This window comes from Gouania willdenowi, chromosome 15, assembly GCF_900634775.1.
Source record: "Gouania willdenowi chromosome 15, fGouWil2.1, whole genome shotgun sequence".
In the NCBI taxonomy this organism is placed as follows: domain Eukaryota; kingdom Metazoa; phylum Chordata; class Actinopteri; order Blenniiformes; family Gobiesocidae; genus Gouania; species Gouania willdenowi.
The window spans coordinates 8,442,751-8,503,698 of record NC_041058.1 but is presented as its reverse complement, the minus strand read 5'-3'; the positions used below and the strand labels follow the sequence as shown (position 1 = coordinate 8,503,698).

General features: G+C 37.2%; 3 protein-coding genes across 4 annotated transcripts; 1 reads left to right on the top strand and 2 right to left on the bottom strand.

Annotated features, from left to right (window-relative positions):
• The first annotated feature begins 925 nt into the window (after positions 1-925).
• map3k21 (mitogen-activated protein kinase kinase kinase 21) lies at positions 926-33,012 on the top strand. The gene is made up of 10 exons (XM_028469337.1): positions 926-2,530; positions 19,694-19,874; positions 19,993-20,141; positions 21,049-21,224; positions 21,752-21,992; positions 23,177-23,299; positions 24,825-24,987; positions 25,388-25,476; positions 29,047-29,820; positions 30,384-33,012. The coding sequence occupies exons 1-10, from the start codon at positions 1,759-1,761 to the stop codon at positions 30,737-30,739; spliced, it is 3,024 nt and encodes a 1,007-aa protein (XP_028325138.1). The 5' UTR covers positions 926-1,758; the 3' UTR covers positions 30,740-33,012.
• Positions 33,013-34,438: 1,426 nt separating this feature from the next.
• Positions 34,439-42,947, bottom strand: il22ra2 (interleukin 22 receptor, alpha 2). Its single transcript, XM_028469346.1, has 6 exons — positions 42,799-42,947; positions 40,838-40,952; positions 39,716-39,894; positions 39,422-39,564; positions 37,756-37,913; positions 34,439-34,981 (listed from the first exon to the last, which is right to left on the bottom strand). Exons 1-5 carry the CDS (start codon positions 42,860-42,862, stop codon positions 37,764-37,766), a joined length of 651 nt encoding a protein of 216 aa, XP_028325147.1. The 5' UTR covers positions 42,863-42,947; the 3' UTR covers positions 34,439-34,981; positions 37,756-37,763.
• Positions 42,948-46,460: 3,513 nt separating this feature from the next.
• On the bottom strand, positions 46,461-59,023 carry ifngr1l (interferon gamma receptor 1-like). 2 transcript variants are annotated; one of them, XM_028469480.1, is made up of 8 exons: positions 58,672-59,022; positions 52,803-52,935; positions 52,507-52,688; positions 51,679-51,851; positions 50,925-51,081; positions 49,301-49,422; positions 47,535-47,924; positions 46,461-47,423 (listed from the first exon to the last, which is right to left on the bottom strand). In XM_028469480.1, exons 1-7 carry the CDS (start codon positions 58,733-58,735, stop codon positions 47,553-47,555), a joined length of 1,203 nt encoding a protein of 400 aa, XP_028325281.1. In that variant the 5' UTR covers positions 58,736-59,022; the 3' UTR covers positions 46,461-47,423; positions 47,535-47,552. The 2 variants fall into 2 exon arrangements, with proteins under 2 accessions (XP_028325281.1, XP_028325280.1); XM_028469479.1 differs by having other exon boundaries at positions 46,461-47,924; positions 58,672-59,023.
• Between the last annotated feature and the right edge of the window lie 1,925 nt (positions 59,024-60,948).

The window sequence follows — 60,948 nt, the reverse complement described above, 5'->3', positions numbered from 1 at the left end:
GTTTTGTTTGATTTTTATTTCTGCTACAGTATTTTTGTATAAATCTTGTGTGTTTTTGGAGTCAATTTGTGTATTTTGTTGCATTGTTTTGGAAACCTATCTTGTGTATCGTCGTTTTGTGTGTTTTTCTCTTTTTTTATAGTCATCTTACATGTGTTCGGAGTCATTTTATGTATTTTTGTTTTTGTTTCATATATATTTTCTTTTTTATTGTGTGTTTGTTATGATTAGTTTAGTTTGGAGCCAATTTGTGTATTTCTGTTGGGATTCGGGGTTTTTGGAGTCATTTTGTGTATTTTGACTAACGTTTTGTACATTTTCATGTCATTCTGTGTATTTTTGTCCTCATTTTTGTCATGTGCATTTGGAGTCATTTTTTGGATTTTTGCTGTTGTTTTGTATATTTTTCTGTAATTTAGTAGTCTTGTCCAGGGAACGCAGATGAAAAATAGCCTTCTGGCTAAATCTGGTAGATTTTCTATTTTAATATTAATATAAACTGTCACTGCTAAATAAACCAATAAATAAATAAACGTCAGTGAAACTATTACCACCTAACTGGGTCTGATTTAGCATGCATTATAGTTTTATTACAGGATTTTTCTTTTTTACTCTTGCAGGTGTTAGTCTTCAATAACTAATTGTATGCAGCATGAGGAACAAAGTGGCTCTACAAAAACGTAATAATGAATAAAAAAAATGTGCCAGTTGTGAGATTTAGCTGATAAACTTTAGTTGGGGGAGGGGGTAATCATGTCTTAATAGAAGAGCCACAGGGAAGCAGTTCCAGTCCTCTCCCGGAAGGCGCGCTCTACTCGCACATTCCTTCAGAGGCCCCGCCCCTCCCCTCTGTGCTGCCCTGATCACATGTGCCTCTCTCCACCAATCACAGCAGCGCACAGCCAGCAGTGGGATCCCAGACCATCCAGCGCTGGTTCCCACTCTTCGTCTGCTGGTTGTGGAGGACTTGTTTTGATTAAAGTTGCTGGAATTTTCACGTTTTTCAACCCCAACCTTAGCAAGGAATTTTTTTTGTACCTTATTGAAATACGAGGATTTTTTTTAAGCTGAGCTACTTGAGCGTCTGCTGGCTCTGTATCTACAGCAAAGATCATCTTTGGGATCACTTCTGAGGACTTTTACCCAACGCTGCTCAGTCAACGGGCTGACCGATGCTAAGCTAACCCCGCTAACCAAGTTTTGGGTAAAAAAAAAAAAAGTGGTGTTATGAGCTAACTTGTCTTTATATTCTGGGTTGGGTGTGTTTTTAGGGGTTTGGGTGCAGAGCCTGACTCTGCGGGGCGTCGCTTTCTTCCTCGGGGTGCAGGTGCACCTCCTCTCGGCACCTGTTAAACCTGATAACTTAACTTCCATCCACTGAGAGATCACTTTTAACACGTTGGTTACTTTACGTTCATCGTGCTATATATGTTGATGTCCAACTTTATGTGTCAGTGTTAAGTTGGGGGTGGCCTTAGGCTGTGTGTGCACGGCGGCTAACAGCGGCTAGCTAGACATTATAACCTCACACTTGGACCGGAGTGGCGACGTGGACCGAGTGTTGGAGTCGCTCTCCGTGTCCCTCAGGACTTTGGACACTTGTGCGTGACTGCGCCCTGAGCCAAGCAGGGAAACCCCCTCTCGCTCTGCCTCATTTGACAGCATGAGAAACCCGATGCGTTACTTTTTGCGTGTTTAAAAGTTCACATTTTGTCTTTTAAGCTTCGCACCCTATGGTGCCGCTACGGCCACCGAGAAATGGATGTCTCTCAGGCCGCTTTCCCAAACGGTGAAGGGCGGCCGGCGGGTGGTGGTGGAGGTAACCGGGAGCATGGCTGCACTCACTCCGCCCCGCTGTGTCCCACTCGGTCCCTGTGGACAGCCGCCTACGACTACGAGGCGAGCGGCGAGGACGAGCTGAGCCTGAGGCGAGGGGACGTAGTGGAGGTCCTGTCCAAGGACGCTGCCATATCCGGGGACGAAGGCTGGTGGACGGGCAAGATCAACCACCGGGTGGGAATTTTCCCTTCTAATTATGTCACATACCAGCCTGCTATTTACCGTATCCCGGCTACAAAGGGATCAACGGGGGTCCGAGAGCATGTTCCGGGCTCACCGGTCAAGATCCCGTTCAGTGAACTGGTCCTGGAGGAGATCATAGGCGTGGGTGGATTTGGGAAAGTGTACCGGGGCACATGGAAGGACCAGGAGGTCGCTGTCAAGGCGGCTCGGCAGGACCCCGATGAGGACATCACGGCCACCGCCGGCGGTGTGAAACAAGAGGCCAAACTGTTCTCCATGCTGCAGCACGCTAACATCATAAAGCTGGAAGGGGTGTGTTTGGAGGAGCCCAACCTGTGCCTGGTGATGGAGTACGCCCGAGGCGGGACGCTGAACCGGGTGTTGACCGGAAGGCGCATCCCTCCACACATCCTGGTCAACTGGGCTGTGCAGATCGCACGCGGGATGCACTATCTGCACGAGGAGGCGGTGGTGCCCATAATCCACCGTGACCTGAAGTCTAGCAACAGTAAGCAGCAGCTCATCCTCCACATGTTCTAACACACTGTATGATGCCTTCAATGGGAACACTGGTTTTTAGGGTCATGCATGGTACATTTTGTGTAAGAGTTTCAGTTGCAATGGAAAGGATTCGCAGTGTCAAAGAAGTTCAAATGACCTAGTGTGGCAACCACAGAGAATGTCAGAAGGAAAATATATTCTTTATCATTTTCACTTTATTTTTCAAAAAGTAGTGGTGGTTAGTGGCCCAATTTCCTGATATTGAAGTCTTAATGATTATCAATTACATTTTTGATTATTACTGAATATTATTTTCCGTTTTAGATCAGTCAGCGTCTGATATTACTATAAAGTATTATGATATTGTATAGTGTTGATGAAATATCCAAATTAGGAGAACTTGCCTGGTTTAAGTTTACGAATCAATTCGTAATAGTTAATAATAAAATCAGGATTAATTGATTACTGGTATGTTTTTCACAACCGCGAATAAAAAGTGCAGCCCCTAACTATAAAATACAACGTGTTAAATACCTGTTGTAGCCTAATAGAAGCAGTGAGCAGTTATGCAATTGTAATGTTCAGTTTTATCACACAAACTGCAAACAAAACTGTACATTTGTCTTTTGTAAAGTGACAGGTTTCCTTTACACACAAAGCATATCATGGGGTGCATTCAAGCAACAGGGTAACCATTCCCTGTATTGCAACAACCAAGTGACATGATTCAAATGATCATATCATCTTGGGTTAGGATGTTGTTTAATATTCAGGTCAGAACCTACATCCTTTCATATATCTATGCCGCTGTCAATGATACCCTACTATAATAATAGTTATTTGACTTGGCCTACTATTAAATTTAATTGTTAACCCTGTGCTAATGGTGTTAACACAGAAACATTTGATTTCAGACAAAACCTGCTTGATCTTCCATTTCCTCTCCTGTGCCAAATTAAAAACAGTTTTATAAGTTGATAACCAATGGATTCATGTTCTTTAAAAATGGCTCAGATTTTTTTTGGTTAGTATTTTCCTAAAGATGGATTTAAATAATGTGCATAATGTCCACGAAGCAATGGTGTGGGGAATACCATCAGGAGGATGTTAAAGTCTAGAGTTTGCTCAGCTGGGCTGTGCCTCCACACTTACCTCCCCCTTTTCCTCACACACACACACACACACACACACGCACACACACACACGCACACACACACACACACACACACACACACACACACACACACACACCTTCCCAGCCCCCCCCTTTCCACCAGAAGCTGAGATGTTGTTCAAATAAAGTCAGTGATTTACCAAACACATAAGGAGACTTACCTAACCATTTCCAAGCAAATAGTTGGTTAGTGTTGGTTTGTAAGAAACAATAATTGAATTGAAATTTGCAGTAATAGTTCAGTTTATAATGAAATGTGTACGAAAACACAACTGCTATCCACATTTATGGTTTGGTTGATACTGTATTGACATTATAGCAATTATGGCATTTCTTTTTAAATAATAGGCTCACAAAGAGGAGTGTGAGAGGCTAACTGGGCCTGCTCCTCCATGAACTGGTAATTGTCAACAAGCCAGCAAACCTTAGTTTCCCAGGACTGAATAATGAATGGCGAGGAGCACTCTGTGAAAAAGGGTTTGAGTCACAGACCCACTGACACTGGCCACCCGATTTAACTCAGGTGTGTTTTTGTGTGTAACACGACACCAAACACGATTCCTCCCGTTTATCAGCAGAGGCTCTTATTAACCCGGGGCCATGTGGGGAGCAGCCCTGTTGACTCAATGTCTGTTCAACTCAAGCTGTGAGGGTCGGTGTGTAAATTCAGGAGTAAGCTTGTGAAGTGTACACAGACTTATTGAGTGATTGTCCAAATGTAAAGGGTTTAGATTGAATACCAGATCTATGTGTTGTAGATGCTTGTCATACATGCATGTGGTGGTTGGAAGTTTTTCAAACCAGAAGCACAATCTGCTTTGGTTTCACAATCATGACGAAAGGCCCAAATTTATTTGACAGTTTAATACTGGTAGTGCAAAAAAAAAAAAAGCCACTAGTGCATTATTATCCCATTTAAATTATGATTTTTTTTTTTTTTTTTTTTAAATTCTGGGATGAGAGTACAGATACTGTTTACACTGTTGCAGCTAATTGGTTTTGTCATGCAAGAAAGAAAAGAAAGTTTCAAGGCATACTTCTATTGAAATTAGAGCCGATTATAGCTAAAAATGATAAATCAGTATCAGTCAATAGCCCAAATTGACTATTGATGCTCTGGGCTATGCTTTCTGCAATATAACCTGCCACTATCGAATTGACAATATTGATTGGTTACAAAATTACAACATTAGGAAAAGGGTATTATTGTTTACAGTTACATTTAGCCCTTTTTTATTTATTCATGTTTATTGTTTGAGATTTCACCAACTTTATTTTTAAATATTTATTGGAAGTGTATGCAGGAAATACAGTTTGCACAAATTGGCCTTTTGTTATTTTTCATTGTGTTTAGTTTGCTCTTTCCTATTTTTCAGTGTCTTTACAGTCCTTATGTTAAAGGGATCCTCCACTGTTTTTACAAATGTGGCATAAAACCGTTGAAATGTCCTTATTAGAAGATCTATGCCTAACAAAACACATTATTTTGCACCATATTAGTTTTATCAACTTTTAAAACTGGGACTACTGTACCCTGTGTGCAGCCATGTTGAAATTATGTCATCTGTGACATGATTAGCCCCTTTTAGTCCATTGAGTTCTATAGGAAGTGAAGCATTCAGGATCATTTAGCAGCTTTTTCAGTCAAAATGACAACTTGTGCTGCTTTGGGTTGCTCTAAAAATAAGTAATAGTGAAAAAAAAATTGATGTAAACCTCTTTTGTGCACTGAAATGAGTTAACTGGTTGCCTTTATTTCCATGCACACGGAGCTCTTCTCTCCTTAATGGTGTCTACGAAACAGCAGAGTGGGAACGGTCGCCCTCTGTGGCCACTGATTTTTTTTTTTTTCAGGTCATGGTTTTAATTTATCATGGCTCAGTAAACAAAAGAGGTTTACATCGATTTTTTTTTAACTTTAACTGATTTTTAGAGCAGCACAAGTTGTCATTTTGACTGAAAAAAGCTGCTATATGATCCTAAATGCTTCACCTCATGTAGAACCCAATGGACTAAAAGGGGTAATCACGTCACTGATGACGTCATTTCAACATGGCGGCGCACAGGGTAAACTAGTCCCAGTTTTGAAAGTTGATAAAACGAATATGGTCAAAAAAATGCATTTTGTTAGGCATAGATCTTCTAATAAGGACATTTTAAAGGTTTTCGGCCAGATTTGTAAAAACAGTGAAGGATCCATTTAATAGTGTTACTAATTACAGTACTTATTTTAATTCAGTATTGTCCTGGTTCTTTGTCTTGAATCTTTTTTTGGATATTACAAGAATTTGTGTTCATGTACAGTGTATACAGTGATGTTGCTAGGTACGCGTCCTGCATCCCTGACGCATAAAAAATCTAAAAGGACGCAGTAAATCCACTATCCATGCGTCCCAGGGACGCACCTCATTTTTTCCATGAAAAACGATACATTGAGAACAACAACTTATGTTTAAAATCACAGTAACTAGCAAAAGAAACCTAGCCGTCAGCGGACCCCCTTTACGCATTAACTTAGCGCAGACATGATCCCATTGAGTACATGCTCGTTTAGACAACTAGCCAGTTAACACGGATTTCATTACAAAATGTTTTCTGGGACCGCTTATTAAGTGCACCGCCCTCCCCCTGAAAGCTTCGTCCGTGCTTCGTGTAGCGCAGCGGCGCTCCGTGAAAACGTGATCAGCTTTAATCATCTTCCCCTGCTCAGTATTTGAACTGTTGTCTAGTTAACTAAGGATAAGATAAGATAAGATAATCCTTTATTGATCTCACAATGGAGAAATTCACTTGTTACATTTGGCATAAGATCACTCAGGGTATGCAGAATATACAAGAAATGTGCAGACAGTTAAATAGTAAAAAGCGGTATCTTATGTACAGTAAGTAAAAGCCTGTGTTGTCCTTTAGTTCTTTTTATTCCAGCCTTTTGTCCGTGTTTATAGGTAAACATTCACAGTCAGCAAGCTACCTCAAATGCAAACGTTTCAGTGGGAACTTCCGGTTTACAAAATAAAAGTCCGTTGGAGCAACGTTATTAGAATCAGAATCAAAATTCCTTTATTACTCCCAGGGGGAAATGGCTTTTGTTACAGTCACAGAACACATCACAAATAAAAGAATAAAAATACTATGAATGTTACGTTCGAACGACATCTCATCAGAGCTACAGAAGATAGATAAGTTGATCAAAACCTAATCATTAAACCTGATCAGATTCAGTAAACCATTGATCCCTGAGAGGAAATTGGGTGACATTAATGCTATTCTTATACATCTTTATATGACATATAAATAATTAAAAAGGAGCAGTCAGAATAATCTGTCACTACAATTTATATCTACATTTTAATTGTCTTACTTTACTTTTATTTTTTGTTTAATTATGAGGTTTTTTTTTATTTATTAGTATTTATTTTGTTTCCTCACAGGAGTTAAAAATTTAAATTTTCTTTAATAAATGATAAATATTTCTAAAAAAAAAAAAAAAAACGTAATTGAGAAAAATATAGTGGAAAACACGGAATTTGGGAAAAAATAAAACGGAATTTGTAAAAAAAAAAATAAAGCTGATTTTATAGGGCCCTAAGTCAAAGATACAAACTTCTTAGTAGTAAGCAGTGATGTTGCTGGGTACGATACATTGTGAACATCAACTTATGTTTAAAATCACAGTAACTAGCAAAAGAAACCTAGCCGTCAGCGGACCCCTTTACGCATTAACTCAGCGCAGACATGATCGCCTTGAGTACATGCTAGTTCAGCCACTACAACAGCAATCAGCCAATTAACTAACTGCTTACAATACACCACAAACATATCTGATCATTTTATTTTTCCCAACAGATTTTGCACTGTTAACTTAAAATTTTGTGCTTTAAGTTTCGTAGTGATTGACTCAGTTCATTTCATTTAGTTGATCTTCAGACAAGAAGATTTTGGTGATCATTTATTTTTTGACTCTGTCATGATGATGAGAATGTTTTGTTTGTGTTAAAATCAGCACTTTTTTTTGTACAACAGACACCCTTTTGTTTTCATTTGAATTGTATTTGTTTAATTTCAGATACATTTTGAACATACATGAATATATCTGCTAATTATAGCCATATCATGCCACCATTAAAATAGTTTAACATTACAATTTAAGAAATGGAAATAAATATTTTTTTTTTATTGGGGACCCATTAGAATTTCCCAGAGACCTACTCAAATGACCACCTGTGGGTCCCGGGGACTCACAACATTGAAAACAACATCACTGTGTATATGTATATTGATGTTCCTATTTCACATATTGGCAGATGCATCGGATATCAGCTTTTTAAAACCCCCACTATTGGCGTTGGCCCCCAACATCCCATCGGTCGGGCTTTAATTGAAATGCTCACAATTTTCCATTTATATTGTTAGTAGATCAGAAAGGACAAGTTGTTGGTCATAAGTCTACACCAGAATAGACTGAGTACTACAAATATTGTGCCAGGGTTTAAAGAAGTCTGGACATCTGGTTGTGAATATACAGCTCTCTAACAATGGAGATAAATAAGTGTGTGTAATGTATAAAATTATTTTCACATACACAATCTCTGCTTGTAGTGTGTTTGGTTGTTTCCCAACAATAGTGAACGGTAGAAGGTTTCCTGCAGGTGTCCTAATTGATGTGACGTCGGCCAATCCAAAGAGATTACAGAGCGGTAAATGGAAATAGTCATTATTCCATTATGAATTAACAAACAGGATTGGCTTTTGATATTGCCCTGTAATTGTGTTTTATTTGTTAAAGTTTTCACTTTAGTGTCCAATACACAGGTAAATGCACACATGCATGAGGGTAAAGATTAAAAGTTGGCCAACTCCACCTGTCATTTATCAGCCTTCAGTGTTCCCAGGCTCCACACAGATAAACTTCCACCTTTTTGATCAATGGTCATCTTGTAAAGTAATATGTTGGAAAGTCAGCAAGATTTATCCAATCTCTTTGTGTTTTTCAACCTAATCTGTAAAATCCCAGCCTGCAGGGAGGAATGTTGCTAATGAGGGATAAAAGCTTAACATACGTTTACACAATGGACTGGTCAAGCAGCGGTTGCTAGGCTACTGTGGCCAGAAGAATGGCTAGGACTCGGAGGGTCTCAAAGCCCTCGTTTTGTTTTGTTCTGTTCATATTTAATCTCCCAGAGAGCAGCAGTACTCTTTTCTAGACACTAACTGAGGGGCTTTCCCTTCTTACTTTAATGTCCTATCTTCTCCCTTTTCCTTTCTGCTCCAACTTCATTATTATTTTTTCACGTCTACTTACTGCTACTTCTTCGTTTGCAGACATAATGGCTTTTAAAGGCACTTTTTTGTTGTAGGGATAATTGAAAACCAACACGTGCTTTGTTTTTTGCTAGAATATGTGGATGTATTTTATTTTATCCACAGTTTGTCATTTACTAAATTACATTTTAGTGAACTTAAGCTTACCATGTCTCTTTGTAATGCTATTACAAAGTCATTTTCCAAATGTTTCATGTTTGGTCTCAATTAAATCCATTTTTAAATGTAATTGTCACATGTAAAAATGACTTAATTGCATTTTGCGACTTGTTTATGGTTTTTGATAACCTGTTGTTGACTTCTCCGAGTGCTCACAGCGCGCCCTACCTATCGCTTAAATCTGACATAGTCATATTAAATAATGAAATGCCTATTTGTTGAGGTAAAGGCAAGCAGCAGAGTTTGTCAAGTGAAATCTCAGTGAAACCTGGCCCTGAGCCAGCACACATAACCTAGTTTAACTTTGGAGTTTCACATCTTACTGCAGGCAATAGTATGTAAGGAATGTGTTGCTTGAACGCCACTGAAACTGATGCAGTTCTGTTTGGAGTGTTTGCACCAGCATTCAGCCATCAATCCTAGGCTATTGTTAGACGTCAACACGCCGTCCCAGAGTTGCCCTCCCTTTTCCCATCCACACCCCCACCCCGCAGTCACTGGATATGTTAAAAGACTGCACGAACATCAGAGATGCACAGGAAACATGTACTTTCTCCACAGTACCGGTAATTAATTATTTGTTATGAGTTCATGTGTCGTAAACATGATATATGAAGGAGGTGGATATGTTTCACTGACTCTTTAGCAGCAGAAGTCAGAACACTGTGATGTGCAAAACAATGACTAGAAGAATTATCTGTCAGAATAGAATTTATTTAGTAGATTAGACCTGTGTTTTTGTTTACTTTTCCTTCAGGTAGATTCGTGTCGAGTTCAAATAGCATTGAGTTGTTTTTATGAGATTAAATCAAAGGATCATCTATTTGTCAGAATAGAATTAATGGGGAAGTTAAAGCATTTGATATAATTTGGATTATATTTCCTGAAAATATTATTTAAATTATGAATGTTTCATATTTTTTTTGTCTATTTGATATGCTGATATTGTCAAAAAGTAAATTTCCAATTACCAATATTAACCAATACCATTATATACATAATGCTACCTCTCCCCCACACATGTAATTTTAGTTCACATTACATTATATACTGTATCTGTCTATGGAAATAACAGGTTATGGCTACTGGATGTATTCCACAAATAAACATCATCGTACGAAAACACCTATTCATCTTTAGTTAATGGAAAAAGTGCCATATATTTTGTTATTAATTAACTGCAAATGTAGCTTTTCTATCATCTGTGGAAAAACAGGTACAGAGATAAACTGATATTACATTTTATCTCTAATATTGGGTCAATGTTATTGCCCATTTTTAATTTAAACAATGGAGACCCAGCTTGTATCCAGACATCCTGAATACATCGATACCAATCCTACATTTCTATAACAAGCACTGCAAGATAAATATTATTCAACCTAAATTCTTGCAACTAGATTATTCCACATATCACTAAGGAAATGGATTGAAATGACTTGTCAATTAACAAACACAACTGTTTTTTTTTTTTTTTTTTAATTGTCTCACACCACTCTTAGAATGAGTAGAATCCTAGAGGAAGAGTTGCCCTAATGGCTTTGCTTGACTAGGTGTTGGAGGGCAACTTTTCTCCAGTTTCCCACAATTACCCCAGTGACACATGGACAGTTACTGCTTGTCTTTTCTCCAAAGAGAGAATGGGCAGAGGGGAGAGAGGAGGAGTTGAGATGCTTTCACTGTGTTTTTTTATGACCTCTCCCTGACTGCACCTATTGTTGCAAAGTTGGGTGAAAAGGAAAAGGGCCCACAACGGAGAATAGTTTCTTTCCAAACAAACCAATCATCATCCATCGCTCTCGATTGCTCACCAGCACACAGATTTATGGTATCACTGGAAAAACACAAGATGTTCATCTTCACCGTTTGATCATTTTTAATTAGATTATTTATAGGTTTATACCGATCTGATCGGCTATATCGGATCGGCCGATATTTTGCATTTTATGCCATTAATTTGATCAGCTGTAAGGTCTTAATTCGCCGATCCCATCAATAACGTAATTGTCGTGATGAAACTTTCTGCCAATGCTCGGTTTGCAGCATTTTATCATCTCATTTACACCAAAGAGTTGTTTGCTTTACGTGACATGGCTTTATTTCACTCACATTTGTGCACAAAGGTGAAAACCTATGCACGAACGGCAATAATGTCTTGGTTGGAGCGGACTTATTCCCCAGTCTACCGGCTCTGAATGCGGGGCGGACAGCATCTGTTGTTAGCGTCTGTTTGTTTGTATTCAGTCTGTGCATGTTAAAAGGGAGAGTCCTAGAGTGGAGCGATGCACTCCCGTTTACTTTCGTTTTTATACCGGAGACTTCTGTCTGTTTCAGGGCAGTGGTGGACACAGAAGCGCACGCGTGTGTGTGCGCCTCACCTCCGCTGCCCACCTGTGAATACAGACTATGAGCAACAGCAGGTTTTGCGATGCCACAGTCAGGAAATATGTCTTTGCTCCTAATGTTTGTGCTGATTCAGGCTTCACGTAGTTCCAGTGTGGTCTGCCTCCACAGCTTCATCTCCAACTCTCTTGTAGTTGAAGCTATTCTCAGCTTCAGGGTTAACTCCCTTGCTTCACAGCAGTCATTGAGTATGACATGGGACTCACATCCATACTGTGAAAATTGAATTGCAGTACTTTCTTTAAAAAGCTATATATATATATATGTATGTATCCTTCTCTTGTCCAGAAATATAGGCAGTGGGCGGAATCTGCTACTACTTTCTTTCTGGCCACCTTCTACTCTTAAACATGTTCATAAATGATTCCTTTCTCCTTTAGCACCCCTTCTTCATTTGTATTATTCCTTTATTTATTTCATTCAAAATTTATTTTTAGTTAAATTGCATTGTTTTGAATAGTTTATCAAGGTATTCTTCTGACAATGAAAAATAATAAGAAAATAGTACAGCATTTTCTAGTTTTTTTCCCCCAAAAAAATAAAGGAATATTTTTCAGTCATCATTTGTCTACAGTACCATTTTGTAAAATAAATCGTTAGAGAATTGTATCGTGAACCCAGTAATGTGAATTGAATCGTATCGGGAGTTGAGTGAATCGTTACATCCCTACTGATCGGTGATCGGCCCAAAAATCCTGATTGTGTAAAGTCTAATTATTTATGGGTTCATTCAAGCTCTCGTGGACCATAGCTTGGAGAGAAAGAGGTTAAGCAAAGAGCAAGAGGTTCTGAGGGATGTGGCCGTGGTAGATGGGTTAAGACCACAATTAGTCCTGATTTTCTTCCTATTAGCCAGAATGCTCAGGGCCACTTTCTTTATAAGCAGCAGAGTCAGACAAACTCCTGAATGTTTCACAGCTTTGTTTCTCCTTAACACAGGATCCTCTGAAGTTCCATTTGGCAGTGTCTTGGAATTGCTGCCATGTCAAGTATAGAGCTTCACTCTAAATTGCAACATTGGTAGGGCCTCCCCTCCAACAGAACTATCTACAGTCACACGGCTGTGTGAACTGTAATTTTAATGTGTTGTGACGAACAAGCGGTTCGGGTTATTATGGCGGCATCATATCTGAAAAGGCATTAGTCCAAAAACAGGTTTAGTGTAATAATTAAACTGGTTGTCATTTTACCTGGTGACACTTGGCGTCAGAAGCATCGACAGTCACATGGCTGTATGGGGGTTTCGAGTGGTAATTAAAGATTTCACAAAAATTGTTTTGGAACTATGTCACACATTATTTCCATCATGGTATTTTTCCCATTAGATGGGTGACTAGGGCTCTAACATTGTGGCTAATGTAGCTCTTGCAATGTAATGTGACATGTTTGGTACGATTTTCAGAAATTTAACAGCAAGTAAAACAGATGATGAAATGGAAAATTGTAACGTGATGAGGAAATGTGTAAACCCTGAAATGGAATTTGGGAATATTTGAAATTGAAAATCAAAGGGCCTATATTGGTAACCTTTATATTCTGTTGTTTACTGTACATCAAATGAGCTTTTTTACTGTACCTAGAGAAAAATAAAACTCATCATGACATATTGTTTTTATAAAAGGTAGCTTATTGATGTGATAGTGTTAACGTAATATGGTATTTTAAGTTTATTGGATTGAAGAAGAGAAAAGTAGTCGGCTTTGCCTTCAAAGTGGGGATTTTCCCTTTCTTTAACCCTGAGGGGGAATGAGGGATATGAAGAAGCATGAGAACCACTTTGAAAGCAGCAGCTTTGCTTCTGATCTTCCTCGTTTTCTACCATGAAAGATGGGTCTGCCTCAAGATCCACAATTGGAAATGGGAATTAAATGGGGGTTGGACAGAGGGTGGGGTCTGCCTTGGAGGCATATCCATCTCCAATTGCGCTGAGCTGTTGTCCGCTTTAAAACATTTTCTTTTCAAAAGAGTGAGAAAATGTAGAGTAGGAGAAAGCTGTACAAGAGCAGAAGACATTCAGCTTTGTAACTTTATGGAGTTTGTAGTTTTTAGTAATTTGATGGGATTGATATCCCCCAAATGATGCACATTCTGAATAAACCTTTAATTAGTTGCCTCCAGAGATTATATATTCATCACTCAATTCTTTGTGTAGGATGCACCCTACCACATTCACTCGACCAGTTTGCATTATGTCTAAAACCAGTCCAAAGTTTTATGTTTTGTTAGAATCAGCAGCTCAAGTCAATCATCCACTCTGATCTGCAGTTTTCTTGTTGACGGTCCTGCTAAAAATTTTACCTTACCTTTAACATCTGTAGAAAAAGTAATTTAATCATCCTCGTCACCAAGTGGCTGTAGGTTGAAGACCGTAAATGTTGGGCAGATTGTTTGATGTTGTGTAGCAGGGCTGTTTTGGATGCATAAAGTATGCCGTGTCTCTCAGAAGTAAGCTTTACACTGATCTGATCGGCTCCATCGGATTGGCTGATATTTTTCACTTTATGCAAATAATGTGATAGGCTGTAATGTCTTAATTCGTTGATCTGATCAATGACGTCATTGTCGTGATTAAACTTTTTGTCGATGCTCCCATTGTATTGTTTTATCCATCTCACTTACACTTAGAGTTGTTTGCTTTACATGACACAGCTTTCTTTCACTCGCATTTGTGCACAAAGGTGAAAACCTATGCGCGAACGACAAAAATGTCAATCGATTGGAGCGGAGTAGTAGTAATAATAATAGTAATTATTGTTTGTATCTAGTAGTAGATACACACAATAATTAAATGCATCATCTTGTGCATATTTATAGGTCTATTCTGTACTATAAAATATCTTCTCTGATCTGTGGAGTTACCCTCAGGGCTCGACTTATTTGGTGACCCTGGCACATCCCTGGCTTTGAAGTAGTTTAGTATTAATTTTAGCGATGAAAAGAGGTCATATGGTATTACTTCAGAGACAAACAGGTGTGTGTTGCACATGTTTGCTTTTTTCCTAACACCTAATCCAACAATATCTCAATATTGATTCTTCGGATCAATATTAACCCGAAGAATCAACAGTGCAATATATAATGCACTATATTCAGAGTGCATTAGAGAAACTGGAAGTTTCTTTTTTCTGGAATCCCTAATTATTGATTTACAAACTTAGATTATTTACAGACCTGCAACCCTAAAAAGGAGTAAGCGAGTTGGACAATGGATGAATGGATTATATAAAGGCATTTGTCAGCTGGGTTACAGCCTAATTTTGGTTTAAGTTGCAGTAATTTTTCATTCAGTAACTAGGGTAGATTCAATCAAATCAACTTTATTTGTCACATACACAATCATACAGAGTACAATGTGCAGTGAAATACATTGTGTCACTCCTCAGGGTGCTTTAATATCTCACGTTTGTTGTAGTTTCTGACAGGTTAGAGAAGCATGTGTGGTGGTGTGTTTTTTTTTTTTTTTTTTTTTTTTTTTGTAGCAGGTCAATTGGAGTCATGTGATTGGGAGGTCAGTCTTTAATTAAAAACGTTGCGTGGCCTACAAAAATTAAATAAATTATTTTTGTTGGGCAATCATTAAAGACAGGTTTGACCTAAGACTCCTGTTCTGCTGAGTTGTATAATCAGTCCATCATAATAAGTCATTATAAACAACAGGGCCTGTTAGGAGGAATCTATGGAATCACAGAAGCAGGACTTTACGAGGAAGCATATCATTGGTCTTGTGAAACCTGTTTGTAATGGAATTCCTTTTGTCACAGTCTGTGTAGAGGATCCCCCCAATGCCCCTGAGGCTAGTAATGGCACCAATACCCCTGTTTTTACAGAACCACAAGAGTCTCATTACCATTAATGGGTGGCTTGAAATCATTTTTGGGATCATTAAAACTATCCTTGGGAGAATTTGGGGTAATGTTTTCAGGTTTACACTGTGTTTAGTGAGTGTAAATAACAACTAGTAAGAACTAGTTTAACAGCTGGAATTCTACATGCAGCACAATTGATGTTTGCTTGGTAATAGTTTTAGGAATGGGTTGATGAGTGGTACACTGGAAAAGAGTGGTAAAATGCATTTAATTTCTGGAGAAATATTTTGAGGAATTTGTCCTATTTCCCAGCTCCCACTGTATATCCTTCAACTGCAACTCTGGGAGAGATCAGAATTACACCTGCTTTTTAGATAACTTATAAATACTTAATGTGGATGTGAACTGCAGAAAGTAATCACACCCTTTCACTTTTTTCACATTTTGTTATATAACAGAGTTAGCCAAAAGCTAAAGATTGTAAACATAGTACATTAGTTTTTACACTCTTCATGTCATGCTTAACCTTAAGTTTAGGTGCATCTGGAGTTCTTTGCTCATCCTTGATGTTCTTCTACAAATTGAATGAAGTCTATCTGAGGTAAATCTAGTTGAGTGAACATATGAGTCTAAGGAGTTTTCTGCAGACTTCACATACCAGATTGTTTTAAGACATACATCTGGGGAATTAATCTTCAAATACCCCAAAAAGGACTGTGGTCTAGAAAGTATGAACCACCAAGAACCTCCCTGGACCCTCCGATCAAGCTGAGTAATCAGAAAGAAAGATCAACAAGAACCCAATGGTCACCAATGCACAACTCTATTGTTCCTTTGCAGAGATAGAAGAACAGATAGTTAGAAGCATCTTCTCACTTACAGGCACATGGCAACTCGCATGAAGTTTGCCAAACAGCACCTTAAAGCTGCTGGAGACGATAATTATTTACCAGATAAAGACAGTGTAGACCTCATAGATCAATAAATCAAAGATCATTTACTCACAAACAAATGTAGATGGTTGAAATTGCCGCTCAAGTTTGTTTTGATCTCCACTGTAAACACTTGGTTTGTTGACATTGTCGGAAAAGTTTTGCACTTTGCTTTGTGGGATGTGAACTAGTCCCATAGACGGATGAGTAGAAGTGTTTTACTCCATTCTTACTGTGATTTCTTGGGATTAAACCGAAAACATTTGTGGAAGTTGTAGCAGAACAATGAAGGATGTTTATTATTATAAGGTTTACACAAAAAGAAGTGAAGTGATTTCACGCTAAATACTGGAAATGATCTAGAACACAAATGATGTCAAGCCAATCACAGTCCTCCTCCTCTGGCAAAGAAACACGAGAAATCAAAGTAAGAATGAAGTAAAAACACTTCTTTGCATCTGTCTACAGTACTCTACATCCCACAATGCAATGCAACAAGCTTTTCCGACATATCTACAAACTGAGTGACAAACATCAACCTGCAAACCCCTCATAGATGAGTAATGCATCAATCTAAAGTGTGAAACAAACAAGTGGGTGTTTACCCATGGTGGTTTGAGATAAGCAATCATTAATTTGCACTGACTGAGTCGAGTCAACCCAAGGTCAGAGTGTGGCTCATACACTGGGAACAAAAGATTAGATGTAGTTATATTTGCACTTTTTTTTTTTTCTTTTTTTAAACATTTTCTTGAAAGCTGATCCCGGTGTTCCAGTTGAGTACTTTGTAACACACTTCACTGAAAAAGTGAAATTCCTCAAGGTTTCAATTTTGGATTATCACACAACTTCCCATGGGAATAAGTTCATGTGCCAAGATTACCTCAGGTGTTTTTGTTACTGTACAACTCGATATATGCACTTAAAGATCCTAACTTTGGCAGTGCGTTTTTTTGCTTTCGGATTAGCGGGTTTACTTGCAGAGTTTGGCCTCTGTCAATAATAAAACAAGACATTTTATGATTTTGGCAGTGGGAAAAGAAACCTGTTAAAAATACAGATGAGATCCACAGTTCAGAGTCGGCGTTTGGCTGTTAATGCTGTTAATGTCGATTTGTAAAGAAAATTCTGTTTCTGATCAAAAAGGAAAAGTTGGCAGTTTGATTTCTTTTCTGCGTTGTGGGAGATTGTTCCTGCCAAGTAGAGATACTGAAAATTAGACAAATGTTTACTCTTTAATACTGAAAGAACTGTGGAGGGAACACGTTTTTACATGCTCTCATTGTGAAGGGGATTTCTTTAATCATTAATGACGCATCACATAATTCACCTTAAACTGTGAAAAGATTAATCGCAGCTGTTTTCCACCAGTGGCTTTTTTAGGTGTTTATCTAGGCGTCCTGGTTAGGGGTGGGAACCTCTGGGTACCTCGCGATATAATACACGATACAAAGCTCGCGATAACAATTATCTCAAGAAATGACGATACTGCGATTATCGACATATTGGTCAGAAATCAATCTACGATAATTTATTGTAACAAGAAAAAAAAGATTAAGTGAAAAAATAAAATTTTAATTTTATATCTCTGAAAGACAATAAATTGAAAAAAGTGTCGTATGAACAGTGACACTATTTTAGTGCAACATTTCTGTAAATCAGTGTCAACATACCAATGTAAACAAATAGGTATCTCCAATAGTGCTTTCTGTAAACAAAAAATAGGGTCTTTCTTACCAGTGACACCATTATAGTGCAATATTCCAGTAAACAATATATTGGTTCCCTCAACAAACAGTGACAAAATTTATGTGAAGACGTACCTGCACATTTTAGTGAGAAAGCAGAAAAGGTTTTGGGGAAAAAAAATAAAAAATCTGTACTTAGCGCGAAAAAATTGCGCGATATATCACCGTATTGAGATATTGTCACACTCCTAGTCCTGGTAGTAAACTTCTTTGAATGCGAACTGCATAAGAATACCAGTGTCTGCACATGTACGGTTCACGTTCCTGTAAACACCAGAAATATTTATATATTTTCTGTATTCTGTCACCATGTAATAATCAAAATTCTCAATATAATGATGAATTTATCTGTCAGGCAGCAAGTATTAATATCTCAAAGATTATTTGCTTGGAAAAAAGATATAAAAGGTGAAAGTGCTACTTAATTTATTTATTTTTTAATCTCCACTTTGACGTTGTCAGAAAAGTTTCACGCATTGCATTGTGGGATGTGGAATCCCATAGACGGATGCAACACATTTTTGGTGTTTTCATGTCAATAAGAGGATGTTTACGATGCAGATCAAAACAAACCTTCAAGCTGCAAATTAACATTTTTTTTCAACCTAATAATCTTTGATTTATTCATCTATGAGGCCTACCCTACACCAAGGGTCCCCAATCCTGGTCCTCAAGGGCCACTGTCCAGCATGTTTTAGATGTTTCCCTCTTCCAACACACCTGATTCAAATGATTAACTCATCATCAAGCTCTGCAGAAGCCTGATCACGATCCTGGTCATTTCAATCAGGTGTGTTGAAAGAGGAAAACATCTAAAACATGCTGGTTAGTGGCCCTTGAGGACCAGGATTGGGGACCCCTGCCCTACACTATGGAACTATCTAATAACAAAAATGTCTCTAACAGCTTATCAGTCCCCCTGCCTTTTATTCCTTTTTAATATACATTTGTCAGCTCCATATTTAAAAGAATTGCCAAACAATATTTAAAACACTGATAATACGGTAGACGTTTTTTATGCTACCACACAGGAAAAAAAGTTTATTAGATTAATTTTATATTCAACACTTGATTTTGTGTGTACTTTTGTCATTGAAGGGAATGTTTAAAACCAGAAATCTTCAGGTCAAGCCAAGATAATGCTGTAAATAATGCATCATTTTACATTTGAAAGCAACATTTTTTTCTGCCTGTCAGAGGAAATGTGTTGCCTGTTGCTTATTTCGAGCCCAATTACACGGAGGGCCGTGATTTTACACATCAGTGTTGTGTTACGGGCAGGTTTGGATGGTTCCGGCTGTCTTTAATGTGTTAAAACAGTTTTAGGACCTGAGGACACAGGCTTTGTGGCGCTGTCAGCCTTCTGTTTCTACAGTAATAAATGACCTGCATACCACTGTTGGCCCTCTTGAATATCCACTATCATCTCTTCACACAGTCCATCCTCTCTCTCTCTCTCTCTCTCTTTGTGTCTCCCCCCTCCCCATCAGACATATTTAGCCCACTCCTGCTGGTCTACCTTTACTTCATCACGTCTCCTTTTCTATTTTCCTATGTTATCTAATTCACCTTATAAACCATACTAATTTATTACTTGCTTGCTTTTTTTTTTTTCAACTTTTACAGTTTTACTACTTGAAACAATTGAGAATGATGACATCGGGAGGAAAACGTTGAAGATCACAGACTTTGGCCTGGCCAGGGAGTGGCACAAAACCACAAAAATGTCAGCAGCCGGCACCTACTCATGGATGGCCCCTGAAGTCATAAAGTCATCTCTCTTCTCCAAAGGCAGTGACGTGTGGAGGTGTGGGCAATCACACACTGCACGCAAACACTATACAATATCTTTTCCCTGGTATTAAGGTTTGATATCCTTATGTTCTGCTTTTTTTTTTTTGCTTGTGTGTTCTTTTTTTTCTCAGCTATGGAGTGTTGCTGTGGGAGCTTCTAACAGGGGAGGTGCCCTACCGGGGGATAGACGGCCTGGCTGTCGCTTATGGTGTCGCTGTCAATAAGTTAACTCTCCCAATCCCCTCCACATGCCCGGAACTGTTTGCAAAGCTCATGGAAGGCAAGTGTAGCTGGAATGACTTGTATTTCACGGAACAATACGATATACACCACGATATTATATAGGAATGACAAGTTTCACCTTTATCAGTACAAAATGGTATGAAATACAATTTATTTCATTTTTTTTTAAACTTGTGAAAACAAGTAAATGGTAACGGACTGTAATTCAAGTACTAATATTGAAAAACAAGTCGAATGTTTATCAAACTGTCAATTTACATTTTTCAAAAACTTTAACTTTTGCTTCTACAACACATTCTGATTCTATTAAGTTCTTAAATTCTTAACCACATGCATTTATAAAAGTTTTATCAAAATAAAGTGAAATCAACAAGGTCTGATGTGGTTCACTGACACCTCGTGACTGGGTGTTTACGTGCTATGCATATGTTAACGCAATTAACTTTAGTTTTTTGTGAAAAACATGATTTAAAAAAACTATTTGGAAATCTTTTGGATTGATACGATAATCGCGCAGTGATCTTTTTTTTTTTTTCTTACACCCTTAGTAGTTATATGGGAATAATGTCATAATCTTACCACGACTTAAAATGCCAATGAAATGAGTCACTAGTATTGTGCAGCGATAAATATAACAAAGGAAAAAGCAAAAAACATGCAAATTAGTCTGTTGAAATATTGTATTAATACAGTTACACTCCTTAAATTCAATATTATAATGTTTAATAACGGGTATGTAAAATTAAAAAAAATATATTTAAAAGTATATTTAAAAAGTGACTTTTTCCCTTGAAGGTAACTTTATATTTTTCTGTCTTGACGGGCTTTCGTTTTTGCCTTTAAATGTAATTTTAAATGCTGCATTTTATGAAGTTGGACTGAGCATATTGTTTAGTTTTTGTCATTAAGTATGTCTTCATTGCTGTGTGTGTGCGTGTGCGCAGAGTGCTGGGACCAGGACCCCCACGTGCGACCCTCCTTCTCCTGCATCTTGGATCAGCTCTCTGCGATCGAAGAGGCGGTGATGGCCACGATGCCACAGGACTCCTTCCACAGCATGCAGGACGACTGGAGGGTGGAGATCCAGGAGATGTTTGACGAGCTTAGGACCAAAGAGAAGGTGACACACACACACAGTTGGTTATTTATAGCTAAGACGAAACTAGGCCTGAGCAATATATCGAGATTCAAGATATATTTTGATTTCTATTTTGGTGATATAGAAAATTACAATATCGCCTAAAATGATATATTTTTTTTTATTTTTTAGCCTATTTTGTATTAAAATACTTGTTTTATGAGTGCATCCTAACCCAGACCTTCCCCTAAACGAGCCACACTACAGAACTCACTCACACGTGCTGTCCCTTAGAGGAGAAAAAGACTAAAGTGACACATATTGATCAGCTGTTTGGCAATAAATGTGCCTTTGTGACATTTTACATCAGCAAATTTAACCCAGAAAAGAAAGGAAAAAAGAAAAATAAGAGTGAAAAAATGACTTTCTAATTTTCAGATTCTTATCATGTATCTTCATTCGGAGAAAAAATATTGAGATATGAGTTTTGGTTTATATCGCCGAGCCCTAGATAAGACGTAAGTGTGTATATGGAGTTTATGGATGAAACTTCTTTATTTTATCTCCAGGAGCTGCGTTCCAGGGAGGAGGAGCTGACGCGAGCTGCTCTGCAGCAGAAGTCTCAGGAGGAACTGCTGAAGCGGCGCGAGCAGCAACTGGCCGAGCGGGAGATCAACGTGCTGGAGAGGGAGCTGAACATCCTGATTTTTCAGCTCAACAAAGACAAGCCCAACGTGAAGAAAAGAAAAGGGAAATTCAAGCGTTCGCGGCTCAAATTGAAGGATGGAAACCGCATTAGCCTTCCCTCAGGTGAGCCCTTTTAAAATATATATTCAGTAGTTGGTTCATGTCAGACATTTGTAGAACATCTTGAACCAGAAATTCATGTCACACCCTCTTCAGAAAGTCACTAATCAACAGTCGACACTAGTCTTTATTGCTTTGGTACTACTAGACATGGGCTATATCTGCAGCCAATATTTGACATAAAACGTAATATCGGTTGACTTTGGTATCAGTTTCTGTCTCAAGCTTTCGATTATTGAATTTACTTTATTTATGGTAAAATAGTGTTAATTAGTGATGGAAAAGAATAATATTAGGTTTCCTGACTTTACAATACCAGGCATTTCCTGTTAAAAGTACTGGAACGTACTGCTGCAACAAGTCGGGACCCATTAAAAAATGGCTTATTAATTTCCATTCTGTGTGTTAAAGCAAAATCTGTCTGTTTTTAATTGGTAGACAGAAGCTGTGTTTAAATTACCCTTGAAAATGTGAAAAATCTAAATAGGATAATAAAAACTGTTAATGGAAACACCTGAATTTCAAAATAAAATAAAAAAAAGCTTTAAATATTGCTAAAAAGTTTTTATGCTTCCATGAGGATATTTATTCGTTTATATATTGAAATGTATCACAAAAGCACAATGGAAACACTTTTTCCACAATTACACATCACAGGATGTGATGCACCTGGTCACATGACTACTTCTCTCTGAGAAAACATGGCACGGTACATGTGGATAGAAAAGGAGACTGGGACATTTTTTAATATTATACTTTAAATTAATTACTGCCACATTAGACAGAAAGAGTGTTATAAGGAGGTTTTAAGCATCCATCTTGCTGCTGCGCATTCTTGCGGGATGAGATACCACGAGGCTCCAAAACAACCTTCAATGGAAACATGTTCAAAGTACAATTATACTTTATAATTTTTTAAACATCGCTTTTATTTTGGGCGAAAAACTGTAATGGAAACACAGCTAATGTTTAATATAAATTTTTGTTGTCTGTTTTTTACATATTGAACTAGCTCACGGGCTAACCGCTAAGCTAATGCTAACTTTTAAAAAAGAAATTTGTATTTATTGTTTTATTATGCAGTAATAATACATATATACATTTTAAATCAGGGTACAACTCAAAGCAACAGAAGTGTTTTTATGCTGCTTTATATACAATCTGAAACCATTTCTTGCGTTTTTCAGACTTCCAGCATAAGATCACGGTGCAGGCGTCGCCATCGATGGATAAGAGGCGGAGCCTCCACAGCACCAGCTCGTCTCCTCCCAGCAGCCCAACGCTGATCTCTCGGCTACGAGCCTTCCAGCGTAAGCTAGCTGTGTTTGTTTTTCCTTTGTTGACATTTTGCACGAGGTGAGGCCAGATTGTGTCTCGATATTATCAGAGTTTATTTTCCTAACTGAAAGTGTTGAAACTGGTTGTTTACAAATTAAATAAGAAATCTCATCACCCCACTGAATGCGACGGGAAGTGGCTTCAATCACAATGACGACAGCTACGCTAACAATAGCTTCAGGGGCCGAAGGACGCAGCCTGCCAGTTGTTTGGACAGTTAAAGATAAAGATGTTAATCACGCACCAACGCCCCTGCAATAACTGCAGCAAATTCCTCTGGTGCATTTATGGTAGATGGTGAGCTCAGACATGGAGCTCAGATTGAGCCTCTGAACAGTGATGAGAGTTCACGACTGCAGTGCAGAAAAATGGCCTAAAGACATTTTACTTTGGCCTCACACGTTTTCAAATGATAGCTCCTTATTCTGAAGTCTTAATAGGTTTAATAGACGTGGCCTGAAACAATTTGTAGGATAAATCGATTCAGAAAATGAATCAAAGCGAATTATGTGAGCCGATAAACACCGCTGCCCCACTTCGTTATATATTCCACGGACCTGCAGCGTCTGGTAGAAAAAACAGCAAAAATGGAAGTTTACTCAAAGAAAAATACGCCAACCTATTGTGTTGCATATTCACATACTGAACAGAAATATAGCACTGTGGATTGTTTATTGTAAAACAGTTTTAGCATTTCTTAGCGGCACTCGAGGATCTATTTAACACAGTGGACTTATCAAAAAGACTAACCACAGGTCAGGTTTATTATTTATCTTTGAAAAACACTTTTATTCCTAATTAAGGCAGATACACCTGTAAATATGGGTGTAAAACTATAACATTTTTCAGTTTAATTCCATATAAAACTGAAGCGACCATGAGTAAAGACATAGAATCACCTTTAAATTGTTGTAATTTCATTTCAAACATTTCAAAATTCACCTTTTATATGTAGATGTATGAAAATCAATAAAAATGTAAACAGAAAAACAGAAACTAATTGCATGATTATGAATAACTTCATGGAAATAAATAGAAATATGACTTACAAAACCAGAATAGTTTTTATTGCCAAGTAGAACAAACCAGAAACACTATAATATTTATAATAATAATAATAATTATTATTATAAGAAGAAGAATACTAAGAGTAAATATAAAGGATTGATATTAACATATATACATTAGTTCAGGGTAAATAAAATACAGTAATGTTCTGTTATATTTGTCAAATTGAATTAATTTTGTCTTACTTTTTAAGTGAAATACCAATAATATAAAATATTTTTGTTCATTGTTGGACTTTGGGGGGAAAAAAGTTTAATTTGCCTTCAATTTTGGATATAAATACAGTGTTTAGTGAAACACTGTAGTTTTGTTTCTTTAAACAATGTTTCCTATAAACTTTATTGACCTATTAAAGAGTTTATTTATGTGAGTTTATTTCATTCTATTCATGTATGTTTTGTTTATGTTTGTTGTGCCTGTATGTGGCAGCCGCTTCCACAGTGCCACAGGACGACAGTAACCGTACGTGGGGCCGCAGCTCCCTCTTCAGGCAGGAGGAGTTTGATGACGTGAAAAAGGGAATCAAGAAAAAAGGAAGAACCTGGGGCCCAAACTCTGTGCAGAGCAAAGAAAGGCCCGCTGCAGCTGAAAGGTACCAAGGATTGAGAAACAATACTACATTATTAACCCAGTGAGAGCGGAGACGTTGTCTATAATGACATTGTTACATTTTATCTTATTTAAATGATTAATATTTGTGTTTTAGTGGTTGCAATATTTATTTCCTTTTTATCCTAATATTCTTGTATCAGTTTTAATGTTTATCAACCTAATTTGCAAGTATTTAAACATTGTCTTTTTTCATCCAACATCCCAATTTTGATTATTTTCCAATTAAATTACATTTACCACAGAATTTTTACTATCATTTACATTTACTCATCTTTAAATCTTTTTTTCTGTTGTATTTTAGTTTATTTTTGTTTTTCCTCACCTGCATTTTTTCTTTTTTCCTTTTTTTTTTTTTTTTGTGCTGTTGCTCCTCCTCCCAGAGTTCGTCCTCTCTCTGATGGCAGTAACCCCTGGTCCACCAGCCTGGTCAAGAAGTCAGTCCCCCTCGCCGCCCTGTTTGCTGAACAAGGTGCGTGGAGACAAGGGTTGTGCGTAGCCATGAATCTGACGATACGACACGCGATTTGAATGTCAAAATACGATATATTCCGATATACGTCGTGTAAAGCTGCACGATTTTAGCTCAAAACAAAATCCTTATTTTTTACTTTGAAAACTCAATTTTCAATTCAGATTTCAATATTTTTTTCCCCTTTAAAAAAAAAAAAAAAAAAGACTGGATTTAATTATTGCAAGTATTTTCTTTTAATTGAAAAGACAAAAAAAATTTCCATACTGGGAATAAAGTGCAACTGCAAAGCTTAACAAAGAATGTTAAATCACCTGTGGGTTTGATAAAATAACAACCTGCCCAACCAAAAATGAAAGCCTCAGCATCTTCTCTCTATCTCCAGATAATAGCAAGGAATTTCTGTCTGTGTGTCTGTCTGTGTGTTCCTCAAATATCTCTGCGAATCAGGCTCAGATTGAACTGAGACTTTCAACATGGCTGCTGCTTGGTTCAAGGGTGTGCAACGTCTGATTTCTTTGGACTGCAGTGATGCAGTTAATAAATTATTTCATAAATGCTTCACAAATTCCGCGTGCATCTAAACTGACTGTTGTGGTTTAATGACACTAAACGAGTACGGAACTGAATTTGTTCTGATCTGAGGAGAAACGGATCCCTGGGGACAAGAAACTGGAACTTAGTTGGGGCTCCTTTTGCCTGAATCACTGCAGCGATGCAGCGTGGCATGGAGTCGATCAGTCTGTGGCACTGCTCAGGTGTTATGAGAGCCCAGCTTGCTCTGATAGTGGCCTTCAGCTCTTCTGTATTGTTGGGTCTCGCGTCTTGCATCTTCCTCTTCACAGGTTAAGGTCAGGCGAGTTTGCTGGCCAATCAAGAACAGGGATACCATGGTCCTTAAGCCAGGTACTGGTAGTTTTTCTACTGTGTGCAGGTGTCAAGTCCTGTTGGAAAATGAAATCTGCATCTCCACAAAGTTGGTCAGCAGCAGGAAGTGCTCTAAAACTTCCTGGTAGACGGCTGCGTTGACCTTGGACCTGATATTACATATCAATGTATCTTCTCATTCTTTTATAGTTAACTTAACATCCTAGCTGCATGGCTCTGCTAAGGGGAACTTTGTGTCCAGCTCAGGTCATTAGGTCATCACAGTGCAGAGCAGGGACACTTACCCCCAATTTCCACTGGATGCGGCTCCGCTGCGTTACGTCACCGGAGCTGATACGCTTCCACTTTAGTTTATGTGTTAATTTCCACCGGGTCCGCTGTGGTGCGTCTGCTCCTTCCCAGATGCGGTAGTCCGGTGCCCTCCGCCAGATATACGCAGGGCTTCTATTTCTGGCAGATACCGGAGCGCGACGCATCAATCAGCACAGAGAAGCTAAATGAATGAAGCTAAACAGGAAATTAAGCACATACTGCTCTGTCTCGTGACGTCACAGTCGTTCAACCGGAGTGCACCGCGGCGCACTCAAAACGTAACCGGTGTGAATTACCGGACGGCGGACAGCGGTGAAATATCGGATCGGTGCCGTGCGCTGCGGAGATGTATCCAGTGGAAACCCCGGGTTCCTTTCTGTTCCTGTTTGTTGTATGCCTTCTTGCAGTGTCAGCACATTTAGTCCCAGTATAACACTCTGACATACGTTTTTACCATTATACATATGCTTTGGCCATGAATTAACGATAACATAATACTAGTGACTGATTTACGATAACAAACACTATTACCTTCTACCTTTTGCTTAGTATGCTGAGACATCACCATATTTGGAAACCAGCATAAAATCCTGCTTTTGTCTCAGTACATATAAGTTCTCCTTTTAAGCCAGAAATAACAAACCTACCAACCAGACAAAACCAGACGGTCAGCAGATTTCAACACACTTCTAACTGTAAACGATCAGGCTACAGGCAGGAACAGAAATGACATCTCTTTTTTAGGACTGGATATCCGGCCCTTGTGGGTATAAACCTGTGTGTCTTTCTTTGTTCGGGAGGATTCGACACTAGCGGCCTTGTAAGCAGGCGCCAAAGAGTCCTCACTGATACATGTATCTTGTGTGTCCATCAAATCTTTATTAAAACTGTTATACAAAGTTCAATAATCTCTCCTGTTTCTCAATCCAATTCCAGATAAAAAAAAAAACCCGGTTAGATACACACAAGAAATCTAACAGACCTAAGGAAACACAGTGGACCATCACCAGCACATGACATGGCACCCCAAACCATCTGGTTATGATGATGGAAACTTTTCACTCAACCAACGTGGATTCTGTGCCTCTCCTCTCTTCCTCCAGACTCTGAGACCTTGATTTCCAAAGGACATGCAAAATGTCCTTTCATCAGAGAACATAACTTTGGACCAGCAGTCCAGTCCTTTTTGTCTTTAGCCCAGGCGAGACGCTTCTGACGCTGTCTCTTGTTCATGAGTGACTTGACACAAGGAATGCGACAGCTGAAACCCATGTCTTGCATACGTCTGTGCGTGGTGGTTCTTGAAGCACTGACTCCAGCTGCCGTCCACTCTTTGTGAAACAAAACCCATTCAAAAATGTGGGGGAGATTCACAATCCTCTCCAGGGCGTGGTTATCCCTATTGCTTGTACACTTTTTTTCTACCACATCTTTTCCTTCCCTTCACCTCTCTATTAATGTGTTTGGACACAGAGCTGTGAACAGCCAGCCTCTTTAGCCATGACCTTTTGTGTCTTGTCCTCCTTGTGCAAGGTGTCAATGGTCGTCTTTTGGACAACTGTCAGGTCAGCAGTCTTCATGATTGTGTAGACCTACAGAACTAGACTGGAAACTGTTTAAAGGCCTTTGCAGGTGTTTTGATTTAATTAGCTAAATAGAGTGGGACACCAGGTGTCTTCAATATTGGACCTCTCCACAACATTTTAATTTTGAGATACTCGGTTTGGGGTTTTCATTAGTTGTCAGTTATAATCATTAACATTAATAGAAATAAACCCTTGAAATATGTCAGTCTTTGTGAAATGAACGTATACATTATACAAGTTTCACTTTTTGAATGGAATTACTGAAATAAATCAACTTTTTCTTGATATTCTAATTTTATGACCGGCACCTGTATATCGCCAAATCAACTTTTCTTACAACATTAGTAGTTTCTTATCAAGACTTAAAGTGAAATGAAATGAGTCACTAGTATTGTTCAATGATAAATATACCAAAGGATAAAGCCCATGAAAACATGCTCATGATATATAGACTGTTGGCTTTAAAAATGTACAGTTATCTAGTGAAATTAGTTTGATCAATATCATTATTTTATGAAATATTGTGTAAATACAGTTAAACTTTTCAGATTCAATATTATAATGTTTTATAATAAAGAGAGAATTACATTTAAAACAATATTTTTTAACAAAGTTTAGATTCATCTTTCATTTTGTTGACTAAAAAAATACATTTTAATTTAAATTTTTTTTTTTTTCGCACAGTGAAATATTGTAATATATCCCCAGATTGATATTTTCTTACACCCTTAGTGGAGACGTGCCTGAGGTTTTGTGTGTTTTCTTGTGATTCTGCTGTCTGCAGTGGGCGTGGCTAAAGATGAAGTCTTCTCCCAGGACGGTTCCGACAGCAGCTCCAAACCAAAGCAGCTCAAGTTTCCCAACCACGTGTACATCGACCTACCTCCGTGGAGAGATGAGCAGCAGCCTCTGAGTCCCGTTGGGAACGGCGGTGGCTCAGCAGAAACCGGGTCTAGTCAGGGTGGTCTACCCGAGTCCCCCGACGACCAATACACCACCACATCCACCTCCTCCACCTCCACCACCCCTCAGCTCACCCCCACCAACAGCCTGAAAAGGACGTCCGCTCGCCGCAAGACGGACTCGGTTCTGTACGGCTGTGGCTCGCTGCTGGCGTCGGTCGTGCTCGGCTACGACATCAGAGACGCTCTGAAGAACTCTGCCGAGGATTCAGAGCCACCGCGGGAAGAGAAGAAGAAGAAGGAAGGGCTTTTTCAGCGTGCCACTCGCTTCCGCCGCAGCACCTCGCCTCCGGGCGGACGTTCCCGCAAAGACGAGGCGTCGCCGGGCCACGCCTCCCCCCAGTCTGTAAACCTGGTCTCCATGTCGGCCATTATGGAATGTAACTCCACTAAGTGTCTGGTGCAGTCGGAGGCAGAGGCGTCAGATTCCAGCCCTGGGAAGTTTGAGCGCGTCTCAGAGTCCATCGCCTCAGAGAGTCCGAGCGTTCAGACACAGACGACCACGCAAACCCAAAGTCAAAGTGTGGTACCAGAGCAGAACAACCACAACACGGGGCCACGCCTACGCAGGAAGAAGTACACCATCAATCACAGCAGTGAGTCACCAATCCTTACCTAACTATGCTTTACCAACTGTGAATATCTGATTACCCTTTACATGAGAGCTTTAATTCCCCTTTAATGTAGAATAAAAGTTAATTGATTTAAAATGACCTTTATTCCAAATTAAACTTTAATATGAATTAAGTGGCTGATTTATTATGATAATTCCGAATGGAATAATTCCTCCATCTTGTATTTGTTTAATTTCACTTTAAATTAAGGTAACGCTTTACTTGAAGTTATAAACATAACATTTACTGTCGTTTGTTACCCTAACCCCTCTAGATCCCTCCACCTAACCCAAAAAATGCCAGTCGCACATCAGACACTGGATAAAACTTAGCTTAACTGGATGTAAATAATGTGGCATCCCCCAATTGTGTGTACTGTGAAGTTGGTCTTAAATTGAATTACTGAAGCTCGAGGAACCCTGCATTTTCATGTAAACACGATTCCGTTATTTAATTCTGAATAATTAATTCCTAATTAAAAAAACATCATGTAACCGTGGCCACAAAATAATTGATTTGTTTGATTGTTGTTTTTTTCCTTCCAGCCAACGGTTCTCCATCTCTGCCCCCACCAGTGACTCAGAAGAAGCAAGAGAAAGTGGGCGTGTCAGAACGGTTCCCAGGCGGAGACGTGTCCTCCAGGCCACGCCCCGTCTCGTTTCGGGCCAAACCGCACACCTGGGCTCTGCTGCGCGGACGCAACAAGAGCTATTCCCTGGGCCACTACACTGGCGAGAAGGCGGCTCAGAACCTGAGTATGGTTCTGTCGGCCGAGGGTTGTTCTCTGCTAGACATGGACACAGAGGGCCAGAAACGGGACTGCACCGTCCCTCTGTGCCGCATCCAGAGCTCACCGGGTCGGACATCCGTATTCGAGCTGGAGAAGGAGTTCCTCTCCTAGGTGGGTCCGCTCTGCTACACAGACTGGATATTTGAGCTAGAACTCCTGGATCTGGTTCTGTATAGAACAGTAGAACGCTGCTGCTGTCTTAGAGTTAGAAAAGTAGCTGTTTGGCCTCATGTCCCAGGAGTTCTAGTGTGTACAGTCTATGTGCAGCCACACACACACACACACACACCCACTGCCTTATCTCCCCCCCCACTCACACACAATCACACACACACACACACACGCAGAACATTCCAGAGCTGGATCTGACCCCTCCTTCTTTCGTTCTGTTAGCGCAGCTAAACGTTGACCGCTGCTGCAGCGCTCGTTTCTCCGTATCCTCACCTTTTTATTTATATATATTTTTATAGATAATTTAATACAAAGACTCAGATTTCCTCTAGCAAACAGAAACAAACGTACATTCCGTGATCGCGCTTTTAGATTTTTGTGATTGAGAATCATGTACACACTCATGCACCGTAATGATGTTAACCCTCCTATTATCCTCAATTATTCAACATTTTATCCTCAAGGTCAATCTGACCCCAGCGATATTTGCCTCCGGAAAAATGATTTTCAGAAAAAAGGACAAACTTTTAAATTAGAATTAATTTATCTTGAATACTTTTCAGCCAAATCTTTTCTAATTTACTAACAACAATAATGACCACAGGAGTATAAACCCTATTGGTTGAGACAATGATATGACCTTTCCTGCAGCACCACCATCAGGTCAAACTTTCATTTTAACAGTATTTTAGTGTATCTTGAAATTCTTTCGCCCAAATCTTTTCTAATTTGGGGTGCACATTCATGACTCTCACAGAACGAAACATCTTTTTTTTGGAACATGGGGATGTAAGGTCCAACATGGGTCACACACAGACAACTTTTACACAACTAAAACAGCTTAACCCCTGAGGAACTCCAATGCATGCATAATGTGTTCAGCGCATTGAAAATATATCATAATGATAATTTTATGCTTAATCAACTGAATCAATCAAATTAGGAAAAGTCATGAAATATGAATTTTAAAAAAAAGTCAACTATTATTTTTTTTTGAAAGATAAACAAGGATAATAATAGGGTTAAATGGGTCAAGATGCTGTAACACGTCTATGCTGTTAATAATCTTCATTCGTAACTATCGTACGGATACATGTGCGCGGGTTTTTTTTTTTTTTTTTTTTTTTAAAGCCCAGAACTCCGTTAAGGTTTTAGCCGCGCGTGTAGAAAAACACTGGAAGTCTGTACAAAGCACAAAATCTGAAAGCTGTGGATCACACTTGATGATCTTTTTTATTCTGAGCATATGCAAACGTTTGTTTCAGAGGATTGTGTAATGGGTTGAAGACTGTAGCCCAGGAGTGGAAGAAGTTCTCCTTTTTCTAATGAAAAACTGAAGTTTACTGTAAATGTGATGGATCCTGTCCCTTTAAATCTGACCGGCCCACGCGTTGCTAGTCTCACGTTGATGGTTAACTACTTTTAACTTGTGAAAACGACTGTTGAAACAAGCATGGGGTCGTATGGAGATAATAAGCGAGTAAAGGTTTACTGGTAATCCTGACTGTTTGGGATCCTGACTTTAGTTAGCAGGACTTGATTTTACAGTCACTCATCAAGGGCTCGTTGATGAAACGCAATCATTCAGTCGTTAAAGTGTCCTCCATATTTCATTTCCTCTCGGATCCCACTGCATTTTTTGTTTTTTGAAGGATTCGTTCACTGAACGATATGAATTCCCAAATGTAGGACGTGTAAATATGACTGTGATTACTGGGGCATTCATTCATTTGATGATGATGAGGTAGAATGTGAAGTATCCCATGATGTGTATGTATGTTGTATTTTTATTACCACTGACTTTTTTTCTTTTTTTTTTATTGAAGCAGCTCCGACACTGGCTACGCCTTAGAATTATCACATTTATGAATTCAACGCTGTGCGTGAATACCATGATGCTCTGGTGCTTCCTTCAGTATCGGCTAAGTGTCACACACACACACACACACACACACGGCACAGTTACTTACCAAACAAACATTCCACGACTGCAGTGAAAAAAGTTACTGTGAGAGCAGTCGTACGGTACGGCACGCCTTCGGGACCAAATTTAAGGGCTTTGTGTGTGTCCTCGGGACCAAAACCACTACAGAGGACCAGCTGCCAGTGACTTCTGATCAAATGGAAAAAGGTTTTATTCCTCCTGAATACGACTGTTGTTATAACATGAAACTCAAACTATGATGGTGTTCGTTATCTTTGCAGTATTGGTAATCTACGCCTGATTGATCAAGACTATCACGTTTATCAACATTTTGAATAAAGTCCGAATCAAAGACAAAAGTTGCCTCCTTGTTTTTACTCACAGTTGATTCTAACCCAGTGGTTCGCAACCTTTTTTGGGTCGTGACTCCATTTTCATATCACACATTTCTGGCAACCTCACAGACTTTTATTTCTCTGAAATTCATTTTTTGATTATATTTGTTGATACTGTTATAAATACAGAGTAGTGAGGATTAGTGCCCAAAGCGTGAGCTTAGGTATTTTTAATCTGCTTTTAATTTGAACTAGATTTAGATTTGAAAAAAGTGAAAGTATAGAATACAGATGTTTGAGATTGTGTATCTATTTCTGTGACATTATGTATTGTTTTTTTAATTGTGCAAAATAGATAACAAAAGAAATAAATGTAAAAATAGATAAATATGGTACAATAAAAAAATATATATAATTTTAATCTGTAATTTTTGTTATTTCATTATTCCTGGACATTTTGGGTGACCCCACATGGGGTCACAATCCCAAGGTTGAAAAACCCTGGTGTAATTGGAGTGAAAGACACTGGATTTGGCTAAAAACTCTGTCCACCCTCATTGTCCTTGATAGAATATTTACAGACGTGCCACCGATTTCACCTGCCTTATTTTTCATCACTCATCACGTTTCAAACTCGAGACCCGTTCGAGAAAATAGAAATAATAGATTGATTGATTGAATTTATTTTCATGTCATGCACACAATGTGCCCAACCCACATGGGCTTATAAGACACTGGAAAGTTCAGTTGCAGTGGTTTACATTAACATTTCATGACAAGTTTCAGGCTCCTGGCACAGTTTCATCTTCAATAATGTGTTCTGTCTCTTTTTTTCCTCAGGCTTTTGAAATAAAATGTGACATTACAAAGGTACAAATCAACGTAATATGAAGACGATGCGTTCTTAGTTTTGGTTTGCACCATATGTCAACAGACCATGTCTTTCTGTACATAAACATATTGCTCTTAACCTTCTGGATATCACAAAGTAACTTATTTAGAAAAATAAAGGACATATTATTCATACGAAATACACATTTTAACTCATTTTCCCAGGGAAATAGAAAGTATATAAAAAAACTTTGTAAATGACCAACTGCTGGTAATTCAGTTGTAGATATCTCAACCCCTCCAAATACAAAAAATCTATTAAAATCCACAATATGTGCTGAGCTAAGTTTGCCATTTGTTATATCGCATGACGGCAGTCATTTTTTATCTAAGATTGTTGAAAAAAGCTCCAAGTTCTTCCAAAATCTGGCAATTTTTTACAAATAATTCCACAAAATCAGGGAGATTTAAGTGATATACCCACATATTTATCATTTATACGGAAGTACAAACCAGGGCACATTAATATTGAATCTGTGGCCCACTTAAACTCAAACTGCACCGTATTTGGCCCCTGAACTGAAATGAGTTTGATACCCCTGTAATATATAAGTATATACATTAATACTTTTTCATTTCATTAATTCATTCCAAAAAAAATGAGAACATTTTATTCTTAAAATCTAAATCATGTATTCACATCATTAGCTTTTTCAAAGTTGTTCATTTTCTTAAGGAATTGTTTAATTCAAAATAATACATAAATTATTGCTTTTCCATTTATATACAGTTAAAATCTAAGTCATATTGAAATATTAGGGGAAGTGGATGAGGTTTATGTTTTGATGCTCACATGTTGCATCCCAGAGTTTTGGAATGGTTTAGAAATAAACAAAGTGACCCACATTTCTGTATGTCTGCATCATGGATGGTTTGATCAAAGTCAACTTTTCTCTCTTAAGTAAAGTGAAAAGCTCAGGATTTCTGTCTTTGGTGCAACAATGCAGTGACGGTGTTTCTATGACGATGAAAACAACGTCTCCATCACTGCAGCATCATCCATGCAGGAAGTGATGATGAGTACGATCATTCCTGCAGAAGAAATAGAAGAAGACGACGACACGTGAGTAAACAAACAGATGTTAGTTCACAGTGAGACGAGACAGAGGTTGGAATCAATTATAATTACGATACGCATCGCGATACGTGGGTCACATACTTTATTATCACGACATATATCGTGATATTCTACCCAGTTAATATCCAAATTAAATGTAGAGATGAAAAATCAAGTTGCTGTATATGTTCATCAGAAGATATTGATCATTCAGAGGCCAAATTGAGTCAAAACTATTTGCTTCAAAATCTCCTGTTTATTATTTATTATTAGCATTTTTGCACATTTTCACTGTAAAAAAGAAAATACAGTGTTACACACTGCCATCATAAAATAAAGTGCAACAAGTTTCTTTTCACTGAAACTACTGCGTAGAAGTCTCAAAGTAACCATGACAACATAATGACGGCATTGTAACAACTGTAAGTGAGAACAGAAGGATAAAGCATCCTGAGTTGCTGACAATGCACAAAAATAAGAAAAAATTATTTATCCTATTGTGTCAGTTTAAGCACTGATCTGAACAGATTATATGAAAACAAAATGTCTGTGTATACATAAATATTGCAGGAATTACACACTGCCGTCATAAAATCAAGTGCATCAAATAACCATTGCAACACATTGAAAGCATTGTAACCACCACTGAAATATTGCACAAATACACAAAAATATTGATTAAATATCCCCAAAAAATTAAAAATCTGCACCCAAAAAAATCGCGATGTATCGTGAATTCGATTTTTTTTCACACCCCTAGTAATCATAATGAAATTGTAATTGAGTTCAGATAATTCATTTTGTAATTGTAATGGAAATTCTATAAAAACTGTGAACTATCTCTCTAATAAATCAAAGAATTGAGCAAATTTCTCCCTGACGTCCAACATGGTGTCTGTTCGACCTGAAACTTTGTCAACAGCTTCCACATACCCCAAGTGTGTGCATCCGTTATTTTGGAGTAATGTGGTGTTGCTAAACGTTCATTTTCATTTTATTTTGAGATTACGGCTCCCTCGCGGTATTGAGCGCGGTTCATGATGTCACTGTGTTGCAGTTTGTTTGGGTTTAAAAAAGAAGGTCAATATTAACTCACTCCCTGCCATTGATGCATGAATGCGTCATTTCAAATCCAAACGTTCGCTGCCATTGTCGATAATATGCGTCAATCGTGTTTTTTCGGCTGGGGTTGCTTGGAGACAGGCTTGTACTATGGTGTAGTGACCATCTGGAGGCATGTAGGTGGCAGCAGCGCACCTTTGGATGAGAGATCAGCCATGAATAACACCATCGATGGGGAGACGGTGAAGCAGCTGACAGCACCTCACACTCGACCAGAGCACGTGTGGAACTAAGTGAAAACTATCTACAAACCGGGGCAAGCGGGTCGACTTTGCATGTCTGGGAGGAGGAGGAGGAGGAAATGGCGTAGGACGGAAAGGAGCAAGGCCAAAAAACAGTAAGAAATCCATTCAATTCTGACCCAGATATCAACAAAATAATAATTTTGCCATTAAAAGCCCGGTCTCGGTGTTGTTTTTGTAGTTTTATAGAAGGAAACCAATGTTGAGGTGTCACTAAAGCAAAAAAATAAAATAATAATAATAATAATAATAATAGTTTAAAAATCACAGGATTTTTCAGAAAAAGCCTTTTTTCTCAGCTTTTTGCCCTGAAACTGGTGATTTGTGTGAAACTTGATTACAAACAACTAAACAAGCTATATATTTATTTTTTTTTTTCTGATGAAAGTGGAGACTCTAATCTTTCAGATTTCAGATTGTCATAGTACACAATATTTTGTGGGTCTTTAAAAATCAAAGTCAAAATGCTCTAAAATGGCGGGCAGTGAGGGTGGTAGCCGTTCTGAAAATGGATGGCAGTTAATGAGTTTAAAACGTTTTTGTACTGCTAAAAGTTATTTAAGTGAAAATTTTATGCTTATTTAAAATTATTCCGGTGACGCCAAACTTCCTTTAAATCACAGTGTAGTGTCGAACAAACCTTCAGTTACAGTGTCCTACGGAAGACTGCGAACTGCGCATGCGTGTCCGTCATTTATCACTACAGAGTCGCAGAGTCCACTTACTCCTCCATCTCCATGACTGTGCCATGGTATCGTCAGTGTCTCAAACATTTCACCAGAGCTCTCTCATTAGAGCATGAAATTCGGCCCACAGAAGAAAATAAAAATGACAGGGAAAAGAGAAATTATTTTGTAAATGACCAGAAAATCCAGTTGTAGATATTCTAAAATTCACTCAAGTCAACAACATATTTAGAGGCTTGCATTTTTCCTTTGTTTCTATCACATGAATGCAGTACGTTCTAATTGCAAATAGTGGAAAAAAAACTCTAAATTCAAGAATTTTTGAAGTGATTTGAACTGATATTGAAAAATATGGCACAATGATGTTAAAACAGTTGTTTTTCCCCCCACCTAAAAGGTGACACACGTGTGTGACTGATCTAAAAATATCGGTGCAGGGTGGGGTGATGGAGCTAATTGTGCTGGTGGAGGAGCTCTCCTTAGATTTCTCCATCAGGAGGTTCGTCTTTCCCTCCCTGTGGGGGTTGTTCAGTCACAGCTGATACTCCACTTGTCATTTGGTAAACCTTTGTTCAAAGACGGAGCTTAGCTTTCACTCGCCTGCACGGACAGCGCACACTTGTAACTCATTCTCACGGATATTGTAAATTTGAGGACCGGTGGGTGTGTGGGTGTGTGTGTGTGTCTGTGTGTTCGAACCTGTGCAGTCAGAGTGTGGTGACACACACCAGAGGGCTGCGAGCGCTGCGTTTGCTCTGCATGAGGACGACGGTCTGAGCCTGGAGGCAGTACTGGGTCCCATGGGTCATGTTGGGCAGGGTCCACTTAGTGCAGCAGCTGGACATTTCGAACACCTCCTGAAGAAGAAGAAGAAGAAGAGAACCTGCATGTTACCCTTAAGGTGCCTGAGAGTGAAGCAGGAGCTAGATTTGGATCCGTTAGCGCAGCGGTTCAAGAACTTTTACTGTTGACCCCCCGTCGCAACAATCTGGGTATCATAACTCATAAAATAGCATAAAATGTGCACATTTCCCAAAAATGTTTAGAACAGTTGAGTTGTTCTATATTTCATGCTTAATATTATTACGCCTGATCTAGATGTACAATATTATTTTAACAATTTGAGCCCATTTTTGCTCATTTTTACACTTTTTCTGCAACTACACCAAACTTGCCATATTTTAATCTATTTTCATCCGTTTTTCTTGCCATATTTTTGCTCCTGTTAATAAATTTCGCTACATTCCGCCCATTTCTGCCACTTCTTTATCAAATTCAATTTCACTGCCTTTTCTGCACATCTTTCCCACTTAGAAATCTTTTCCTGTAATTATAAACCCTTTCCACTACCTTTCCCACCTAATGTCACATATGTTGTAGGGGTGGGAACCTCACGATACGATGCGCGATACAAAGCTCACGATAACTATTATCTCACAATATGACGATACTGCGATTATTGATATATTGGTCAGAAATCAATCTACGATAATCTATGACATAACAAAATGAAATTAAATGAAGTGTCTTTCTTACCAGTGACACCATTATAGTGCTATATTCCAGTAAACAATATATTGGTTCCTTCAACAAACAGTGGCAAAATTTATGTGAAGACCTACCTGCACATTTTAGTGAAAAAGCAAAAAAAAAAAGTTTTTGGAAGGAAAAAAAATATCAATACTTATCGATAATCAATCGTGCGAAAAAATATCGTGATATATTGCCGTATGGAGATATTGTCACACTCCTAATATGTTAACCACATTCACGTTTCGTCATGCCCAATATTTGCCAGTTGGCATCATTTTTTTCGGGGTCGCTTTTTTGATGTGTAAGTGTAAACTCCAAATCTTATAAAAGTTTCTAATTCTGATCCCCAAGATCTGAAAAAATGTATCCAACTTACATTTAGAGATTATAACTCCAAATATAAAAGTCCAAACTGGCTCTGGTCTCTGTTTTATTGTGGAAATCCCAAAACATTAGTTTTATTTTATCAGCTTCACACAAAACATTAGTGTTAGTTCACCAGATAACGCCGTATAAAATCATTTTTCATCAAAAATAGGTAGTTTTATTAATTTATGAATTTAAAAAAGTTTTTTAATTAGAATATGTTTTCCTAAAACATTCAATTAGTCCTTTATATGAACCAGGTATGAACGCATATTCATGTTTTCCTTTTAAATAGAATTTTAGTCTGAAAATTGTGGTTTAAATTCCAAATCAGATCAAAGATAAATAGGATATAGTATATGAATAATACATAATAAATCTGTATTTTAGTTAGATCTTAAGATCATTAATTATATTTGGAGTAAAAACATTGAATGCGTGCGTGCGTGTGCGTGCGTGTGTGCACCTCGTCTCCATTGCTGTGCTTCAGGTAGACCTTGTAGAGTAGGTTGTTAGGGATCTTTTTCAGTAAAACCCGTGTGGGTTTCACCCGCACCATGATGCCTTGTTTGGTCATTTTGAGCTTCAGCGTGGGGGGGCTGATTTTAGCTGCACCCATCATCAGACACAGAAAACATAGATATCACGTTCTCGTCACCTTGATCTACTACATCATATGTAGCATCACATATACATGTTTCAGTTTCCTTAGGATGAGTAAAGAGAAAATGGAAGGACTTTTTGTGTTGTGGACACTCACTGTCCCATCGTGGACTGAACCTGGGGGAGGAGGACCAGGTGGATGAGTTCCTGGAGGCTGAAGCTCTAACTCTAGCGTAATACCATTCGTTGATGGTGGAGGTGACTCTGCTGAGGTCACAGAGATGCTCCGTGATGCCCTGACATCCATCCACATCCAACCACTGCGGCTCACCGTAACTGAGCAGGACACACACACACACACACAATTCAGAAAAAGCAACAACTAATAAATAAATACAAAATTGTCAGTGAGTGTGTTGCTAAAGTAAAGAAAGTAGCCGAGCTAATACTGATGTGAGCTAATGTTGCAGCTTTAAGTTTTTCTTTATTTTGTATGAAACCAAATCGCTCTTTAATCAATCCAGCTCCATTTCCTGTCTCTACCTTTCCCATTCCTCAAATAGTTTATGAATTTCATGTGTTTTCATGTTTTTCTTCCATGCTGATTTTGTATCTGTTTTATTTTATCTACTGTATATCTAGAAATGATTCAGCTTCTGTATCAGAGGCACATCATCAGATTAACAAAGAATTAGGGAGAAATTTTTTTCTTTTTTTTTCAATCAAACTTCAAAAAATCGATATGTGGATTTATGGCATTTATTTATTTTAATAATTAAAACATATATTAAATTAGCAATAAATCCTCACTATTGTGAAAAATAAATAATCATTATAAAATTTAATTAAATCATATATAAATACTAAATAAATTATTTTTTACAACATTTTACTAAATGATTATGAAAATAAATTTATTACTTTTTTATAAAAATTATTAAATTATCATAAATATTATAAAAATGAAATTATTGTAATAAAATGCATTTATTATCATAAAATGAAATTCAAAATAAAAATAAATTCAAAATAAAAATAAATTCAAAATTGAATGTAATAATAAATATTCTACAAATATTTATATCAAAATTTATTTCTTAATTAAAATAAACTTAAAATTTTATTTAATTATTATTATTTAATTTTTAAAGCCTTCAAAAGTCATTATCGCAACGTTTAAATCAGCTGCACCTCCTTTGTATCCCTCTGTTATTTTTAAAGTGATAATAAATAACATATACATGATGTGAGGATCTCACGTGTTTGTGTGAACACTCACATCTTCCACTGCACATAGAACTGCCGTGAGGAGGCGTTGATGGGCGGAGTCCAGTGCAGGATGTTTCTATAGTCCACGGAGTCAAACCTCACCTGAGTAGGTGGAGCCACAACATCTGAAACATCAGTTCAGCAAACAAAGAAAATCTCAGGAAACAGCGATAACATTTATACACTTATATATCAAAGACTACATAATGCTTTTTTAGACAAAAATGTGAAAACAAATACCCATTAAAATCATATTTCTAGGATATTTAATTTCTAGTTAATCCAATATTCATAGTATTTTTACCATATTTTCTTTTCGGAAATTTAAAATGAATTGCAAAATTGTGTTGATAATCTTTTCGTTTTCTTTGTTTATGATGATATTCAGTTTTAGGGGTGAGTATTGGCAAGGATGTTACAATACGATACGTATCGCGATACGTGGGTCACAATACGATATCGCAATATTCTACCCAGTTAATATCAAAATTAAACGTAGAGATGAAAAATCAAGTTGCTGTACATGTTCATCAGAAGATATTGATCAGAGGACAAATTGAGTCAAAACTATTTGCTTCAAAACATCAAATTTATTATTTATTATTAGTGTTTTTGCACATTTTCACTGAAAAAAAAGAAAATGCAGTGTAAGCACTGATCTGAACAGATTATATGAAAATAAAATGTCTGTGTATACATAAATATTGCAGGCATTACACACTGCCATCATAAAATCAAGTGCATCAAATAACCATTGCAACACATTGAAAGCAATGTAACCACCACTGAAATATTGCACAAAAATATTGATTAAATATCCCCCCCCAAAAAAAAAAATAATAAAAAAATCGGCACCCAAAAAAAATTGCGATTTATCGTGAAATCGATTTTTTTTTTTCACACCCCTAGTAATCATAATGAAATTGTAATTGAGTTCAGATAATTCATTTTGGAATTGTAATAGAAATTCTCTAAAAACTGTGAACTATCGCTCGTGCGTGTCGACGTCCAACATGGTGTCTGTTCGACCTGAATCTTTGTCAACAGCTTCCACATACCCCGAGTGCAACACATTGAAAGCATTGTAACCACCACTGAAATATTGCACAAATACACAAAAATATTGATTAAATATCCCCCCCCCAAAACAATAGATTTTTTACATTAAAAAAAAAATCGATTTAAAATCGGCACCCAAAAATCGATTTTTTTTCACACCCCTATTCAGTTTACATGTTCGAAATAAAAAAAAAAAAAAAATCAACTCAAATATGGCACAAAAACAGTGACTCCAGAATTATACTTGAATTACCTCTAATTTGTTTTCACAGCTCAGTGTTTGTTTACAGGAACCGAGGAATATAATGGAAGTAATAAACACGTGGGTGAATTATCTGAATTAATTCAAAGACCATGATGAACACAGCTCCCTTTATTTATAACAGGCGGACATGTTTGTTTTTTTTAAATGTGCGAACAACACTGACTATGACTAAAAGATAACACAGGATATAATCCTTCACTTGGAATAAATAGATTTGGTTTTTCTTTTTAAGTATTTTACTCACCATTAAAACTATTTAGACTTTAAAAAATTGTTGTTTTTCATTTAAACTATTTTCTGCGTGAACCTCGTCAAATGAATCCTCCAATTTAATTGTATTTAAATGTATTTTATTGCATTAATTAACAAACAAAATGTCATCTTCACAGGTAGCTGTCATCAAAAGTACACTGCATTTTATGTAACACAAAACAGACAAAAGAAGAACTAAAAACAGAACAAACAAAAAAGAACAAAACGGTACATCAAATGAAATTGGGGACAAATAAAATGTGTACGTGCCTTTTTGTCACACAAGTCTACTCAGTCTATTTTCAGTCATTTTTTTTCAAAGACAAAATTCAGTAACTCCCTTTAAAAGTATTTATTCTATGAGAAAAAACGAGTCTGTTGCTTGTCGTTCTTACCGTGTGCCGGGACGAAGAGGCCGAGGTTCCCCAGCAGAAAAGATCCGAGCAGCAGAGTCTTCATGATGATGATGATGATGACGATGACGACCCAAAGCCTCACTGATGGATGGCTGTGGGCAGCGCCTGTCTTTAACCTGCTCTACTTCCCCATTCATTTCGCCTGATGTAAAACCTTTATGGCTATTGTCATAATGACAAGGCAATTATTGTAAATTACCTGATGTTGCTTTTAGCCTATTTAGCCTCCAATTATATCTGTTATTGTCAGTTTTTTAGGTATGAAACACAGAATAGGGAAGGGCAGTTTCTGTTTACATTACAGATAAAAGCTCATCCTGCCATAAAACAAACACACACACACACACACACACACACACAAGCTACAAAAGGCTTTTAAAGGTAAAGCAGGTATGGAAAATGTGTGTGAAAGCCAAAGTTTTCCTTCTTTCCATTTGCAGAAAGACATGCATTTACTGGAAACTGTTCAGGAACTTAGTCAAAGTATTATTTGCTTAACGATAACGGTGGTGAGCAATATTTGTATAGTATTTTCAATAGCTTAAGAAATGAGCAGAAATACTGTAGGTCAGCAATACGGCATTTTTTTTTCATGAAAAAAACAAACATAATTAAAAAGAGCGGGAAAAAAATGACTTGTAGCTCACTATTTCTGCTCATTTTATTTCTGTTTTTGTTTTTTTAGTGATTAGTCATTTTTCTCCTTGGCTTTTGCCAGTGAACAATATCATAAAATAAAAACATACAGTATATAAAACAAAAATGCAAACATTTGAACCAAATGGGTTTGGAATAATAGAACAATTATTCAATTACAAAAGCAAATGTAGGACAGTATACAGTATGTGATTCTGACTTAAATTCATTTTTTATTATTGGGTCATTTTGACCAAAGGACTGTTAAAGCAACTTTTTGTACAGCTTACATAAAAAGGTGAAAAGGGAAACATTTTACTTTTCATATTATTGAGGTCAAACTAGGAAAAATCATCAAGTTTCAAGGTAGTTAATTTCGGGGATTATTTTCTTTCTTTAAAAAAACCACTTTGTTAAACAGAACCGGGTCATTTTGACCCAAGAACCAAAAAAAAAGGGTGAAGAATAACTTCATTTAAACCACATTTCAATAAATCCTTCCTACATTTATGTTTTCGTCCATAAATCTGTTAAATACCAATTCTGTGGCTATAAATAATTACCAATATTTTCAAATTTTTACCATATCTTATATATTATATAAGTAATATATAGTATAGTTTAAGTAGCAAGACGAAGAAACGTCTTAGATTGGGAATCGAACTCACAACCCTGGGCATGCTAAATATGATAACTCCTTATTAATCAACATAGTTTAGGATCTGCCTTTTTTCCCCTCTCCTTTCTTCCTGTTTTTCCATTTTTCATCTGAGAATACGGGGTGCCGCCCTTGTGGCGACCCCCAGTCCTCCCGCCCATGTTATACTGTACGTGATCGTCTTTTCATGTTTCTTGGACGGGACGTAATTGAAAGGCAAATTTCCCCTTTGTGGGACGAATAAAGGACATCTCATATCTCAAATATGTGAGGATGATGTATTGATTATCAGCCGATTAATGTAATAATAATATTAATAATACATTTTTATTTAAAAGCGCTTTTCACGCCACCCAAGGACACTTTACAAAAAAACAGAATAATAAAAAAAAAAAAGCAATGCAATATAAAACAGAATAACAATGTAGGAAAAATTAGGGAATAAAATGAAACATTGAATTATAAATATACAGATTGATAGAGATGGGTTTTGATTTGTTAAGGTGTCTTAGCAGAAGCCACTGATTTCTATGCGGGAAAAATGCCTACAAAATGTTTATTTTTTTTAAATTTTATTTCTTACTATGGACTTTATATTTTGTTCAACGCTTTGAGATGACTTTGTTGTATTTTGCGCTATATAAATGAATTGAATTGAACCAAAGTTGCTTATAAATCAGGGATTCTATATTTAAATTGTGTTTTTGTGAAAGCTCAGTAAATGCAGGTTAATGACAGACTGGAAACCACTGCAGTAAAATACCAGGAATCCTTAGATCAATAGAGGACACTTAGCTTACAGCAACATAACATATTTACTATTACGGCAATGTGTAAAGAAAGAAATGTCTCCCTCTCACATGGCAAAAGAGGACGGAAACATTTGTACGTCACACAAATATTGATCGTACTCACTCCTAGACGTCGCTCACATTACTGAATTCAAAGGGAGGAACATTGAGGATGCATTCAAATGTCAAACGTTTGTTGTTCATTAACGCATGTATCAAACCAGATATCAGGATTCAAACAATATGGAAGCAGTTACCCAGACCAGGTACAAAGAAATGTCAACTTCCTTTATTCAGAACAAGTTGGCATTTAACAAATGTATGAGCACAATCGTCAACATCTCTGTAAATTTAGCACATGTTGAACAAAGTTTTTAACCGATATAAAAAGGCGAGAGAGACAAAAAAAAGATGATTCATGACAGAAAAGCAAATATACAATATGTTTGCAGGTAAGAAAACAAGAATTTCATCACTTTTTTTTTTTTTTTAAACTTAAACATGATGAAAGGTTCATAAAAGCCAATTGTTAGTTATTTGTTTAGTCCAACTGATTGGAAACATACAGTAGTTTATCATAAAAACAATGTCAAACACACAAAGTGCTTTTCATAAACCAAAACTCATTAGCAGCATGGAAAAAAAAAGAGTGATAAGGCACCATCAGGGGTTAACATGTGTTGAAAAACCATAACATTATGACCAACAGGTTGTGGGTGAGCACGTTTTCTGATAAAATACAAGACTTCACTAATAAATAACTTGGTGCTGCATGGGTTGAATGCACAATTGTAAAAAGCTGCATAATAATAATAATAACTCAGAGACAAGTAATTATTTGGACTGGATTATTCCACTTTGTAGAACTTTGGATAGATGCGGATTTTTTTAAACCCAACTCCATCTGGACTTTTGGAAATGCTTTGACCTCATATCGTAGCATGCACATTATCATTTTCATACAAAATAAGTGTCAGGAAAACGAAACTCTTGACTTGGAGAATTCCCTTTGGTCACTTGGGTCTTGTGGTTGTAGAACCTGTGGTTTAGCTTTCCCAACATGGGACTTAAACTTGGTCTAATGCTCAAACTTGTTCAACAAGAACTAAACCTTTCAAATGATCATAATGTTATGGTTGATCAGTGTATTGTTTAAATATTTTCCTGTACTTACTGTTAGTATGTATTTTTAGGAAGCCATTGCTATTAGCTTTTAAGGTGCTTTCAATCCAAAATGTGCAACTTTTCTCCAAAACAAAGGGTTTGTTTTCTTCAATGTAAAGTTTGTCCATCACGTTCATTCTGAGCTTTTTAAAAGCTGTGCTACATTCAAATGATAAAGACCCACAAAGGCAATGCTTTAAAAGTAAAAAAAATCTAATGTTCCTTTAAGGTAAAGTAATACAAGACGTAAGTGCAGTATTCACAGACATTTCTAAAACATCTCTTGTTTTACAAAGCGCTCGCTCTAATAAATATGTAATTGTCAACTAAACAGAACAAGATTTTGCCAATAATGGTTTGTTGCTGACCTGTTTTTTTTTTTTTTTTTTCTTGATTTCTTTCTTTGTTTTAAATCAGTAAAATAAAATAGCCACACCGTTTATTCGTTTTTTTCAACGAGATATCCAAAGAACAAACAAAACACTCTTTCATATGGTTGCCATCTCATAACTAAGTTTGCTCATTTGGATTTCTTTCATTAAAAGCTATGAGATAACCACTGCATTTTGTGCCGTGTCACGACAAGGAGGAAGCTGCAGAAATGGAGGCTTTCATAGACTTTGTCAAGAACTTAACGCACGTTGATGGGAACAAGTGAATGTCACCCACGAATAGAAGAGGAAATTGCAGGATTTTGAAAAACAAATTGAGAGTTCTTTCAAGAAGAGATTAAAATGACTGCTATGATGTGATATATGGAAAACTGAGCCCTGGCAAATATTGTGGCGGTTCCTTGATTTTGTGTATATGGACGTGCTGAGATTAGTACAACTGAATGAGTTGGTAATTAACACAATGAAGTAGTTCTTACTTTCTCTTGCATACAAGTGATCTACAGGAAATGCACGTTTTACAAAGAAAGAAAAGCCACAAATTCAAAGGAACAACATACATAATTATCCACTCAGAAGGCAATAAAAAGCTAACAAACTTGCTTTAGTGAGTTGACACATGCCATCACCTGATCAGCCCAACTGAACAGTAATTCATGCTTTTTTTTTTTTTTTTTTTTACTCTTGCCACATGTAAGTCTGTCGTTGACATCAGCCATTTCCATTTGTGGCACAAATAATGGGCAGCACTCCATGTATGACGAGACATTACTTGGTGCTTTTTAAAACAACACGATGGCACGTGGTGTGTGTGAGAGTGTGTGTGAGAGTGATGAAAGATGAACGAGGCCACACAAGCCACAGCGAAAAGGAAACCAAGGTGTCGCACAGGAAGCTGTGGTTTCAAACCAAAACACAGATTTCTGGTTTTACAAAGCGTGTCAATCTGAAATTTGGAACAGTCTGCAGAAAGAAAAAAAATGCTCACAATGTGTAATCAGTAATGTACATATTCTACTGCGTCATATGTTTTTTTAATGTGAAAAACCAGTAACAGGTGAATGTTGTTCTTACCAGCGCTCACATCTCCTCTTATGTACGACCTGAAGCCGAACAATGTTCGAGGTCTGCGGCTCCGCGGTAACCCTCCTCGTCTGGCAAATCCTCAACAGCCGGACGAGGCATGTATCCATCCTCGTCCAGGACGCTGCCTTGTCTGTACGCAGAGTTTTCCTCGTTCACCTGATCTACCTGAACGTTAACCAAACTGTCCGGGTCATTAAGCAGAGGCCTGATAGGCAACCGGAAGTCCTCGGGGTCAGGTGGAGCCACAACGTGATCCACAGCCACCCTGTCCTCAGCCCTCGTCAGCAAAGGTGTGGGTGAAGCAGCCTCGTGATCCAGAATGTTGATGTCCTCGTTCTCTGGTTCAACAATCCTCTGGTCCAACGGGCGAGAGAAGTTCTAAAAAAAAAAAGCAACAATTAGGGTTCCCACACTTCAACAATGATTTTTCAAAACTTTTTACCAAATTTCCATGACTTAGTTCTAAACTGCCAAGATCTATCCAAGACCATTGGAACGCAAAACAGAGCTTGCCTGTCCAGTGTAACAGAGGTAGAGGTGTGAAAAAAATTGATTTCACGATATATCGCAATTTTTTTGGGTGCTTATTTTATTTAATTTTTCAAATTGATTAAAAAAAAATGTTTCTTTCTGATATTTAATCATTATATTTTTCACATTTTTGTGGACTTGTGCTTTCTACTGCTGGAGACATTGTCACTTCTCAGCCTAATTCCTGGGCATGTTGACCAGCTCCTGTTCCTACATAAAAACCTTGAAAACTGTGCCACTTCCGCACCTCCACGTCGGCAGATGGCGCCGTAGAGTTACTTTGCTGTGTGGCGCAGCGCCATTTCTGTAGTAGAGGCAGTCGCAGTGACAGAAGCGGACTGACTCAAATCCCAAACAACATGGCTAACAAAATAACAACGCTTCCACAGTACAAAGCTGACGTTTGGAGATACTTTGGCTTCCAACTTAAAGGGAGTAAAACAAGCTTGATAAGGACAACGCTGTCTGCAAGATTTGCCTCGTTCCCGTCAAATATTGTGGGAACATGACTAACTTCCGAACTCACCTAGCAAGACATCATGCCGAGGTGTTAGCAGAGAAACAGCTGCATCTCTACGTTTAATTTTGATATTAACTGGGTAGAATATCGCGATATCGTATCGTGATATGTATCGTATTGCAACATTATTGCCAATAATCACCCCTAAACAGAGGTCTGCAAGTGTACCAAGGTTAGTAGCAAAAATGCGGCACAGGGAATGCAAATTGTGTCCATAACTTGGCTATCATATCGTACAATGTCACCATTGCCTTTGCAATATCTTTTAAATAACGACGCATCAGGTATTGAATGTAACATTAAACAACAACTAAGTGCTACCACGTTTAATTATAAGATTAGAACATTACAATTTCAATTAGCAGACACTTTTGTCAAAAAAGATGTACTACACAATGTGTTAGAGTTAAGGGACTTGCTTAATGTCCTTTAGTAATAGCTAAGTTTGGATTGGAACAGGTGTCCCTCTGATTACAAGCCTAGAAGCTGAAGAGTGAATTTGTGAGATCTCATAATTCCCTCATTTTTGGGGTTTAATATATTTTAAACATTAAAATAAAAAAGGCTATATTTCCAAAACAGTTGTATTATTCCATAAATTTTCCAGGAATTTCATGACCGTAGGGACCCTGGACAATAACAACAGTTCCTTCAGTGTGAAAAGGTTCACATGACAAACCAGGTTAGAGGTTTATGAGCTTACCATGCTGTTGGGTGACTGAGTTTGGGTTGAGGGTCTGGTCTTTTTGTAGAAAACCATGATAATCACACCAGCAACAGCAGTGATGACAAGCAGGGCAACCAGCATGTAGATGTAGGTGTAATCTAAAATAAGTAAAAGGAAATGTTTAACACTACAAAGCGCTAATTTATGCAGCATTGGCAGCAATTGGAGTTAAAGGGATCCTCCACTGTTTTTACAAATGTGGCCTAAAACCTTTGGAATGTCCTTATTAGAAGATCTATGCCTAACAAAATGCATTATTTTGCACCATATTTGTTTCATCAACTTTTAAAAATGGGACTACTTTACTCTGTGCCCTTTAATCCTGTGGGTCACATTCATCTATTCATACACCAACACAATGAAACGCTGTCTATCAGGAGATGCATCAGGTTCCATATAGTTGTTCAGACATTTGATATAAAAACAAGGGCTGCTCATCTAATCTAAACCACAGATTTAACATAAAACAAAAACAAAAAAAACAGTCAATGAGGTTTTTAAAAGATTCAATAAAACAAAAAACATCTGATGCAATGAATAATTTTATCATGTAAATAATAATACAACTATAGACAATGTGACCACTGCTCATCCTAATCTCATACTTAAATTCTTTAAAATGTTTTTTAATCAGCCAGTAGAAGAGTGCAGGACATTTTGGGTTGTTTAAAATGTTTTTTAATCAGCCAGTAGAAGAGTGCAGGACATTTTGGGTTCTTTAAAATGGGGTGCAGAGGAGGAGGAACAAGCTACTTTGTCTTTGAGCAAAATAAACCAATAATTTGTAAGATAAGGGTACAAATATATCGAAAGATGTTCTTTCCCACACATTTAAAATTTTTTATCATAAGCTGGGTTTCCATTACCCTTGGAAATGTGTAAAATCTAAATAGTGCAATAAAAACTGGTAATAGAAACACCTGAATTTCGGGGGGAAAAAACACTCAAATATTGCTAAAAGGTTTTTACGCTTTCATGAGGAGGAATTTCAGATGTTTTGACATTAAAATGTATCACAAAAGCGCTATGGAAACACCTTTTACACAAATGCACGTCATACAATGTGACGTACTTGGTCACATGACCACTTCTCTCAGAGAAAACATGAAACGGTACGCGTAAACAAAAGAGACCGAGACATTTCTAAGCATTATACTTTCAGATTATTAGTGCCACATTAGACAGCAAACAAAGGAATTCAGAGTGTTATAAGGAGGTTTTAAGCGTCCAACTTCCTGCAGTAAAGCCTTGCAGGATGAGATTTCATGGGAGTTACGAGACTCCTGCTTAAAACTACCTTCAATAGAAACACGTTCAAAGCACATTATACTTTGTCGACATTTAGAAATACAGTATCGCATTTATTTTGTGAAAATCTGTAATGGAAACTTAGCCATAGACTTCTGTTCCCATATTCTACTTTTTCCTCCTCTGCAGATGTAGGAAGTTTCTTTTTGTTTTGTGCTAAAGCATTCCTGCTAGCAGCAGTTTCCTTTCAGTCTACTGTAGTAAAGAGTGATCAGGTCCATTATAAACTTCACTCGTATTCATTACACACATCAACATGATTGATAACAACAGAAGATTTAGCCACACAGACCAGGTGGTATCAGCCTTTGGCTGCAGTACTCCCCGTTGCCTTTGACCACCATTTGCTTCAGATTTCCTTCGATGTGCACGCAGTGTTTCTCATGCGCTGGGTCGACTGGAATCTCCTCCACACACACCGCCTCGTTACAGTCAAACTCATGTGGCATCTGCAAACACAGCAGGAACTTATCAACAAATGTCAGAGCAATAAAAAAAGAGCATCACATGTAAAGCACAAACAACACAAGAGAACCAAATAACAGGTGTTCAGTTAGAGGAGGATAATGTGATTTGATATTACATAATCTTTAACAGCATTATGCTCCACGTCTCTGTAAAGGAAACTAGAACATTTGCATTTCCTGAAGAAAATCTGAATCAGTTTTATTGGCCAGGTACAGTTTAGAACAATACAAGGAATTTGACTTGGTAGTTGCAGCGAAAGAACACACATCAACACACCAGAGCAGCCATTTGCCGTGCCCTCATGTTTGGGCGAAGAAAGGGTAAAAAATGCAAGTAAGGATGCAGGTGCTGGCTCACGTCGCACTGCATTAGCTTAGCGTTAGCATTAGCATAAATCTCTGGAACTTTCTAAACTTTTTTGATAGCTTATTTGTCAAAATAGGACAAACGTTGTATGAGGAGTTAACGCAGACGGTAGAAAAATGGATGCTGGTGAGGATGCAGGAGGCCTCACTAACTATGGATTTCTGATTAAACAAAGAAATAAATAGAGCAAATTCACTTATTTTAAGACTAACCTGGTTGACAAGCACAACTTTGTAATTGAAAGGAGGTAATTTAGTCTGAGTGTTGTGCATTCTCCTCTTTTTGCCCAGTTTTTGATGGTAGAGAAGCCACGGGTGCTTGAAGCGCCACTGGATTTTGTCGTGTGGTTGTTCGGTGACGTTAACTGATGGAAGGTCAAAAAAACCTGCAGGAAAATGGCAACATGTTTGTAGTGGTGTGGTTGTCAAGGTTGCACAAAATGAAAAAAATACTCAAAGGGTTCTTATAAGTACATGCATATAATGTTTGTAGATGTTTTTACATTTGCTATGCCAAAAGCAGGAATATAAATAGAGTTGTTCTGTTACTGCAGACAAACTATGAAAGAGTTTAGATGTTCATCTCTCTTTTTGTTAACAAAAGAGTAAATCAGAAGGTTATGGGATAGTATAAGATTCTCACGTACAATTAGTTTTATTAATGAAAATTAATGACAATGAAAATGAATGACAAGGCAAATCAGAAGTTTTTGCTTTGGCATGAAACTTGAGTTGTAATATATGAATACGTTGTTACACAAAAGCTGCTTTTTTCACTTTTCACAGACAGAGTAGGCATTTGAGATCAATAAATTGAAGATCATTTGCTAAAAAAATGTTTTAATTATTATAATTGCGCTTGAAGTTTGTTTTCATCCATCAAATGATCTTTGATTTATTGATCTACGAGGCTTACACTATGTCTTTATCTGATTAAAAAATTGTCTCAGTTCAGCAGATTCAAATGTAAGATCATTTGGCATTTTTAGGTTCACTAAAATATCACCAGGTCTCTTTGTGCACATTTCCCAAACCACTTACATGTGTAATCCACTGGAGCAACCTTGTTGTAGCTGAAGGTCAGGCCGCGTGCAGGGGAGGGGTCGGACTCATTAGTACCCATTACTGCCTTCACAGTGATGCGATACTGTTCAATTGTGTCTGAGAGGAAGGAGACGTCAGCCTCTCGAGCCGTTGCATTCACCCAAGACAAGTTGCGAAAACTATGGAGAAAAAAAATAAAATAAATTATAAAAAGGATGTGTGTGTATATATATATATATATATACACAAATAAATGTGTGTACTATACAAACTATAGAACAGAAAAAACCCACCCTTCAGCATCTTCACTGTATAATGCACGAATGTCAATTCTGAACAGCAGATCCTTTTTGTCTTCATTGTAAACCCACTTTAAGATGTTACTCAGGTTTTTGCAGTCCATGATCACTTCTGATGGTGGATCCACTGCAAGAAAAGAAGGAAGGAAACACGTCAGACTGATAACATTTAATTACACAGTAAAATAATAAACATTAAACTGTTAACAAGAAAAGAATGAAAATGTAAAAGATCATCGTAAAAAAAAAGCTCTTAAACAGCTATTCTGGTAAATAGATAAAGACCGTCTATGTCAGTAACAATTAATAACCGCTAGGGGGCGCAGTGGGATGACAGACTAAATGAAATCTGATGATGTAGCCAAACGCCTAAAAGAATGTCAGATAAATTTACTTATGACTGAGTGTAAACAATAGGGATGTAACGATTCACTCAACTCCCTCTACCATTCTCTCACGATTTATTTTACAAAATGGGACTGTAGACAAATGACAGAAAAATTTTCCTTTTTTTTTTGGGAAAAAACTAGAAAATACTGTACAATTTTATTTTTATTTTTCATTGTCAAAAGAATCCCTTGATAAACTATTCAAAACAATGCAATTTAACTAAAAATAAATCTTGAATGAAATAAACAAAGGAATAATACAAATAAAGAAGAAGCCTATTAATTTAAATTCTGGTTCTATAGTAAACAATGCAAAACTGCATAATAGTTCTTTTTAAAAGTGCAACTGAAAATGTATTTTGTGCCTTAACAATTGGACTTAAAAAAAAAAAAGTAATTTCACTGTATTTAGGTCAGATATTTGTTTGGACCAGCAGAGGGCGCTGGTAACACAGTGGTCGGTTGGCATGCAGTTATCTTGCAGTGAAGAAGAGATGCTATGCTAGCAGCCAGAGCTAATCGAAAAACGTGACTTTTACAGATATTCCCGTAATATTACAGATATTTTTTGGTGCTAAAGGGGTAAGGAATCATTTGTGAACATGTTTAAAAGTAGAAGGCGGCCAGAAAGAAAGTTTTAGCAGATTCCGCCCGCCGCTAACACTTCTGGATAGTGCCCTCTGCTGGTTAAAAAAGTACTGTGATTCAATTTTCACAGTATCGATGTGAATCGTGATACCTATGAATCGATTTTTAACTGCCTTACGATTAATCGTTACATCCCTACTTTTCAGGAATCAATCGACCTCATGCTGTATCCATTAAATGTAACTAATGTTTGCACATGAACAGTGAAACTACTATTACTGTGTTCAGCTTCATATGTTACATGAATGCACTTAACTTCTCCATTAAATGATGAAAAAGTTATGCTGTGTGATCATTCAGCCATTAAGTAATTGTTAAAAAAAATCCCTTTTTATCTGTTACATGTGTAATTTAGTAGAAAAAGTTTTTTTTTGTTTTTTTTTTTATTACATATTTGTTGCAAAAGCATTCCATTATATGTGGTGTGGTCATACTTTGGTGTAATAACGACTCTAAACTTACTGATTTGGTAATAGATTAACCCTGAACCAATGCAATAAGAAGTCCAAAGCTACCAGTTTAATTCATTAAAGCTTAGATTTATTGTGAAAACCTTCCAACAAAGCTTAGGTCCAGCACCACGAAGGATAACCAGTTCTACTACAGTAGAACGCTTTATAGTAAAACCTACATGTTGAGACACTTCCTCGAACGGTTGTGTTCATTCTGTTTATGATGCTTTAACTGTCAGCGCCCTGTTAAACGTTTGGTGGTAAGACTGGGACTTTCCTCAAATGAGCTTTTGGATTAGTTCAAAATCGTTTGTTGAAAAGCAAAAGTAAACATAAATTCCTGTTTATCTACACACGCCGTCCCCACCTTTGGTTTCACTGCTATGATTTGATTTCACTTTCACTACTGTAATTCTCTTTGAATACTACTGCGCTAAATGAATCAGCATTTCAAAATAATGGTACTTATGAAGATCAGTTTATCCTAAACTGTAAATAATTGTGGGGTGAAGCATTGATTCTGGACCACAGAAGAGGGAGAAATATTTTTAAAAGTTAGTGCTATTATTGTTACATCACAAAATAACTATGACATGGTCCTACTGAATGTGGAAAAAGTAAAGTGTAGAAGCTGGTACAGAGAAATCTTTCATCAACGACTGGAAACAAAATGTCAAACTATTATCAGGGAGGGTTTTGTTCAGATCCCAAATGAGCTGACGACAGTCTGTCTTTCATTGGCTCTTTACAAATATGCTTTGTCATTATATAAATGTGAAACGCCCATTCTGAAAGCTGCCCTCTTTCCTCTGCCTGCTTCCTGTGTTTTGCTCTGTAGGAATGTATCACACCAAACTCACCTGTTGGTGTCACTGCTGCGTCACACTTTCATGTGAACATTGTTTTGTAACTTCCAACTAAAGGAATTCACCAAACCTCCCAGAGTATGGAATTACAAGAGTGCCAAAATTAAAAGGAAATGCATGTGGAAATATTAAAAGAATCAATAATAATATTGTGGAAATATGAAGAGAATCAATAAAAAAAAAATGTGGTTTAGCAACCACAAAAACAGCACAATATGGAGCTACTTTTATTCCGTAATGTGACAGTTTTTTTCTATGCACGGAGTGTAGTTACACACTTTGCATTTGGTTCACATTTTTTTTGTGCTTCACATTGTTTACACTCAGTCATAAGTAAATATATTTGACATTCTTTTAGGCACTTAGCTACATCATCAGATTTCATTTAGTCTGTCATCCCACTGCGCCCCCTATAGGTTAATAAATAGGGATGTAACGATTAATCGTAAGGCAGTTAAAAATCAATTCATAGGTATCACGGTTCACATCGATACTGTGAAAATTGAATCGCAGTACTTTTTTTAATAGTCCAGAAGTGTAGGCAGCGGGCGGAATCAGCTACTACTTTCTTTCTGGCTGACTTTTACTCTTAAACATGTTCATAAATGATTCCTTACCTCTTTAGCACCGAAAGAATATCTGTAATATCACGTGAATATCTGTAAAAGTCACATTTTTCTATTAGCTCTGTCTGCTAGCACGTAGCATCTCTTCTTCACTGCATGAATATCTGCATGCCAACCGACCACTGGGTTACCAGTGCCCTCTGCTGGTCCAAACAAATATCTGCTGTAAATACAGTTAAATGACTGTACTGAAAATGTTTTTTTTTTTTTTTTTTAAAGTCCAATTGTTAAGGCACAAAATAAATTTTCAGTTGCACTTTTAAAAAGAAAAACAACTATTATGTAGTTTTGCATTGTTTACTATAAAACCAGAATTTAAATTAATAGACTTCTTCTTCATTTGTATTATTCCTTTATTTATTTCATTCAAGATTTATTTTTAGTTAAATTGCATTGTTTTGAATAGTTTATCAAGGGATTCTTTTGACAATGAAAAACAAAAGGAAAACAGTATAGTTTTTTATAGTTTTTTTCCCCTAAAAATAAAGGAATATTTTTCAGTCATTTTTCTACAGTCCCATTTTGTAAAATAAATCATGAGAGAATTGTATCGTGAATCGTATTTTTCTTTATATTCCAAATGGGATTATTAACATGTTTCTTGGTCTTTTTAGTTATTTAACATTGTTGATACACACCCATGCAGAAAGAGTAGAGCAGGAGAGTTCATGGTTATTCAGGAAATGGGGGAAGGGTGTAGTTAAGGATGTTAGACCTACAAAGGCAATTGTGATTATATAATGCGTGTGTGTGTATTATTTTTTTATTAGAACATCCAAGGATGGAAATCAATTCAAATTAAAGACCTATAAGGAGTGTTCATGTGATTTTACCTATTCATGGTAGTGTGACATTAAATAATTCTAAATGATCATGATAATTTTAATATTCTCTGACAACAATCGTACCATGAAAATCTGTAATTGTGACATCCCTACCTGTGAATGGGGTCATACACTTAGAAAGCAGTCAGGATTGCTTACACATGTGCTAACCACTACTATACCGCTTATGTAAAGAGTTTGATTGTGTGGGTTTCCTTTGGGTATACGACCTACTCTGACACACCAAAAATGTGTATTTGGTTACTGGGGTGTCCAAATTGACAGAACTAACCCCCAATTTCCACTGAATGCGGGTCCGCTGCGTCACATCTCCACTACGCCAACGGAGCTGATAGGTTTCCACTTTAGTCTGTGTTAATTTCCACCGGGTCCGGTGCGCTGCGTATTCGCTCCGTCTCGTCTGCGACAGTCCGGAGCCCTCCGGCAGAAATACGCAGGACTTCTATTTTTGGCGGATGCCGGAGCACAATGCAACAACTCAGCACAGAGCAAATACAGTGAAACAGGAAGTTAAGCACATACTAAACATAAAACATCCAGTTACCTTTCAAAATAAAACACTTCAGATCATATTTCATATTATCTCTTCTCTGTTGGCTGTAGCTCAAAAATGTGGCTAGGACAACAACAAAAGATAAACTTTATGTGAAACTAAATAATGTAATATGTACATATGTCTGAAAAGTGTTAATGTGTTTTAATTTATGATTCCTCTCCTTTCTCTCTTTTCTCTATCTTTTTATTATTTTTCTCATTATATACGTATGTCAATCAATCAATTTCCCTGGCTCTATTAACCACATAAATGCCTGTCTGTATCTGTACTTGGTTGTGAATATTGCTGCACTTTGTTATTGTATATGTCATTGTAATTCACTATTTTAAAAAACACTTCATTTAACTGCGTTCTTGCGCGATTATGTAACTATCGCGAGAACTTTGTCTTGACGTCAACTGGACTGCACTCAAAATGCAACCGGTCGGAATTGCAGGACAGCGAAGCAAAACCGGATCGGAGCCGTGACGCAGCGGAGACGTATCCAGTGGGAACCCCTGGTGAGTGTGTCTGAATGTTAGCTGGTGGTGTGGTAAATAATATGGTTAATGGTTGTGTCATCTCACAACTTAGAGGACTTTATGCAGTGTTTTTCAATCTTGGGGTCAGAAGCCCATGTGGGGTCGCCCAAAAGGTCTAGTCATAGGTTAAAAAAAAATTAATTATATTATATTTTTACATTTTTTGAATGATTATTCTTTTTCAAATACACATCACATACCATAACTGCATCCTAAATTTTCTCAAATAGAAATCTAGTTCAAATAAAATGCAGTATAATATCTGAGGTGGCTAGTACTGTATTTGTAGCACATTTTAATACAGTTGATGAAAAAGTAATTCTAGGGGTCAACGAACACGTATGGTATCAAAACGCTGTCACAAATGTTATGGCAAATTGGTGTAAATTATGCAACCAAAAGTGTTGAGTACAAAAAAAAGAGGAATTCGAAATGTACATTTCAGAAAGAGTGACTTTTATTTTGAAACCTTAGAACACTTGATTTAGTTAGTTTAATATATATAATGTTAGAAGTAAAGTGATTAATCTTCATGAAGAATGAGCACAATACCACAATATAAAATGGTTGGTTTATATATTAGGTGCGACTTTAGTTGATTAAGTGCGTTTTATAAGCCTTGCATTCATGAGAAAAATGTATGAACATATCATTTGTGTTTTAATAAATGAAATTATGTATTAGTTTAATATTTAATAGATCTAAATTGTGCATTGCGGAGTCCAGAAACCCCCCAACCTTCCAGCACAACCATGACAACATGCTAGCTTTAAGCTAGCATGTTGTCATCTTTTACTTGGGGAAATTGCTCAAAGCTACAGACATTATCTAAAATTCAAGTGCAAATATGAGTCAAACTGCTCCCTAACCTCACATACGGTGAACAAATGTCCAACATATATATTGTATTTCCGGATAAACAGTGAAGCTATAGCACGGTTATAACCGTGAGTTACTCACCGCGGCCCGTCACTATTACCATCCCGACGAGGAGCAGGAAAACAGGAAGGAAATACCGAACCATGCTCGGCTTCAGGCCCTTGTTATTTGTTTTCAAAGTTTTAATGGACTGAGTAATCAGCAGACGACACGTTCCACTGCGAAGCTTTCGGTAGACCACAACAGACCGTGGGAAGTGACACAAGGTGGACGTGCAGGCTGCTCCTCCCGATACAAGTGCAGCTGGGAGGATATGGCGAATTGTGCGACGCTGACCGCTGCTTTCCGGTGTGTCAGAAAAAAACACTCTTTTCACTTTGTGCAGCAACTAACATACAGTTAAAATCGTGTCAAAACTTCACAAACACATGAAACGTGTTTTACTCACCCCCCAACAACTGATGACAAATAAACACATGAAAAAAATACAAAACATGATTCATAAGCTAATGCGTTTTGTTTTGCAAATAAGAAATGCACCTATCAAACAGATGCAGCCTGTTGTACACACAAGGAAACGTGTTCAGTTACAAAAAAAAATGTCCTTCAAGCACAAACTAAAGGCTTTTGAGAACCAAACATGATGTTTGTGTGTGGATTTGCAAGTCAATAAAGGTGTTTGACCACTGTGAAAATTGTTCTTGGAAACCATTTTCCATCTGTCAACAGTATCAAAGAAAAAAACAACACAGTAAAAAGAGTCATAAATGTTAAATTCAAACTGTGGTCATCTATACTGTACTAACATGTTGAAAAATTCAAATCCTGATTGGGTGACAGTCATTTTGATAATAAAGAGAATATACAGTATTCTGATAAACATATTCCCACTGCTTTACATAACTTTCTAAATATATAGTGACATTTTCTTTTTGGAAGATAAATATTGTGTCACCCCTGGCAGAATGTCAGAGAAAACTCAAGTAGGCTGCTCAGTCGTATTCACCATTGAAGATTTAATAATCAAAGCTTTTATTGTCGGGTGTACAGTATGAGTATATTTCCCTGCACAACTTACTGCGCTGTCCACAATGAATGCCATAATACATTTAGAAGATAAAGAATAGAAATATGAAGAAATGATCATACAAATGGTGAAAAAGTGTACATTATGCACATTTGCACATAAAAGTGCAAATGAGCATACTGTATTTACGGAATGCAAATGAGCATTCCATTTGTGATGTCAAACAAAAGTGGTACTGGCAGAATTATTGTTATTTTTTTTTATTTTTTTTAAGAACTACTTATTGTACTACTACTAAAATGTCAACATAGCAAAAATGTTCTGTATTTTAGGAGGATACACTTTGCTTCTCAAAGTGTGTGGTGCACCCCCGGTGGTGAATGGAGATATGACAGGTGGGGTGTGACAAAGGAATTTTCTTTAAAACCTTTTTTCATCTACAATAAAGATCGTTAACTAGGGATGTAACGATTAATCGTAAGGCAGGTAAAAATCGATACATAGGTATCACGGTTGATATCGATTTTCTGACAATTGAATCGCAGTACTTTTTTTTAACCAGCAGAGGGCGCTATCCGGAAGTGTTGGCGGCGGGCGGAGTCTGCTAATACTTTCTTTCTGGCTGCCTTCTACTCTTAAATATGTTAATAAATGATTTATTACCCCTTTAGCACCGACAGAATATCTGTAATATTACTTGAATATCTGCAAAAGTCACGTTTTTCTATTAGCTCTGTCTGCTAGCATAGCTTCTCTTCTTCACTGCTAGAATATCTGCATGCCAACCGACCACTGTGTTACCAGCGCCCTCTGCTGGTCCAAACAAATATGACGTAAATCAGTGCAATGACGTTTTGTTTTTTTTTTAAAGTCCAATTGTTAAGGCACAAAATACATTTTCAGTTGCACTTTTAAAAGAAAAACTATTATGCAGTTTTGCATTGTTTATTATAGAACCAGAATTTAAATTAATAGGCTTCATTTTCATTTCTTTTATTCCTTTATTTATTTAATTCAAGATTTATTTTTAGTTAAATTGCATTGTTTTGAATAGTTTATCAAGGAATTCTTTTGACAATGAAAAATAAAAGGAAAATAATACAGTATTTTCTAATTTTTTCCCAAAAATTTGTCTACAGTCCCATTTTGTAAATGGAAAAATCGTGAGAGAATCGTATCGTGAACCCAGTATCGTGAATCGAATCGTATCGGGAGTTGAGTGAATCGTTACATCCCTATCGTTAACACTAGAAAAAAATGCCTACACAAAGAAAGTGATAATTGAATAGCCTAAAAAATAAAAGGGTATTAAATTATTAGACTTCATTGGA

What these genes read in the sequence shown, in the direction of transcription:
- map3k21 (XM_028469337.1), top strand. Translation starts at nt 1,759, where the DNA reads ATGGATGTCTCTCAGGCCGCTTTCCCAAACGGTGAAGGGCGGCCGGCG. An exon ending in TGACCTGAAGTCTAGCAACA is followed by an intron (nt 2,531 to 19,693) that starts GTAAGCAGCAGC and finishes CAACTTTTACAG; the next exon opens with TTTTACTACTTGAAACAATT. An exon ending in AGCTTAGGACCAAAGAGAAG is followed by an intron (nt 21,225 to 21,751) that starts GTGACACACACA and finishes TTTTATCTCCAG; the next exon opens with GAGCTGCGTTCCAGGGAGGA.
- il22ra2 (XM_028469346.1), bottom strand. Translation starts at nt 42,862, where the DNA reads ATGAAGACTCTGCTGCTCGGATCTTTTCTGCTGGGGAACCTCGGCCTC. An exon ending in CCTCTTCGTCCCGGCACACG is followed by an intron (nt 40,953 to 42,798) that starts GTAAGAACGACA and finishes CTGATGTTTCAG; the next exon opens with ATGTTGTGGCTCCACCTACT. An exon ending in TTCTATGTGCAGTGGAAGAT is followed by an intron (nt 39,895 to 40,837) that starts GTGAGTGTTCAC and finishes TGTCCTGCTCAG; the next exon opens with TTACGGTGAGCCGCAGTGGT.
- ifngr1l (XM_028469479.1), bottom strand. Translation starts at nt 58,735, where the DNA reads ATGGTTCGGTATTTCCTTCCTGTTTTCCTGCTCCTCGTCGGGATGGTA. An exon ending in TACAGTGAAGATGCTGAAGG is followed by an intron (nt 52,689 to 52,802) that starts GTGGGTTTTTTC and finishes TTTTCTCCATAG; the next exon opens with TTTTCGCAACTTGTCTTGGG. An exon ending in CCAAAGGCTGATACCACCTG is followed by an intron (nt 49,423 to 50,924) that starts GTCTGTGTGGCT and finishes TACTTATTTTAG; the next exon opens with ATTACACCTACATCTACATG.